At 48.8% G+C, this 72,089-nt stretch overlaps 2 protein-coding genes across 4 annotated transcripts; one reads left to right on the top strand and one right to left on the bottom strand.

Annotated features, from left to right (window-relative positions):
• Nucleotides 1–1,204: 1,204 nt before the first annotated feature.
• On the top strand, nt 1,205–34,838 carry ANKRD53 (ankyrin repeat domain 53). 2 transcript variants are annotated; one of them, XM_040419371.1, is made up of 6 exons: nt 1,205–1,876; nt 26,011–26,157; nt 28,740–28,939; nt 31,789–31,953; nt 32,441–32,561; nt 34,024–34,838. In XM_040419371.1, the coding sequence occupies exons 2-6, from the start codon at nt 26,053–26,055 to the stop codon at nt 34,696–34,698; spliced, it is 1,266 nt and encodes a 421-aa protein (XP_040275305.1). In that variant the 5' UTR covers nt 1,205–1,876; nt 26,011–26,052; the 3' UTR covers nt 34,699–34,838. The 2 variants fall into 2 exon arrangements, with proteins under 2 accessions (XP_040275305.1, XP_040275306.1); XM_040419372.1 differs by lacking the exon at nt 1,205–1,876 and adding an exon at nt 11,452–11,464.
• A 2,084-nt stretch (nt 34,839–36,922) lies between these two features.
• Nucleotides 36,923–43,049, bottom strand: TEX261 (testis expressed 261). 2 transcript variants are annotated; one of them, XM_040419373.1, is made up of 8 exons: nt 42,726–43,049; nt 42,620–42,690; nt 42,330–42,584; nt 40,880–40,959; nt 39,839–39,992; nt 39,669–39,736; nt 38,096–38,198; nt 36,923–37,588 (listed from the first exon to the last, which is right to left on the bottom strand). In XM_040419373.1, the coding sequence occupies exons 3-8, from the start codon at nt 42,397–42,399 to the stop codon at nt 37,473–37,475; spliced, it is 591 nt and encodes a 196-aa protein (XP_040275307.1). In that variant the 5' UTR covers nt 42,400–42,584; nt 42,620–42,690; nt 42,726–43,049; the 3' UTR covers nt 36,923–37,472. The 2 variants fall into 2 exon arrangements, with proteins under 2 accessions (XP_040275307.1, XP_040275308.1); XM_040419374.1 differs by lacking the exon at nt 42,620–42,690 and having other exon boundaries at nt 42,330–42,560; nt 42,733–42,818.
• Nucleotides 43,050–72,089: the final 29,040 nt, after the last annotated feature.

Below are 72,089 nucleotides of genomic sequence, written 5' to 3' on the forward strand. Positions count from 1 at the left end.
GGGAGAGTAGCAGCAGTGCTGAACTTTCTCCATTTATAGAAAATTTGTCTTACCGTGGACTGATGAACAGCAAGGCTTTTGGAGATACTTTTATAACCCTTTCCAGCTTTATGCAAGTCAACAATTCTTAATCGTAGGTCTTCTGAGAGCTCTTTTGTGGGAGGCATCATTCACATCAGGCAATGCTTCTTGTGAAAAGCAAACCCAGAACTGGTGTGTGTTTTTTATAGGGCAGGGCAGCTGTAACCAACACCTCCAATCTCATCTCATTGATTGGACTCCAGTTGGCTGACACCTCACTCCAATTAGCTCTTGGAGATGTCATTAGTCTAGGGGTTCACATACTTTTTCCACCTGCACTGTGAATGTTTACATGGTGTGTTCAATAAAAACATGGTAATATTTAACTCTTTGTGTGTTATTAGTTTAAGCCGACTGTGATTGTCTATTGTTGTGACTTAGATGAAGATCAGATCACATTTTATGACCAATTTGTGCAGAAATCCATATCATTCCAAAGGGTTCACATACTTTTTCTTGCCACTGTATGTGTGAAGCATAAGGAAATCTTCCTGCTGACCTTTATCAAAAGTCGGCAATTCTGACATTATGGGGAGATGTCTGCACTGGTGGGGAGTGTCTGTGTATAATACTTATGTGTGGTATATGTGTACAGTATTTATAAGGTATACATGTGCAATATACAGTATATGTGTATAGTATATGTGTAGAGTATTTATGTACAGTGTATATACGGTATACGTGTTCATTGTATGTGTACAGTATCATACCTCCCGGTGGGACAGTCCTGGATTTCGGTGTACGGTATATGTATGTGTACGGTATATGTGTACTTCTTTTATATATTTGTATACCAGATTGTATGACCTGTATATATAGCAGGTGTGTTAGCGTGTGCACGGTATGTCCATACATGTGTATACACAGTGTGTGCTTGTGTCTGATATGTGTCTGAGGCGCTGTGTGATCCCCGGTCACACTCACCTGTGCAGTCTCTGCCTATCACGCCTCGCTGCCCTTGTGCAATTACAACACAGGCTGTTGCTTGGTGACTGTTGTGTAGTGGTCAGAGCTGCTGTCTCTTGTGCTGTCACTGGTCAGAGCTGGTGTCTCCGCTCAGGGCTGCTGTCTCTTGTGCTGCAGGGCTGCTGTCTCTTGTGCTGTCTCCGCTCAGAGCTGCTGTCTCTTGTGCTGCAGGGCTGCTGTCTCTTGTGCTGTCACTGGTCAGACCTGGTGTCTCTGCTCAGGGCTGCTGTCTCCGCTCAGGGCTGCTGTCTCTTGTGCTGTCACTGGTCAGACCTGCTGTCTCCGCTCAGGGCTGCTGTCTCTTGTGCTGCAGGGCTGCTGTCTCTTGTGCTGTCACCGCTCAGAGCTGCTGTCTCTTGTGCTGTCACCGCTCAGAGCTGCTGTCTCTTGTGCTGTCACTGGTCAGAGCTGGTGTCTCCGCTCAGGGCTGCTGTCTCTTGTGCTGCAGGGCTGCTGTCTCTTGTGCTGTCTCCGCTCAGAGCTGCTGTCTCTTGTGCTGCAGGGCTGCTGTCTCTTGTGCTGTCACTGGTCAGACCTGGTGTCTCTGCTCAGGGCTGCTGTCTCCGCTCAGGGCTGCTGTCTCTTGTGCTGTCACTGGTCAGACCTGCTGTCTCCGCTCAGGGCTGCTGTCTCTTGTGCTGCAGGGCTGCTGTCTCTTGTGCTGTCACCGCTCAGAGCTGCTGTCTCTTGTGCTGTCACCGCTCAGAGCTGCTGTCTCTTGTGCTGTCACTGGTCAGACCTGGTGTCTCTGCTCAGGGCTGCTGTCTCTTGTGCTGTCTCTCCTGCATATAGAGGTTATGGAGTAAGACGCGGCGGCCATGTCCTAGAGGTAAGTCTGGCTCCAGCAGAGTCTGGGTGTGAACACGGCTCAAAACTCCAGCACAGTGTGGGAGGGAAGGAAGGGAAATGTTACTGTAACTGGCGCCGGATTTTAGGAATGTTATGGTGACCGGTGCCGGATTATAGGAATGTTATGGTAAGCGGTGCCGGATTATAGGAATGTTATGGTAAGCGGTGCCGGATTATAGGAATGTTATGGTAAGCGGTGCCGGATTATAGGAATGTTATGGTAAGCGGTGCCGGATTATAGGAATGTTATGGTGACCGGTGCCGGATTATAGGAATGTTACTGTAACTGGTGCCGGATTACAGGAATGTTATGGTAAGCAGTGCCAGATTATAGGAATGTTATGGTAAGCGGTGCCGGATTATAGGAATGTTATGGTAAGCAGTGCCAGATTATAGGAATGTTATGGTAAGCGGTGCCGGATTATAGGAATGTTATGGTAAGCGGTGCCAGATTATAGGAATGTTATGGTAAGCAGTGCCAGATTATAGGAATGTTATGGTGACCGGTGCCGGATTATAGGAATGTTACTGTAACTGGTGCCGGATTACAGGAATGTTACTGTAACTGGTGCCGGATTATAGGAATGTTATGGTGACCGATGCCGGATTATAGGAATGTTCTGGTAAGCAGTGCTGGATTATAGAAACGTTAAGGTGAGCAGTGCCGGATTATAGGAATGTTACTGTAACTGGTGCCGGATTACAGGAATGTTACTGTAACTGGTGCCGGATTACAGGAATGTTACTGTAACTGGTGCCGGATTATAGGAATGTTGTGGTGACCGGTGCCGGAATATAGGAATGTTATGGTAAGCGGTGCCGGATTATAGGAATATTATGGTGATCGATGGTGGATTATAGGAATGTTGTGGTGACCGGTGCCGGATTGTAGGAATGTTATGGTAAGCGGTGCCGGATTATAGGAATGTTATGGTAAGCGGTGCCGGATTATAGGAATGTTATGGTGACCGGTGCCGGATTATAGGAATGTTGTGGTGACCGGTGCCGGATTATAGGAATGTTATGGTAAGCGGTGCCGGATTATAGGAATGTTATGGTAAGCGGTGTCGGATTATAGGAATGTTATGGTAAGCGGTGCCGGATTATAGGAATGTTATGGTGACCGGTGCCGGATTATAGGAATGTTATAGTAAGCGGTGCTGGATTATAGGACTGTTGTGGTGACCGGTGCCAGATTATAGGAATGTTATAGTAAGCGGTGCCGGATTATAGGAATGTTATGGTGACCGGTGCCTGATTATAGGAATGTTATGGTGACTGATGCTGGATTATAGGAATGTTATGGTGACCGGTGCCGGATTATAGGAATGTTATGATGACCGGTGACGGATTATAGGAATGTTATGATGACCGGTGCCGGATTATAGGAATGTTATGATGACCAGTGCCGGATTATAGGAATGTTATGGTGACTGATGCCGGATTATAGGAATGTTATGATGACCGGTGCCGGATTATAGGAATGTTATGGTGACCGGTGCCGGATTATAGGAATGTTATGATGACCGGTGCCGGATTATAGGAATGTTATGGTGACTGGTGCCGGATTATAGGAATGTTATGGTGACTGATGCCGGATTATAGGAATGTTATGATGACCGGTGCCGGATTATAGGAATGTTATGGTAAGCGGTGCCAGACTATAGGAATGTTATGGTGACCGGTGCCGGATTATAGGAATGTTATGGTGACCGGTGCCGGATTATAGGAATGTTATGATGACCGGTGCCGGATTATAGGAATGTTATGGTGACCGGTGCCGGATTATAGGAATGTTATGGTAAGCGGTGCCAGACTATAGGAATGTTATGGTGACCGGTGCCGGATTATAGGAATGTTATGGTGACCGGTGCCGGATTATAGGAATGTTATGATGACCGGTGTCGGATTATAGGAATGTTATGGTGACCGGTGCCGGATTATAGGAATGTTATGGTGACCGGTGCCGGATTATAGGAATGTTATGATGACCGGTGCCGGATTATAGGAATGTTATGGTGACCGGTGCCGGATTATAGGAATGTTATGGTGACTGATGCCGGATTATAGGACTGTTGTGGTGACCGGTGTCGGATTATAGGAATGTTATGGTGACTGATGCCGGATTATAGGAATGTTATGATGACCGGTGCCGGATTATAGGAATGTTATGATGACCGGTGCCGGATTATAGGAATGTTATGGTAAGCGGTGCCAGACTATAGGAATGTTATGGTGACCGGTGCCGGATTATAGGAATGTTATGGTAAGCGGTGCCAGACTATAGGAATGTTATGGTGACCGGTGCCGGATTATAGGAATGTTATAGTAAGCGGTGCCGGATTATAGGAATGTTGTGGTGACCGGTGCCATATTATAGGAATGTTATAGTAAGCAGTGCCAGATTATAGGAATGTTATGGTGACCGGTGCCGGATTATAGGAATGTTATGATGACCGGTGCCGGATTATAGGAATGTTATGATGACCGGTGCCGGATTATAGGAATGTTATGATGACCGGTGCCGGATTATAGGAATGTTAATAAGCGGTGCCGGTTACGGGGTCATGTGATAACTCTCTGGCACACATCTGTCAGGAATAGTCCATTAGACTGCACACACAGCTGACCCCCCGGTGACCGGGTAATCTCCGGCTCTACCAGGATTACAGGGGAACAATTTAATGAAACTATCCGGAGGATTACTGGATCCACACGATTCCTCCGCACTACGCGAGGAGCCGCGGCGGCCACTGCTGCATCGTATCCCCTGGGTGGATTGTAAGCTCTTCAGGAAAGGACAACGCTTCCATAGAAGCTGTCACCAGGATGTCTATAACAGTCTGGACACCAGAAAGCTGCTTCAACCCAATGGACGCACAGTAACGGGGGGCCCAGGATACTTGCATTGACCCCGTTGGTCCACTTTTTTAGCGCCACAACAATGCCAATAAGTTAGTGCTCTATGGGAAGCGTATATTGGTGCAGTTATAAAAGCATGTAGGAGCGTAGGAATAAATAGATATATACATAAATGAAGATAAAAAATGTATAAAATAGATAAATGAAGAAGTGCCCAAAACAATGTTGTATCGAGACCCCTTCAGACAGAGCCCCCCGGCTGGGTCCGCTTGTAGAACGGTAACGGTAAAGTCCAGCGTCTGGTCAATCTTCTTTCATTCAATGAACACACAGCACTCAACGCGTTTTGGGGGTCAAAAGCAGTGCCCCCTTCCTCAGGAGTAATACAATAATACAATATACACATGTACTCATAAAATGCTAGTATTTATACCCTCTAATGGGGCAGTACCTATGTCCTCAACCCAATGTATTCAGAGAGGCCACGTCCCCAACCAGGCTCGGACTGGCTTACAGGGGAACAAGGGAATTCCCCGGTGGGCCACTGAGAAAAGTGGGCCCCCAGTCCACCAGCACAGCATCTCATATAATATACATCAATATAAAAAACTAGGTAGACTATCCAGTTTATTATTATAGACGCATCAGAAGGTTAAGATGGCCTCTAGGAACAGAGGCAGGCCAGCCATTATCTTCTCCTCCCTAGGACCCACCTTTTGAAGTTGTTGCAGGGACCCCCGTAGTCAATCATTTAGTTGCGTCTTGTTGCTGTCTGCCTCTGTTTGGGCAGGTAATATTTGCATGTCGTTGTACAGTGGGCCCCCAGAATGTGTTTTACTGGTGGGCCCCAGGCATCCCAGTTCCACACTGCCCCCAACCATGTGCCATGTTCTCAATAACTGACCCCGCCTAGAACTGCCTGCCATCAGAAGACAGTCTACAGAAATATGGCCGCTCCTACCTGTACATGGCGCACGTCTGATAGGAGTCTACAGAAATATGGCTGCTCCTATCTGTACATGGCGCACGTCTGAGATTAGTCTACAGAAATATGTCCGCTCCTATCTGTACATGGCGCACGTCTGAGATTAGTCTACAGAAATATGGCCGCTCCTACCTGTACATGGCGCACGTCTGAGATTAGTCTACAGAAATATTGCTGCTCCTATCTGTACATGGCGCACGTCTGAGATTAGTCTACAGAAATATGTCCGCTCCTATCTGTACATGGCGCACGTCTGAGATTAGTCTACAGAAATATGGCCGCTCCTACCTGTACATGGCGCACGTCTGATAGGAGTCAACAGAAATATAGCCGCTCCTATATGTACATGGCGCACGTCTGAGATTAGTCTACAGAAATATGGCCGCTCCTACATGTACATGGCGCACGTCTGAGATTAGTCTACAGAAATATGGCCGCTCCTATCTGTACATGGCGCACGTCTGAGATTAGTCTACAGAAATATGGCCGCTCCTACCTGTACATGGCGCACGTCTGAGATTAGTCTACAGAAATATGGCCGCTCCTACATGTACATGGCGCACGTCTGAGATTAGTCTACAGAAATATGGCCGCTCCTACATGTACATGGCGCACGTCTGAGATTAGTCTACAGAAATATGGCCGCTCCTATCTGTACATGGCGCACGTCTGAGATTAGTCTACAGAAATATGGCCGCTCCTACCTGTACATGGCGCACGTCTGAGATTAGTCTACAGAAATATGTCCGCTCCTATCTGTACATGGCGCACGTCTGAGATTAGTCTACAGAAATATGGCCGCTCCTACCTGTACATGGCGCACGTCTGATAGGAGTTAACAGAAATATAGCCGCTCCTATATGTACATGGCGCACGTCTGAGATTAGTCTACAGAAATATGGCCGCTCCTACCTGTACATGGCGCACGTCTGAGATTAGTCTACAGAAATATGGCCGCTCCTATCTGTACATGGCGCACGTCTGAGATTAGTCTACAGAAATATGGCCGCTCCTATCTGTACATGGTGCACGTCTGAGATTAGTCTACAGAAATATAGCCGCTCCTATCTGTACATGGCGCACGTCTGAGATTAGTCTACAGAAATATGGCCGCTCCTACCTGTACATGGCGCACGTCTGAGATTAGTCTACAGAAATATAGTCGCTCCTATCTGTACATGGCGCACGTCTGAGATTAGTCTACAAAAATATGGCCGCTCCTATCTGTACATGGCGCACGTCTGAGATTAGTCTACAGAAATATAGCTGCTCCTAACTGTACATGGCGCACGTCTGAGATTAGTCTACAAAAATATAGCCGCTCCTATCTGTACATGGTGCACGTCTGAGATTAGTCTACAAAAATATGGCCGCTCCTACCTGTACATGGCGCACGTCTGAGATTAGTCTACAGAAATATGGCCGCTCCTACCTGTACATAGCGCACGTCTGATAGGAGTCTACAGAAATATGGCCGCTCCTATCTGTACATGGTGCACGTCTGAGATTAGTTTACAGAAATATGGCCACATGGCAGAGGTAGTTGTGATCCACATAAAGCACATTCACTTCAGATCTCACTTCTGCTGCAATTCCTGGTAACAGGCTCAGGCGAGGCACTAACAGGCTCAGGCAAGGCACTAAAAGGCTCAGGTGAGGCACTAAGAGGCTCAGGCGAGGTACTAAAAGGCTCAGGCAAGGCACTAACAGTCTCAGGCGAGGCACTAACAGTCTCAGGCGAGGCACTAACAGTCTCAGGCGAGGCACTAACAGGCTCAGGCGAGGCACTAACAGGCTCAGGTGAGGCACTAAGAGGCTCAGGCGAGGTACTAAAAGGCTCAGGCAAGGCACTAACAGTCTCAGGCGAGGCACTAACAGGCTCAGGCGAGGCACTAACAGTCTCAGGCGAGGCACTAACAGTCTCAGGCGAGGCACTAACAGGCTCAGGCGAGGCACTAACAGGCTCAGGCGAGGCACTAACAGGCTCAGGCGAGGCACTAACAGTCTTAGGCGAGGCACTAACAGGCTCAGGCGAGGCACTAACAGGCTCAGGCCACGTTCACATGGCGTTTTCCCTTCCGTTTAACATATACAAAAAAAGTATGCGTTAAACGGATGCCTCAAACTGATGCTGGCGCGATCCATCATAGAGTTCCATTGTATAAAAAACAAATACTTTTTTTTACCAGACTCTGCAGGATACAATGAGGTGCGCTGCATTTTTGCATCTTTTTTTCTAACGTATACAGCCCGGTACTGATATCATATAATCTTACTTTGTTTTCTACAACCTACAGGGCGGTCTCCAGGGCAGGCATCCATCTTCTGCTCCATTCTTTGTACTGGTTGCCATCAGAAATGGTTCCACACTGTTCATAGAGGAATGTGGTGACAACTAGTGATGGACGAACATCGTCCGGGACGGTTCGCAAACGCGAAAGCGCGTTCGCGATCAAATGTCAGGCGAACCTGAAAAACCTTCAGGTCATATTTGCAGCCACCAAATACTTACTAGAAGTGCACAAATAGTCCCACAACATGGACAGTGACATACCAGAGGGGGATCATTGGCACAAAAGATATGTATTTTAATCTGGGGCCATATTAATGCGCCTTAAAGGGAAACTCTCAAAAATGTGCCCTGCTGGAGCCTAGAAAATTTTTATTTTAGGCCACGGGAGTACAGGCCCCAAAAATTAGGCATTCACCTGACAGAAAAGAACTTGTGATTATGTGGCTGGAGGTACATTAAGCGGTCACTGGATAAAAATGTTACTGTAGGCCACAGTAGGCCACTGGAGTACAGGCCCCAAAAATTAGGCATTCACCTGACAGAAAAGCCCTTTTATGCTGCTGTATATACATAAGACAAGGACATTTCTTTGTTCTGGGTGGTGGCGGATATGTGTGGGCTGGCATGAGGATATTAAATTACACGTGGTCATCACAGGTATTGAATTCCTCCGAGATCCATGCCTCATTCATTTTTAGAAATGTGAGGTAGTCCACACTGTCGTCAGCTAGGTGAGTGCGCTTATCGGTCACGATCCCCGATGCTGCGTTGAACGTCCTTTGGGACAGGACACTGGACGAGGGGCAAGCCAAGAGTTCCATGGCAAATTGTGCCAGCTCTGGCCACAGGTCAAGTCTGCACACCCAGTAGTCCAGGGGTTCCTCGCTTTTCAGAGTGTCCACATCGGCCGTTAACCCGATGTAGTCGGACACCTGTCGGTCTAGGCGTTCTCTGAGGCTGGATCCGGAGGGCGGCTGTCGATGGGTTGGATGCAAGAATGATCTCATATCCAAAGTGACCAACCCATCTTCAAACCGCCCTCTTCTTAAAGGCGCGGTAGGATTGGTACCTGTTTCTCTGTGGGTGGAAATTCCTCTGCCAGCGCCCGCAACAGAAGAATGCAGCATCTCTCGCAGCAAGTCCTGGAAATGCTGCATTCTGACAGCCCTCTGTGATGCTGGTAACATGTCCGCCATTTTGTGTTTGTACCGGGCGTCTAAGTACGTTGCCTCCCAGTACTGGTCCTTTCCCTTTATGCTTTTTATACGGGGGTCCCTCTTCAAACACTGGAGCATGAAGGCCCCCATTTGCACTAAATTAAAAGCGGTGGAGTGGCCTGGCTCCTGCTCATCGTCCAGGAGAATGTCGTCCTCGGTCTCCTCCCCCCAGCCACGGACAACACCAGGGATCCCCGAAAAGTTTAAAGTCCTACTCAAAGTCTACTCTTCTTGCTCCTACTCCTCCTCCCCCCAGCCACCATCCTCCTCTGACTTCTCTTCAGACTCCTGCTGACTTGTCTCAGATGGAGTAGCCCCCCTGGGAATTCATTCAGCATTGCAACCTCCTCATCTTCCAGCTCCTGCTCCTCGACGGCTTGATCAATGACACGATGCAATGCACACTCCAGAAGGAAGGTGTAAGGTACGATCTCACTGATGGTGCCCTGGCTGCGACTGACCAGTTTGGTAATCTCCTCAAATGTCCGCAGAAGTCTGCATGTGTCGCACATGAGCAGCCACTGGCGGGGTGAAAAAAAAAACAAGCTCCCCAGAACCTGTCCTGCTGCAGAGTTCGTACAGGTAGTCGTTAACGGCACGTTTCTCCTGGAGCAGCCTATCAAGCATATACAAGGTGGAGTTCAAGCGCGTCGGGCTGTCACAAATCGGACGTCTGACGGGCAAGTGGTGTCGCCGCTGAATGTCAGCAAGGCGAGCCATGGGCGTGTAAGGTCTTCTAAAATGGCCAGAGATTTTCCTGGCCTGCCGCAAGACATCCTGGATCCCGGGGTATTTGGCAACGAATCGCTGCACGAATAAGTTCAGGACGTGTGCCATGCACGGCACGTGTATCATTTTGCCCTGTTTCAGCGCGCTCAGCAGATTGGCACCATTGTCGCACACCACTTTACCAACTGTCAAATTGAGTGGGATTAGCAACTGATCAGCCTGTGACCGCAGAGCTGAAAGGAGTGCAGGACCAGTGTGGCTCTTGGCTTCCAGGCACAACGGCCGCAGCACAGCATGGCAACATCTCACCTGGCACGTCGAATAGGTTCTGGGGAACTTGGGGGGCGCAGCGGAAGAGGCGGTCGCAGTGGAAAAGGAAGAGTCAGCCGAGGAGGAGACGGAGGATGGAGTAGGAGGAGTAGAAGAAGAGGCAGGCCTGCATGCAATCCGTGGCGGTAACACCAAATGCACACGGGTGCCACAGGTTACATGCTTGACGGCCGTCAGAAGGTTCACCCAGGGGGCAGTAAAAGTTATGTACCTTCCCTGCCCGTGTTTGCTAGACCACGTGTCTGTGGTCAGATGTATCTTGGCAACGACACTGTGTGCCAGAAATATATTTAATTGCCGCTGAACGTGGCCATATAGCTCTCGGATGCCCTTCTGGGAGAATCCATTGCGGTATGCCAATGGCCAAAAATTTTCTAAAGGCCTCCGAGTCCACCATTTTATATGGCAGTAGTTGCCGGGCTAGCAGTTATAACAAGCCAGCGGTCAGAGGGTTATTCGGCGTCATCAACTTTTTACGCTCGAACATTTGGGCCTGCCTTCTGCCAGATGAACGCGACAACGGCACGGTGGAAGGTGGAGTGGAGGACAAATGGGAGGAGAGAGAAGGAGAAGAGGCAGGACGTGTAGTGTTGGGTGTGTGGCTTTGTGGGTTCTGACGGCGTTGCTCCCACTGGGCTCGGTGATGGGAGGCCAGGTGGCTTCTTAAGGCGGTCGTCCTTAGGTGAGTGTTGGGCTTACCGCGACTTATGCGTTGACAGCACAGGCTGCAGATGGCAACACTATTGTCAGCAGCTGACACGTTAAAAAAAGCCCACACTGTGGAGCCATGTGCCGGCGTCCTGGGAGGTGACCGTGGATGGTGGAAGGCTTGCTCCAGATACATTTGCAGTCTGCTTTTCGCCTCCTGTGCACTGCGAGTTCTGCCTGCTTCTCCTCTTTCTCCTCCCTCTCTGCTGCTCCGTCTCTCCCTCTGAACTCCCCTCCTCTTCCTCTCTTGTGGGCACCCACGTGACGTCCATCGACACGTCATCATCGTCACCTTCACCACCACTGACATTTGAGATCTCGGAGTAGGCAGCAACAGCGGAGACCTCCCTCCTTGGGCTGATCTGGGTACTGTCGTCAGACCGCTGGGTGGCAGCCGTTGCTACCTCCTCTTCCTCATCCGATGTCAAGAATGGCTGCGCATCGGTAAGGTCTGGGAATGGATGGAAAAATAATTCCTCTGACTCGAGTGGAGGGGCTATGGTGGTGGTGGTGTATTTGGGGGTGCACACAGCAGAGTGAGGAGGGTGCAGATAGAGAGGATGAGGAGGGTGCAGAAGCGGAAGGGTGAGTGAGCCACTCAACCGACTCTGGTGCACCCTTTGAAGTAATCGCACGCGCCTTCTCTAACTTCCCACTTAGGCTCCGGCCTGATGCACCTGCCAGACCCCTAACACCCCTGCGGAACAGCCTGCCTCTTCCTCAGCCTGTGATTTTCAAAACGACCCTGTGCCTAAGTCCCTAGAGAAGAGCAGTATTTGTGGAAGCAGGTATATTGCACACCTCAATCAATATTTGGTGGAAACAGGTATGCCAAACGCCTCAATCAGTATTTTGTGGAAGCAGGTATATCAAACCCCTTAATCAATATTTTGTGGAAGCAGGTATATCGCAGGCCTCAATCAATATTTGGTGGAAACAGGTATATTGAACCGCTTAATCAGTATTTTGTGGAAGCAGGTATATCGTAGCCCTCAATCAGTATTTTGTGGAAGCAGGTATATCGAACCCCTTTATCAGTATTTTGTGGAAGCAGGTATATCACAGCTCGTAATCAATATTTTGCCTCAACAGTTATATCACACCACACTGTTTATTTGGGGCAACACGTATATCGCAGCCCTCAATCAGAATTTTGTGGAAGAAGGTATATCACACCCCTCAATCAGTTTTTTGGGGGGCAACAGGTATATCACACCCATTTCTATGTTATAAAGTATATTATTAGTATATCACAACCCTCAGTATATCACACCTATCGATAGCACACCTATACCAGTCCTTAAGGACTTTTGTGGCCCTATTAGCTAGCGTTTGGTGTCCCTAACAGTCTGTCCCTGCTCCACACAGCAACCTCTCCCTACACTGGCAAAACACAGAATGTAAAATGGCTGCCAGATAGGGTTCTTTGATAGGGTGGGGGTGTGTCCATGTGCTGAAACTTCTCAATTGGCTGTCCTGTCCCACCTAATGGATGTGTCATGGGTAAAAGTTCGGCGCAATGCAAGAGAATATGGCGCCGGCGGACATCGCCATATGTTTGGCAAACTGCGAATGCGCAAAGTTCGCCGTGAAACGACCGCCGGGCAAACCGCAAGGCCATCTCTAGTGACAACTTTGCACCTGGTTGTCTGGCTGTGTCCAGCTGCTGGAGGCTTCTCCTGGTCACCGGTGCTGTGGAGTCCATAAGCTGAGACTTTCCCTATATCCATGGTTATTCTGGTCTGTGCTAGGTAGCTTCTGATAACTTCTCCAAACTCCCTCAGCCTGGCCAGATCCACGGGGGCTAAAGTGGTGGCTACATGGTGGACATGTCTGACTCTCCTCTTCTCACTGTACTATTAACTATACTAACTTCCTGTGTCTAGCCTGACCCTTATATATGGAATGGACCTGCACCACCTAGTGGTGACTTATGTGTAGTGTTGTTTACCAGCCTGTTAAAGGAGCTGTCTCATCACAGACAATGGGGGCGTATCACTAGGATAGGCCCCCATTGTCTGATAGGTGCAGGTCCCACCGCTGAGACCCGCACCTATATCGAAAACGGAGACCCGGAAGTGTTGGAGGGCACACTGCACATGTGCAGCCGCCCACCATTTTCTATGGGGCTGCCGAAAATAACCGAGCTGTCTCATAGAAGTGAATGAGAGCTGTGGCTGGTCATGCGCGGTGCGCTCCCACTCACTTCTATGGGGAGAGCGCTTGGTGGTGGACGGACCAACTTGCAGGGCTCCATTCCCGATATAGGTGCGGGTCCCAGCGATATGCCCCCATTGTCTGTGATGAGACAGCCCCTTTAAATAGGAATTTACAGCTACATAGACATAAAGCATGGAAAGACATTCTTAAAGGTACAGGCCCCACTACTAATACCGAGTAGGACACTGCACCATCTGTACATGGCTTACATCTGAGACGAGTCTACGCAAATATGGCCGCTCCTATCTGTACATGGCTTATTTCCCTTACGTCCTAACCAGTGGCACAAATGGGGTATTCTGCCCCTGTGGACTGGTTAGGACAGGTGGAAGTTTAATGAACAAATAAAAAAAACACCGGCATGCACACGCCCTCCCTGCCCCCAATAAAGAGGGGTGTGACCCTCCAAAGAATGTGTTTTTTTCTGTCCTGCGGACAGGACGGGACGGGTGGTGCACTCCTCCATCCCTGCGGTGGAGAGAGTGTTGTTTTTTCCCCCCTTTTATTCTATTTTGAATCTTATAAGGTTTTACATGTTCCCTTGGGAGCTGCTCCGCTCCTCCGATGCGGCGGAGGGGGTCCTCCGGTTATGCCGCTGTTTGCCTCCCTTGCAGAGAGCCCTGCTACTGTGGGGCTTACCTCTTTTTCCGTGCTGGAGTGCTGGAGCGGCCGTGGCTGCGTTCCGCATGTCCTGCTGGGCGCCGCCATCCTGCGGAAGTGACGTCTGGTGACGTCACTTCCGGGTTTTCGCTCCGGCCGATCGGATCATCGGCCGGAGGTGTATTTTCATATTATAGGGCCGTGGGGGGCCTTTAAATGTTTTCAGGGCCCTCTCTGGGTCCACAATATAAAGTTATTTCTTTTAGTTCGTCTTTTAGTTTAAAGATATAAACTCAGAGGCTTACCCCGCCCCCTTGTGGGCGGGGCTTTCTCTTTTGGCGCCAACAACCCTATTTAAACTGGATGAAGCTCCAGGTTCAGTCTCCTGGAGCGCAGCTTGCTGTTAACCTTGAGTGTGGTTTGGTGCTAGAGTGTTGTTACCTCTGTGCTGAAAATTCTTCTTTGTGCTGTTTATATTGAGCTTGCTAGGATCTTCTGGGTAAAGATCCTAAAGCTTGCGATTAAGCCTTGTCTTCTTGAATTTTGCTAAATTCATCTCTCTTTTTAATTTTCAGCCATGTCGTCTATCGGTGACGGTGAGCGAGAGCCCAGCAGGAAGTCCGCGGGCAAGAGGCGCCACCTGCAGTGCCATGACTGTCAGATTGTCCTGGAGGACTCTTACGATTTCTCCCGGTGCCCATCCTGCAGGGCCAAGACCCTCCCCCAGCTGGAGCCATCTGTCCACGACGTGGTCGATTGGGTGAAGGGGTACATGGAGTCCAACATGTCCCAGGTCAACGCCTCCATACAAGAATTGAAGAGTGCCCTGGTCTCCAAGCGTCATCGTCCCTCCTCCCCCCATCGTGCTATGGTGTAATTTCGCATGGCTACCTTGTTGACTTGAGCAGTTTGCCTCTGGACAAGTTTGATCAGACAAGGCTTCTTCCCAACAACAAACAGAAGATTCTAGAAAGCTACGTGCTAGAATACTTCCAGAAGGGGGCCTTAGAAGAGGTTCCTCTCCAAGAGAGGGGAACAGGTATCTACTCCCCAGTTTTCCTGGTACCCAAGAATACCGGAGGTTGGAGGATGATTATAGATCTGAGGTTCTTCAACCGTTTCATAAAACAAAAGAAGTTCCGTATGGAAACTATCCAGTCAGTGACCAATCTTCTTATGCCAGGAGATTTCTTGGCAACCTTAGACCTCAAGGATGCTTATCTCCATATTCCCATCCATCCTGGGTCCAGAAGATTCTTAAGGATCGCGGTAAACATCGGGGGGGTCCTAAAACATTTTCAGTTTGTGGCCCTCCCATTTGGGATTTCTTCAGCCCCACATACTTTCACCAAAGTAGTGGTCTCTGTGGTGGCCGCTCTAAGGCTTCAGGGCCTGAGCATAGTTCCATACCTGGACGACTGGCTCCTCAGAGCTCCTTCCCAAGCGATCCTGTCCCAACACATCCAACAGGCTGTTACATTCCTACATCAGTTAGGATGGATAATCAATTGGGACAAATCCCAACTTCAACCAGCCACCTCGGTAAGGTTCCTGGGGTTCATGGTGGATTCAATCAGGATGACAATTCATCTCACTCCCGAAAGAAGGCAATCCGTGCAACAAACAGCCCGTTCTCTCTCTGTACCAAAACAGGTAACGATTCGAACGTGGATGAGGATGTTGGGACTAATGTCTTCAACCGCAGAGGCGGTACCTTGGGCATTATGGCACCTACGTCCGCTCCAGTCGGAAGTATTAGCCAAGTGGAATCACAGTCCAGTGGGACTCAATTCCGTGCTCTCCCTGCCTTACAAAGTCCGATCCTCTCTGAGGTGGTGGTCCCACCTCACGGACGGCAAGTCCCTGATCCAACCCTCTTGGATCATACTTACTTCAGACGCATCCTTAGTAGGCTGGGGTGCGCATCTTCAGGACAAGGTAGTCCAGGGAACTTGGACACCTCAGGAGAGGTTATTGTCATCGAATCTCCTGGAGATCAGAGCAATCAGACTAGCTCTTCTTCATTTTTCTCCCATCATTCGTGGGAAAGCAGTAAAGGTACAGTCAGACAGCATGACCGCTGTACTGTATATCAACAAGCAGGGAGGCACGAGGTCACAAAGTCTCCTGAGAGAGATAGGTGTGATTTTGGATTGGGCAGAACTGAACCTCACCCACTTATCAGCCGTTCACATTCGCGGAGTTCACAATGTGATTGCGGATCGTCTGAGCCGAGGTCTTCCAACCGGAGAATGGTCACTCCATCCAGAGGTCTTCAAGGAGATAACGCTCAGGTGGGGCATGCCAGAGATCGATCTCATGGCAACGAGGTTCAACACCAAGGTGGAGAAGTATTGCTCCCTTTACAGGGAGGACAACCCGGTGGCAATAGATGCACTGTCAATCCCATGGAGGTTCAGGCTGGCCTACATCTTGCCTCCAATTTCCTTGATACCAAGGGTCTTGATGAAGATCAGGCAGGACCAAGCGTCAGTTATCGCCATTATCCCATACTGGCCGAAAAGAGCTTGGTTTACCCAACTCTTACAGATGAGTCGGGGTCAATTTCTGAGGCTTCCCCCAGAGAGAGTACTGGTGTCGGGGGGCACCCAGGTCTCCTCAAATCTTCAAATGTTCAACCTGACGGCCTGGAGGTTGATCAGTCCCTTCCACGGATAGAAGGGCTATCGGGGTCTGTCTTGAGAACCCTGGAGCACTCCAGATCAGAAGCTACCAATAAGGCCTACTCCAGAATCTGGAAGATCTTTTCATCCTGGTGTACAAGACATCAGCAAAGATCCGCTGAAGCTTCCATCCCGATGATCCTCCAATTTCTTCAGGACGTTCTGGACAGGGGGCTATCACCAGCTACCCTTAACCACCTCCGGACCGCTGTACGCACAGACGCGTCCTGGAGGTGGTTGATTCATTCCGCCTGGACGCATATACGCGTCATCTCGCGAGACGCGAGATTTCCTGTGAACGCGCGCACACAGGCGCGCGCGCTCACAGGAACGGAAGGTAAGAGAGTTGATCTCCAGCCTGCCAGCGGCGATCGTTCGCTGGCAGGCTGGAGATGTGTTTTTTTTTAACCCTAACAGGTATATTAGACGCTGTTTTGATAACAGCGTCTAATATACCTGCTACCTGGTCCTCTGGTGGTCCCCTTTGTTTGGATCGACCACCAGAGGACACAGGTAGCTCAGTAAAGTCCCACCAAGCACCACTACACTACACTACACCCCCCCCCCCGTCACTTATTAACCCCTTATTCACCCTTGATCACCCCTGATCACCCCATATAGACTCCCTGATCACCCCCCTGTCATTGATTACCCCCCTGTCATTGATCAACCCCCTGTAAAGCTCCATTCAGACGTCCGCATGATTTTTACGGATCCACTGATAGATGGATCGGATCCGCAAAACGCATCCGGACGTCTGAATGAAGCCTTACAGGGGCGTGATCAATGACTGTGGTTATCACCCCATATAGACTCCCTGATCACCCCCCTGTCATTGATTACACCCCTGTCATTGATTACCCCCCTGTAAAGCTCCATTCAGACGTCCGCATGATTTTTACGGATCCACTGATAGATGGATCCGATCAGCAAAACGCATCCGGACGTCTGAATGAAGCTTTACAGGGGCATGATCAATGACTGTGGTGATCACCCCATATAGACTCCCTGATCACCCCCCTGTAAAGCTCCATTCAGATGTCCGCATGATTTTTACGGATGCACTGATAGATGGATCCGATCCGCAAAACGCATCCGGACGTCTGAATGAAGCTTTACAGGGGCATGATCAATGACTGTGGTGATCACCCCATATAGACTCCCTGATCACCCCCCTGTAAAGCTCCATTCAGATGTCCGCATGATTTTTACGGATGCACTGATAGATGGATCCGATCCGCAAAACGCATCCGGACGTCTGAATGAAGCTTTACAGGGGCATGATCAATGACTGTGGTGATCACCCCATATAGACTCCCTGATCACCCCCCTGTAAAGCTCCATTCAGATGTCCGCATGATTTTTACGGATGCACTGATAGATGGATCCGATCCGCAAAACGCATCCGGACGTCTGAATGAAGCTTTACAGGGGCATGATCAATGACTGTGGTGATCACCCCATATAGACTCCCTGATCACCCCCCTGTAAAGCTCCATTCAGATGTCCGCATGATTTTTACGGATGCACTGATAGATGGATCCGATCCGCAAAACGCATCCGGACGTCTGAATGAAGCCTTACAGGGGCGTGATCAATGACTGTGGTTATTACCCCATATAGACTCCCTGATCACCCCCCTGTAAAGCTCCATTCAGATGTCCGCATGATTTTTACGGATGCACTGATAGATGGATCCGATCCGCAAAACGCATCCGGACGTCTGAATGAAGCTTTACAGGGGCATGATCAATGACTGTGGTGATCACCCCATATAGACTCCCTGATCACCCCCCTGTAAAGCTCCATTCAGATGTCCGCATGATTTTTACGGATGCACTGATAGATGGATCCGATCCGCAAAACGCATCCGGACGTCTGAATGAAGCCTTACAGGGGCATGATCAATGACTGTGGTTATTACCCCATATAGACTCCCTGATCACCCCCCTGTCATTGATCACCCCCCTGTAAAGCTCCATTCAGATGTCCGCATGATTTTTACGGATGCACTGATAGATGGATCGGATCCGCAAAACGCATCCGGACGTCTGAATGAAGCCTTACAGGGGCGTGATCAATGACTGTGGTGATCACCCCATATAGACTCCCTGATCACCCCCCTGTCATTGATTACCCCCCTGTAAAGCTCCATTCAGACGTCCGCATGATTTTTACGGATCCACTGATAGATGGATCGGATCCGCAAAACGCATCCGGACGTCTGAATGAAGCCTTACAGGGGCGTGATCAATGACTGTGGTGATCACCCCATATAGACTCCCTGATCACCCCCCTGTCATTGGTTACCCCCCTGTAAAGCTCCATTCAGACGTCCGCATGATTTTTACGGATCCACTGATAGATGGATCGGATCCGCAAAACGCATACGGACGTCTGAATGAAGCCTTACATGGGCGTGATCAATGACTGTGGTTATCACCCCATATAGACTCCCTGATCACCCCCCTGTCATTGATCACCCCCCCTGTCATTGATCACCCCCCCTGTCATTGATCACCACCCCTGTCATTGATTACCCCCCCTGTCATTGATCACCCCCCTGTCATTGATCACCCCCCCTGTCATTGATCACACCCCCCTGTCATTGATCACCACCCTGTCATTGATCACCCCTCTGTAAGGCTCCATTCAGACATTTTTTTGGCCCAAGTTAGCGGAATTTTTATTTTTTTTTCTTACAAAGTCTCATATTCCACTAACTTGTGTCAAAAAATAAAATCTCACATGAACTCACCATACCCCTCACGGAATCCAAATGCGTAAAATTTTTTAGACATGTATATTCCAGACTTCTTCTCACGCTTTAGGGCCCCTAGAATGCCAGGGCAGTATAAATACCCCACATGTGACCCCATTTCGGAAAGAAGACACCCCCAGGTATTCCGTGAGGGGCATATTGAGTCCATGAAAGATTGAAATTTTTGTCCCAAGTTAGCGGAACGGGAGACTTTGTGAGAAAAAAATAAAAAATATCAATTTCCGCTAACTTGTGCCAAAAAAAAAAATTTCTATGAACTCGCCATGCCCCTCATTGAATACCTTGGGGTGTCTTCTTTCCAAAATGGGGTCACATGTGGGGTATTTATACTGCCCTGGCATTCTAGGGGCCCCAAAGCGTGAGAAGAAGTCTGGTATCCAAATGTCTAAAAATGCCCTCCTAAAAGGAATTTGGGCACCTTTGCGCATCTAGGCTGCAAAAAAGTGTCACACATCTGGTATCGCCGTACTCAGGAGAAGTTGGGGAATGTGTTTTGGGGTGTCATTTTACATATACCCATGCTGGGTGAGAGAAATATCTTGGTCAAATGCCAACTTTGTATAAAAAAATGGGAAAAGTTGTCTTTTGCCAAGATATTTCTCTCACCCAGCAAGGGTATATGTAAAATGACACCACAAAACACATTCCCCAACTTCTCCTGAATACGGCGATACCACATGTGTGACACTTTTTTGCAGCCTAGGTGGGCAAAGGGGCCCATATTCCAAAGAGCACCTTTAGGATTTCACAGGTCATTTACCTACCTAACACACATTAGGGCCCCTGGAAAATGCCAGGGCAGTATAACTACCACACAAGTGACCCCATTTTGGAAAGAAGACACCCCAAGGTATTCCGTGAGGGGCATGGCGAGTTCCTAGAATTTTTTATTTTTTGTCATAAGTTAGTGGAAAATGCTGATTTTTTTTTAAATTTTTTTTTTTTATACAAAGTCTCATATTCCACTAACTTGTGACAAAAAATAAAAACTTCCATGAACTCACTATGCCCATCAGCGAATACCTTGGGGTCTCTTCTTTCCAAAATGGGGTCACTTGTGGGGTAGTTATACTGCCCTGGCATTCTAGGGGCCCAAATGTGTGGTAAGGAGTTTGAAATCAAATTCTGTAAAAAATGACCTGTGAAATCCGAAAGGTGCTCTTTGGAATATGGGCCCCTTTGCCCACCTAGGCTGCAAAAAAGTGTCACACATCTGGTATTGCCGTACTCAGGAGAAGGTGGGGAATGTGTTTTGGGGTGTCATTTTACATATACCCCTGCTGGGTGAGAGAAATATCTTGGCAAACGACAACTTTTCCCATTTTTTTATACAAAGTTGGCATTTGACCAAGATATTTATCTCACCCAGCATGGGTATATGTAAAAAGACACCCCAAAACACATTCCTCAACTTCTCCTGAATACAGAGATACCAGATGTGTGACACTTTTTTGCAGCCTAGGTGGGCAAAGGGGCCCATATTCCAAAGAGCACCTTTCGGATTTCACAGGTCAATTTTTACAGAATTTGATTTCAAACTCCTTACCACACATTTGGGCCCCTAGAATGCCAGGGCAGTATAACTACCCCACAAGTGACCCCATTTTGGAAAGAAGAGACCCCAAGGTATTCGCTGATGGGCATAGTGAGTTCATGGAAGTTTTTATTTTTTGTCACAAGTTAGTGGAATATGAGACTTTGTATGGAAAAAAAAAAAAAAAAAAAAAATCATCATTTTCCACTAACTTGTGACAAAAAATAAAAAATTCTAGGAACTCGCCATGCCCCTCACGGAATACCTTGGGGTGTCTTCTTTCCAAAATGGGGTCACTTGTGGGGTAGTTATACTGCCCTGGCATTCTAGGGGCCCAAATGTGTGGTAAGGAGTTTGAAATCAAATTCAGTAAAAAATGACGAGTGAAATCCGAAAGGTGCTCTTTGGAATATGGGCCCCTTTGCCCACCTAGGCTGCAAAAAAGTGTCACACATCTGGTATCTCCGTACTCAGGAGAAGGTGGGGAATGTGTTTTGGGGTGTCATTTTATATATACCCATGCTGGGTGAGAGAAATATCTTGGCAAAAGACAACTTTTCCCATTTTTTTATACAAAGTTGTCATTTGACCAAGATATTTATCTCACCCAGCATGGGTATATGTAAAAAGACACCCCAAAACACATTCCTCAACTTCTCCTGAGTACGGGGATACCAGATGTGTGACACTTTTTTGCAGCCTAGGTGGGCAAAGGGGCCCATATTCCAAAGAGCACCTTTCGGATTTCACAGGTCATTTTTTACAGAATTTGATTTCAAACTCCTTACCACACATTTGGGCCCCTAGAATGCCAGGGCAGTATAACTACCCCACAAGTGACCCCATTTTGGAAAGAAGAGACCCCAAGGTATTCGCTGACGGGCATAGTGAGTTCATGGAAGTTTTTATTTTTTGTCACAAGTTAGTGGAATATGAGACTTTGTAAGAAAAAAAATAAAAAATAAAAAATCATCATTTTCCGCTAACTTGTGACAAAAAATAAAAAGTTCTATGAACTCACTATGCCCATCAGCGAATACCTTAGGGTGTGTACTTTCAGAAATGGGGTCATTTGTGGGGTGTTTGTACTGTCTGGGCATTGTAGAACCTCAGGAAACATGACAGGTGCTCAGAAAGTCAGAGCTGCTTCAAAAAGCGGAAATTCACATTTTTGTACCATAGTTTGTAAACGCTATAACTTTTACCCAAACCATTTTTTTTCTACCCAAACATTTTTTTTTTATCAAAGACATGTAGAACTATAAATTTAGAGCAAAATTTCTATATGGATGTCGTTTTTTTTTGCAAAATTTTAAAACTGAAAGTGAAAAATGTCATTTTTTTGCAAAAAAATCGTTAAATTTCGATTAATAACAAAAAAAGTAAAAATGTCAGCAGCAATGAAATACCACCAAATGAAAGCTCTATTAGTGAGAAGAAAAGGAGGTAAAATTCATTTGGGTGGTAAGTTGCATGACCGAGCAATAAACGGTGAAAGTAGTGTAGGTCAGAAGTGTAAAAAGTGGCCTGGTCTTTCAGGGTGTTTAAGCTAAGGGGGCTGAGGTGGTTAAAGTGCAGATTTCAGCTATCTCTGCTTGTCTCAACAGAGCTATTTCTCAAGACCCCCTTATCAAGAGATTCCTGAAGGGAGCCTCAAGATTAAAGCCTACAGTAATCAGACCTATCCCGGCCTGGGATTTGTCGGTCGTGCTCAGGGGGTTATCATCTTCCCCCTTTGAGCCCCTAGAGGAGGCGGGATTCAGGTTCCTGACCTGGAAGATCACCTTCTTGTTAGCTGTTACCTCTGCAAAGCGAGTTGGGGAACTTGAGCCATATACAAAGTTCCTACAGGATCGGGTACTTCTAAAATTTTTACCTACCTTCATCCCAAAGGTTCCTTCCTTTGACAATATCAATCAGGTGATCTCCCTACCAACTTTGGCTCCACCCCCCTCCTCTGAGGAAAGAGGGCTCCATACCCTCGATATTGCGAGATGTCTTAGGATTTACCTGGAACGCTCCAAGGTATTTAGGAAGGATGAAAACCTCCTTATCCTTTTTTCTGGTACCCATAAGGGGAGGAAAGCCTCTAAGCCCTCCATCAGTCGTTGGATTAAAGAGGCAATTCGGGAGTCTTATATGTCTCAGGGTTCGGAGCCCCCTGAATTTGTAAGGGCCCACTCTACTCGAGCAGTGGCCACTTCTTTTGCAGAGAGAAGCTCGATCCCATTGGATGTGATCTGTAAGTCAGCTTCTTGGAGTTCTCACTCCACTTTTATCTCACACTATAGAGTGGATACCAGAATACATAGTTATTCCTCATTTGGCCGGACAGTGTTATCTTCCGCCAGGCATGAGGACCCTCCCATGGGGGTTTCTACTTGCTAAATCCCCATTTGTGCCACTGGTTAGGACGTAAGGGAATCGTTAATTTCTAACGATAATTTGTTTTCCCTTAGTCCTAACAGTGGCACACAAATTTCCCCCCCTATGTTATTATGATTATGTTTGTCTACTTGTAATTACACATTCTTTGGAGGGTCACACCCCTCTTTATTGGGGGCAGGGAGGGCGTGTGCATGCCGGTGTTTTTTTTATTTGTTCATTAAACTTCCACCTGTCCTAACCAGTCCACAGGGGCAGAATACCCCATTTGTGCCACTGTTAGGACTAAGGGAAAACAAATTATCGTTAGAAATTAACGAGTCTGAGACGAGTCTACGCAATATGGCCGCTCCTATCTGTACATGGCTCACTTCTGAGAGGAATCTACACAAATATGGCCGCTCCTCTCTGTACATGGCTTACATCTGAGAGAAGTCTACACAAATATGGCCGCTCCTATCTGTACATGGCTTACGTCTGAGAGGAGTCTACACAAATATGGCCCCTTGTACCTGTACATGGCTCCCTTCTGAGAGTAGTCTACACAAATATGGCCGCTCATATCTGTACATGGCTCACTTCTGAGAGAAGTCTACACAAATATGGCCGCTCATATCTGTACATGGCTTACATCTGAGAGGAGTCTACACAAATATGGCCGCCCGTACCTGTACATGGCTCCCTTCTGAGAGTAGTCTACACAAATATGGCCGCCCCATCTGTACATGGCTCACTTCTGAGAGGAGTCTACACAAATATGGCCTCTGTCTTGTTGCAGGTGCCATTTCTTTCCATGTGAAAGCAACTGTTCATCTCCTCACATTATCCTCAAGCATCTTCTGATTTGACCGCGATGTGTGAACACAACCTAAATCCGGCGATATGCCATATAGAACAACCCCTTTAAGGACACCACCGCTGTCACCGCCACCCTCCTCTGTACATTTTTAATTGTATCACTATGTTTTGTCAGGCCCCTCCCACTCCAAGCAGATTATAAATACGTGAAAAGCGCAGGAAATGCTGAAACACTTTGTTCGGCTGTTAATAGGCTCTACCCATGCAGGGGTAGCCCTTGGGGGAGCAGGTGCAGGCAGTCTGAGGGTTCCTTCAGGTATTCCCACATCATAATAACATGAGAAGCGATCAGGAGTGATCACCGCCATAATATCAGCCAATCAGGACCAAGGAAAATGATACAGAGCAACTACAGTGTTCTGAGGATCTTTTGGTGGCTGGTTTTCCTGGGAGTCCATACATTCACGACCATTGTAGGTCCTCCCCTGGTCTCTGCTTCCTGGTTTCTCAGTGGCTGAGATGGGTCACCGCTGTGGGCAGTGATTGGCTGAGATGGGTCACTGCTGCGGGCAGTGATTGACTGAGATGGGTCACCGCTGCGGGCAGTGATTGGCTGAGATGGGTCACCGCTGTGGGCAGTGATTAGCTGAGATGGGTCACTGCTGCAGGTGTGATTGGCTGAGATGGGTCACCGCTGTGGGCAGTGATTGGCTGAGATGGGTCACCGCTGTGGGCAGTGATTGGCTGAGACGGGTCACTGCTGCAGGTGTGATTGGCTGATGCAGGTCACTGCTGCAGGTGTGATTGGCTGAGGCGGGTCACTGCTGCAGGTGTGATTGGCTGATGCAGGTCACTGCTGCAGGTGTGATTGGCTGAGGTGGGTCATAGATGCAGGTGTGATTGGCTGAGGCGGGTCACTGCTGCAGGTGCGATTGGCTGAGGGTAATGATTGGCTGAGGTGGGTCATGGATGCAGGTACTGATTGGCTAATAAGTGGTCACGTTTCCTTTGTGGACAGGAACCAGGAAGAAGAGAGAAGGAGGACTTAGCAGTAGAGGCATCGGTAAGAAGAGATTTACACAACAGTCTTTTTTTTAAAGCTCCCAAAAACATACTTAAAGGATATTAACACCTTTGTAAAAAATATATATATATAATTTACACTAATTATTTATTTTGTGGAGAAAATCATTTCTCCAATTGGTTCTGTTCATCTGAGAGATTTTCTGTAACCACACGGGAGTACGCATTGTCTCTCTCTCTCTCCCTCCCTCCTCCTCCCCTTCAGGGTGGCAGAGCGGTGCAGACATAACCCCTTCCATGCCGCGGTCCCAGCACTAAAAGGTAACCCACCAGCCCTAAGGGCTAACCATCGGCCACTGTTCTGCCCCCCCCCCCCCTCAGGATGGCCGAGCAGTGTGGCACAAATCTAGCCCCCCCGTTCAGGATGGCAGAGCGGCACAAGCTTCCCCTACCCCCCCCTTTCAGGATGGCAGAGCGGCACAAGCTTCCCCTACCCCCCCCTTTCAGGATGGCAGAGCGGCACAAGCTTCCCCTACCCCCCCCCCCCCCGCCCTTTCAGGATGGCAGATTGGCAGCTGACATTGTACAGGGCTTAAAACGGGTCGTTTGACCCCTTAGGGACCGCTGTATGGAGGGGCTAAGCATCGGGCCGCTGCTCTGCTGTGGCAGCGGCCCGATGCTTGAAGGGTAAACCGAGGGAGGCTGCGCTGCCGATGGTTACCATAGCAACCAGACGCCTTCACAGGCACCCGGCTTGCAGTGGTATATCTAAGCCTGATCAGGCTTACTGTGAATGACTATACAGTGTACTGCAGTGTATTGTAGAGGCATCAGACCCACTGCATCTTCAAGAACCAAGTGAGTCTGGGTCAAAAAAGTGTAAAAGAAAACTAAAAAAAATAAGTAAAAAGAAAATCTAACTTGTTCCTATTCGCACATATAATAACCTTCCCCTGCATTACAGAAACCCCCCGGTGACCCCCCGAATCTCTGAACCCCAGAAGACATGAATGCGGCAAGAGACCAGTTAATGGCGGCCTCCATCGGGAAGGTGGACTGGTTACAGCTCTGTATGAAGACAGCAGACTCTCAGGTCAAGGCAGATGGATACGTAAGTGTCAGCTCTTCTGCCGAGGCTAGGTGATTACGTGATGGCCCGGCTCTGCTACCTCCAGAAAATATTAAATGCTGTGAAGGCAGCAAAGCTCAGCTAATCCGCTCCTCCTCCCCAGTAATCCGCAGCCATCTGTCTCTGTTACATTATATGATTGGAGAGAAGACATCATGTGAAGAATGGTCACTTCATGGAATTAGGATCATTTTTACCCAATTTACTGCTTAGAAATACACTACAAGTGCCAGCAAGCTCAGCAATTTAGATGGGAAAATGTACTCCGCGCTCACGGTAAACTTCAGGCTACGGCCACGCGAAGTGGAAAAGTTGCAAGGGATTTGCGTTCCTTAAGATTTTACAGAGCTAGGATACGTCCACCGGTGAATCCACCAGGGATCTGCCACAGGATGCACCTAATTCACTGCAGAAAACCTGCAGATTTACGGGGTCAAGTTATGTGCGGAGGCAAAGCAGATATTTTCCGCAGCTCGTGTATGAGCTGTGGTTATTCCGCATGGAAATCCTTTGTGAAAAATCTGCCACGTACTCCAAAAGAAATTTCTAGCCTTGTTATTAGAGGTTGAAAATTTCTAGAGTTATCTCTTCTAAGGCTGCGACCATCAAGAGTGGCAGGGAGAGTGGGGCATCATTAGCAGAGACTATAATAGTGAGAATGATCTTCAAGTCCTCTCTAAGGGCAGCAAGTGATAGATCAATGACATAGGATACACTGAGGACAGCAGTTCTATGTGATGCAGCTTCAGCCTGTCTTCCCTGCCTTCTGCTTGTGATGGGGTTCTCTCGGTCAGCTGTTACAAGCAGGAGACAGGGGAGAGCAGTGTGAAGCTACATCTCATAGGATACACTGGAGACTATGTAAACAGCACAGATATTATAGACAGTGTGAGTCAGTGGGAGCAATGTGTCGCTGCATCTCATAGAATATTTTAGATATTCAGCACACAGCACTCACAGATTGTGTAGTCAGTGTGAGTCATGGGAGAGCAGTGTAAAGCTGCATCTCATAGGATACACTGGAGAATATGCGAACAGCACATATATTATAGACAGCCATTATTAGTCAGTGGGGAGCAATGTGAAGATGCATCTCATAGGGTACACTGGAGAATCAGCAAACAACACCGATATTGTAGGCAGTGTGAGTCGGGGTAGAGTAGAGTGAAGTTGCATCTCATATCATACACTGGAGATTCTGCATACAGCACGCACAGATAATATAGACAGTATGAGTCAGGAGAGAGAAGTGTGAAGGTGCATCTCATAGCATAGACTGTAGATTCAGCACACAGAGATAATATAGATATGCAGTGTGAACCACCAGAGAGCAGTGTGAAACTACATCTCATATGATACACTGGAGGCCCTGCACACAGCAAATGCAGATAGTATAGACAGGCATTGTGACTCAGGAAAGAGAATGGTGAAGCTTTATCTCAATGGAGTACACTGGAGGGTCAGCACACACAGATAGTACAGACAGTATGAGAGAACAGGAGAGAACAATGTAAAGGTGCATCTCATCAGGGCACAGAGATAACATAGATATGAAGTGTAAGCCATGGGAGAGTAGTATGAAGCTGCATCTTAATGGTTACACTGAAAACTCTGCACACAGAAAAAGCAGATAGTATACACAGGCAATGTGACTCATGATAGCACTGTGAAGCTAAATGTCATAGGAGTACACTGGACATTCTGCACACAGCACTATCAGTATACATAGGCAATGTGGGTCAGGGGAGTTTTATAAATCTGCAGCTAATCACTGTATATACTCACCGATTACTGCACTCCTGGTGTATCAGAGATGGCGGAAATTATATCTTCAGTACCAGCTCCCCATGGGGAGGACATACAGAGGAACAAGGAGGGTGATCTGTGTGGGGAGGGATCTAACAGCTGCTGGGAAGGAACTGATAGATTAAGTAACCCTGTAGTTCAGGGATGGCCAACCTGCGGCTCTCCAGCTGTTGCAAAACTACAAATCCCAGCATGCCCAGTCTGCCTACAGCTATCAGCCTACAGCAGGGCATGGTGGGAGTTGTAGTTTTACAACAGCTGGAGAGCCGCAGGTTGGCCAGCCCTGCTGTAGTTCATCAGAAGGCAGCCACATAGGACAGACTGACAACCTGTCTACTCAGGAAAGCATGCTACGGACTGGTGGTCAGATTGTTGTCTGATCACATGACCCACCTGCCCACACTGAAAGGGTGCAAAATGTATGGATGCAAGTGTGCTGGGAATTACAGTGCTAGAATATTGCTGGAGTACTAAGTATTGATATACAGTTCACTCTATTACACTCTTATCTGAGAGTATTCTTCATCCTGAGCTCCATGGTTCATAAATAGAATGCTAGAATCACAGTGAAGACTGACACACAATGCAGAAGGGAACATGCAGGGGATATATACTGAACAGACACCTCACCCATGGGGGTGACCCAGGAAGTATCCAGGATGTTCAGCATCACGTGACAGTAGAATGACAATGGTGCAAAGAGCTTACAATCTAACGACCTCTCTGATGGGTGATTGTTTCTGTGCTTTATTCTGCAGGGGTTTACTGCCCTGCACATGGCGGCCCTACACAGCCGCCTCCAGTGCCTAAAACTCCTGCTGGAAGACTACGGCATGGATGTCAACGAGCCCAGTGTGTACGGGTGGAGGGCGCTGCACCTGGTGATGAATCGGAAGAGTGGTCAGCGGGCAATGCCATGTCTGCGGTATCTGCTGCAGCGAGGAGCCGACGTGAGCGTGTGAGTCACCACATAGACGTGTAAACCCAGAGACCAGACCGGCTTCTACAGGGTGTCCTGTGTAACCAAAGGGCCCCATAGCAAAACGTAGAAGGGGCCCGCTCATCAATGACCAGGACTGGCAGCTCATGGAAACGTTATTGTGTTTTACCTGCTTCACCTTTATGTAGTATGAATTACAATACTATAAATCCTACTGACGATGTTCTGCAGCAGCTGAGGTGTGGATTATGAGGTTCTTCAGCAGCCGTAGTGTGTATTATGATGCTCTGCAGCAGCTGAGGTTTGTATTATGATGCTCTGCAGCAGCTGAGGTTTGTATTAGGAGGTTCTGCAACAGCCGAGGTGTGTGCTATGAGGTTCTGCAGCAGCTGAGGTGTGTATCATGATGTTCTGCAGCAGCTGAGCTGTATATTAGGAGGTTCTGCAGCAGCTGAGGAGTGTATCATGATGTTCTTCAGCAGCCGTGGTGTGTATTATGAGGTTCTGCTGCAGCTGAGGTCTATTATGAGGTTCTGCAGCAGCTGAGCTGTGTATTAGGAGGTTCAGAAGCAGTTGAGCCGTGTATTACAATGTTCTGCACCAGCTGAGGAGTGTATTATGAGGTTCTGCAGCAGCTGAGGTGTGTATTATGAGGTTCTGCAGCAGCCGAGGTGTGTATTATGATGTTCTGCAGCAGCTGAGGTGTGTATTATGAGGTTCTGCTGCAGCCGAGGTGTGTATTATGATGTTCTGCAGCAGCTGAGGTGTGTATTAGGAGGTTCTGCAGCAGCCGAGGTGTGTATTAAGAGGTTCTGCAGCAGCTGAGGTGTATTATGATGTTCTGCAGCAGCTGAGGTGTATTATGAGGTTCTGCAGCAGCTGAGGTGTGTATTATGAGGTTCTGCAGCAGCTGAGGTGTGTATTATGAGGTTCTGCAGCAGCTGAGGTGTGTATTATGAGGTTCTGCAGCAGCCGAGGTGTGTATTATGAGGTTCTGCAGCAGCTGAGGTGTGTATTATGAGGTTCTGCAGCAGCTGAGGTGTGTATTATGATGTTCTGCAGCAGCTGAGGGGTGTATTATGAGGTTCTGCAGCAGCTGAGGTGTGTATTATGAGGTTCTGCAGCAGCTGAGGTGTGTATTATGAGGTTCTGCAGCAGCTGAGGTGTGTATTATGAGGTTCTGCAGCAGCTGAGGTGTGTATTATGATGTTCTGCAGAAGCTAAGGTGTGTATTATGAGGTTCTGCAGCAGCTAAGGTGTGTATTATGAGGTTCTGCAGCAGCTGAGGTGTGTATTATGATGCTCTGCAGCAGCCAAGGTGTGTATTATGAGGTTCTGCAGCAGCTGTGGTGTGTATTATGAGGTTCTGCAACAGCTGTGATGTATTATGATGCTCTGCAGCAGCCGGTGTGTATTATGAGGTTCTGCAGCAGCTGTGATGTATTTTAATGCTCTGCAGCAGCTGAGGTGTGTATTATGATGTTCTGCAGCAGCTGAGGTGTGTATTATGAGGTTCTGCAGCAGCTGAGGTGTGTATTATGATGTTCTGCAGCAGCTGAGGTGTGTATTATGAGGTTCAGCAGCAGCTGAGGTGTGTATTATGATGTTCTGCAGCAGTTGAGGTGTGTATTATGATGTTCTGCAGCAGCTGAGGTGTGTATTATGAGGTTCTTCAGAAGCTGAGGTGTGTATTATGAGGTTCAGCAGCAGCTGAGGTGTGTATTATGATGTTCTGCAGCAGTTGAGGTGTGTATTATGATGTTCTGCAGCAGCTGAGGTGTGTATTATGAGGTTCTTCAGAAGCTGAGGTGTGTATTATGAGGTTCAGCAGCAGCTGAGGTGTGTATTATGAGGTTCTGCAGCAGCTGAGGTGTGTATTATGAGGTTCTGCAGCAGCTGAGGTGTGTATTATGATGTTCTGCAGCAGCTGAGGTGTGTATTATGAGGTTCTGCAGCAGCTGAGGTGTGTATTATGATGTTCTGCAGCAGCTGAGGGGTGTATTATGAGGTTCTTCAGAAGCTGAGGTGTGTATTATGAGGTTCTTCAGAAGCTGAGGTGTGTATTATGAGGTTCAGCAGCAGCTGAGGTGTGTATTATGATGTTCTGCAGCAGCTGAGGTGTATTATGAGGTTCTGCAGTAGCTGAGGTGTGTATTATGAGGTTCTGCAGCAGCTGAGGTGTGTATTATGATGCTCTGCAGCAGCCAAGGTGTGTATTATGAGGTTCTGCAACAGCTGTGATGTATTATGATGCTCTGCAGCAGCCGGTGTGTATTATGAGGTTCTGCAGCAGCTGTGATGTATTTTGATGCTCTGCAGCAGCTGAGGTGTGTATTATGAGGTTCTGCAGAAGCTGAGGTGTGTATTATGAGGTTCTGCAGCAGCTAAGGTGTGTATTATGAGGTTCTGCAGCAGCCAAGGTGTGTATTATGAGGTTCTGCAGCAGCTGAGGTGTATATTATGAGGTTCTGCAGCAGCTGAGGTGTGTATTATGATGTTCTGCAGCAGCTGAGGTGTGTATTATGAGGTTCTGCAGCAGCTGAGGTGTGTATTATGATGTTCTGCAGCAGCTGAGGTGTGTATTATGAGGTTCTGCAGCAGCTGAGGTGTGTATTATGATGTTCTGCAGCAGCCGAGGTGTGTATTATGATGTTCTGCAGCAGTTGAGGTGTGTATTATGAGGTTCAGCAGCAACTGAGGTGTGTATTATGAGGTTCTGCAGCAGCTGAGGTGTATTATGAGGTTCTGCAGCAGCTGAGGTGTGTATTATGAGGTTCTGCAGCAGCTGAGGTGTATTATGAGGTTCTGCAGCAGCTGAGGTGTGTATTATGAGGGTGTGTTCAGATCCAATATCTGCATTTCTATAGAAAGAGCCAGAACCTGACAACCCCCTTGCACCGGGCGGCCAGCGAGGGTCTGGAGGACTGTATAGCTATGCTGGTGGAAGCTGGAGCTGATGTCCACGCCAGGGACTCCGAGGGCAACAAACCCATCGACCTGTGTCATCTCTGGTGCCGCCGACCCTCAGCCAGGTGAGCGGGGGCCGCGTCTGTATCCTGATACATCTAGAAGAACATTACAGTGGTGTACTTCTCTTAGACTATACAGGCTTAGATACACAGGACAGTAACACACATGATGGGCTTATATACACAGGACAGTAACACACATGATGGGCTTAGATACACAGGACAGTAACACACATGGCAGGCTTAGATACGCGATACACTGTAACAAGTGATATGCTATACAATATCACTGTTGTCTAAGGTGTAGATATACCAGACAATCTTACACATGATAGGTTTGGGTACGCTAGTATCCCAAAAACACTAGATGATATCACACAATGACGACTTATATACACCAGACAGTATCACATATGAAAGGTTTGGATACTCTAGTATCACATAGGATTAGATACAGTGAACAGTATCACTCCTGATAGAATAAGACACTGGGGGTAATCAGTAGAAGTCCTCCAGTATTCCTCCATGATGGCCACTCTTCTCCTTGTAGGTTCCTCCGCAGTGCGATGTGGAAGAAGGACAAGGAGGACGATGCGCGGGAGCTGAAGACATTGGAAGAAATCAGACGAAAGATTGAGAAACTGGATGAAAACATCTTCTTACAGATGACGGTGAGACAGTCACTTGCTGGACTGTGTGGAGATCATCATCTAGCCAACTGCATCCTGTCTGACCATCTACTATAGTTGGGTTTCCCGGGGGGGTGTGAAGCTTTTTGGTAGCGACCTTTCATTTCAGCTCTGCATCCATTTCCCCAAAGCCAACCTTGTGGTGGGACGGTGGCAGGAACAAGCTCCATAGTTCTCCACCAAGAGGCCTCCACCTCTATATATAGACCAGCCTAACACACTAAAATGTTTGCATGTTTTGGGGTTTCACATGGGTACAAGGAGGTGGCGATTAGATGGTTTGGGGTGTCACATCACCCTTATGTGGGGAGATAGTGCCTTAGTGGAGGTGGGCTAAAATCCATGGCAAAATCTACGAAGGAACCTGCATAACACAGATTTTCTATGGATGTGTTGCATAAATACAACGAAATCTGTGTGAAAGTCAACATCACGTAAATTAGCATGTGGCCTAACAGTGGATGGACATATCAGCATGTCTTATGGGCTTGCTGTGGATGTCACCTTCTGCAAAAGGTAATTTACCAAAATGGCATCAAAATCTGCATGTAAGGCCTCTTTCACACTTGCGTTGTCCGGATCCACTTGCCGGAATTACACTCCGGATCCGGAAAAACGCAAGTGTACTGAAAGCATTTGAAGACGGAACCGTCTTCCAAATGCGTTCAGTGTTACTATGGCACCCAGGACGCTATTAAAGTCCTGGTTGCCATAGTAGGAGCGGGGAGTGGGGGAGCGGTATACTTACCGTCCGTGCGGCTCCCCGGGCGCTCCAGAATGACGTCAGAGCGCCCCATGCGCATGGATGACGTGATCCATGTGATCACATGATCCATGCGCTTGGGGCGCTCTGACGTCACTCTGGAGCGCCCGGGGAGCCGCACGGACGGTAAGTATACTGCTCCCCCGCTCCCCGTTACACTTTACCATGGCTGCCAGGACTTTAGCGTCCCGGCAGCCATGGTAACCACTCTGAAAAAGCTAAATGTCGGCTCCGGCAATGCGCCGAAACGACGTTTAGCTTAATGCCGGATCAGGATCAATGCCTTTCAATGGGCATTAATTCCGGATCCGGCCTTGCGGCAAGTGTTCCGGATTTTTGGCCGGAGCAAAAAGCGCAGCATGCTGCGGTATTTTCTCCGGCCAAAAAACGTTCCGTTCCGGAACTGAAGACATCCTGATGCATCCTGAACGGATTTCTCTCCATTCAGAATGCATTAGGATAATCCTGATCAGGATTCTTCCGGCATAGAGCCCCGACGACGGAACTCTATGCCGGAAGACAAGAACGCAGGTGTGAAAGAGTCTTAAGACATGCAGATTTTTGCAAAGGATTGGACCTTGGCGTAAACCTCCACTCTGTGTGAACATAGGCTGATAGGCACCCTAATTTAAAAGGCTCTCCTCAACATAGTTGTAGTAACCTCACGCTGTCCTTCCACAGATTCCATCTAACGACTCCACAGCAACCAAGAATCTGACGGAAATATTGAACAGAGTAAGTTTGAAAAGGGAAACTTTTCCAAGGTCTGGAGCAGCTCATCGTGGTGCGGATACTAGATACGGTCGAGGAGGAAAGGCCAAGCAGATGAGAACAGGATTCACTGGAAAAGAAAGTAACAAAAACGCAATAGTACCCAAAGGGAGAGGAAAGCAAGTAAGCGAAGGAAGGAAGTCAACATCTAAGAATTCTTCATGGAATCCAAGCACCAACCCTCATAAACCACCAACCTTGTATATTAACCGGTCCCCAACACTCTGGCAGGGTATTTACCAAGAAGATGTCACCAAAAAGGACATTAGCTCTAAAGTTTTGCTTACTAAAGATGAGCAAGGGCAACTGCAAATCCAGACTTTACAACATCAAGTCTTCTCTCCACCAAACTTATCATATGAAGTTATCGAAAGGAGCCTGTTCCCTAAGAGAGGTCCTCAAGACAGGATCCAGATTCCAAAAGATTTCAAGGCCACTCATGTTTTCGATGTACCAAGAAAGCAGCAGCCCCCAGAATCCCAAAAGCGGGTGTCAGAAATCTCTCTTCACTTAAGGCGAAACCTCGACTCGAAGTTTAGGAAGTCACCTAAAGAACCGGCACCACTGAAAGCTGTTCCCTTATAGCCGAGTAAAGGTCCATTAAAACGTTCCTGTCGTTATTAGAGCACTTGGTCTGAACTATGTGGACAATTGTTTGGTAGCACAATCCGATCATTTAATAATCTCCCGTTTTCAAACTCAAGAAGATTCATAATCCAGATGAGTAATGCAATGTATAAAAGTGGAACAAAGTTTCCCTGAAAACAGCTCTCCTCGTGGGTAATTCTGGTAGCTTAAATGCTACGGAAACATTATATTTATATCTGTTAGGGGTTACATTTATAAGTTGCACTCATTTTACATCTACAGTATTTCCTCAGTCATTTTCAGACCCCCGATGTGCAGTTTGGAACCTGCTCCTAGTTTCAGACTTTTCTCATCTGGATGTGTCCTTTCCAGTCAAGCATGCTGGATGGGATCTGTGTGTCTAGGATGCTGCTGTCTTCACTAGTTTTCATGCATCATCACAGCTTCATTCCAGGACTGATTTCTCTTTCTAAAGCCCATGAGGTATCTCCTCTCCCTTGTACTCATTGATTCTGAGAAGTGTATTATTCCCCCTCCCTCCCCATGCATATTCTGCTATATGATCCCGCTTCAGACTTCCACAGGTGTGCATTCCCCTGAAGCTGCGCTCTGATACAGTCCTCTGCGTGGACTGCCCCTTGCGCACACTTAGGAGGTTGTACATGGCTCATTGGTCATTGCTTCTATTAGCCACGTTAACTCTGGACGTAGTACGACAGTGGGTTTTAATGAACCGAACTCACAGCATTATAGATCCCTATGATGCTATGAGTTTGGGTCACTAAACCCGAGCTTGGCCCGGGTTATGGACTTCAGAAACGTGAATCCAGCCTAACACTGAGCAAAGGGTGAGTAGAAAGTAGAGCACTGATACACCTAGGTCTATGTCAGAAGTGGCAGTACATCCAGCTAGGTGAAGGAATTACACACGCTCTACCACAGTAGAATGGTGAGAAATTTACAAAGAAGATTATTTAGAAAATTATTTAGCTTTGCTTATATACCGCACCCACCCTGTAAGGGCTCATGCACACAAACGTATTTTTTTTCCGCATTTTGTGCTGGTCGGATGCGGACCCATTCACTTCAATTGAACCGCAAAAGATGAGGACAGCACATCTGTTCCGTGGCCCTGCAAAAAAAATAAGGATAGGCCTGTTCTATGAAGGTCAGGATGTTCCGTTCTGCAAAATGCGGAACGCACATGGCCGGTATCCATGTTTTGCGAATCCGCAATTTGCAGACCACAAAACAGTCTCCGGTCGTGTGCATGAGGCCTAACAGGTGTTGCACTGTATTATGTCAGAAAACAGCCATGTTTTGGGTAGGATACAAAACGAAAGTCGCATTAATGGTTAGATGAAGACAACCTCAAGACGACGGAGTTCTGTTTATCAAGATGGATATACATTTCGAAAGAGTTTTCTCCAGAATGCAGCGTCTCGTCCTGTGGCCAAAGCCAACTCCATTCAGTCCCCACAGCGCGCGGCCTTTCATGTCTGTACAGCGAGCACTAATTATGTCTAACAAATTCTGTATTTACGGATAAAGCGGATGAAAAGCAGGAATTTAAATAATTGTGGGTAAACGTAAGGTTAAAAGTTTACATGCAGCTTAGCCTTTAAGAAGATCACTCCTGGGCGAATCCATTATCGACATTCACAGTCATTAAGGCTGATGTCAATCTGCTGAACGGGAGGCCATCGTATATGAAACGGAGAGTTAAAGTAAATGCTGTAAATCAATGAGTCAGCCTTACGATCGATGAAGCTGTTCGGATAAAGTCCATGGTCATAAGGACAGTAGGAAAAGTGCCACAAAGGACAATGAGTTTGAAAGAGGACTATAATTTGGTCCGATGCCCGATCATAGCCGGTGGGTGAAGTTATCAGTGGTGCACAGCAGAGGGCTCGAACAAACATCAGCATTCCCTCATCATTTCCCGGCAAGACTACTGCAACTCCTTCCTTTCCACAAAGACTAGACTCCCAACTATGCACCCAAGACTTGTCCGGCCAATGAGCTTTATAGGGGTTGTTGCAGTCAAGTGACATCATCAGACGACATCCTCCATAGCAGGCATCAAAATTCTCACATAGGTCTGCAGTGATTCGGACGAGAACATCCATACTCGTCCTCTAGCCAGTCTAAGGACCTGTAAAGAAGGAGCCCAGGCAGTCACGCGGCCCCCCACCCATCACACAAAAAAAAAGCCAGATGGAGTAGATAATATGAAAGTTTTATTTTGGGCGCCACGGCTCTCCCCTTCGGTGTTTTCCATACCGTATGACCCTCCGATAATCCAGAACCCGTTAGTGGGTTGTCTCGCTTTGGGTACCTGCCCCACGGTCGATGGAAAACATTACTAGTAAGAAATAGTGATTTTATTTCACAGGAACCGCACCGGTAAAAGTGCAGAAAATTCACAATATTGGCCAGTCCTGTCAGACACCATGCTGAAAACATATATATAGGTGGAGCTAAAACCATCAAAATGGGGGGAGGGGCACCTGTTGGCACTAACGTATTCAAAAAATTATCTAGAAGGTCTTCTTCCGTACAAGTGTTGGTTGTCCTCCTAGTAATAGTGTCTCTAATAAGTTCATCCACCGGGTTCAGGTCTAACAAGAGAAAGCTGCTGAGCGTCTGCAGATGCCAGGCTGCCCTCCGTCTGATGCCCTATATCCGACCATCCCGCCGTTCAGATCCACAGACAATGCTCCGTCTGCAGTCTCCGTCGTGTGATTCAGCATGGCGGCACGACCCTGAGCTCAGTACATCTTCTGTCGGCTGGGAAGGATGGCCTCCTTGATGAAGGAGAAGATGACGAGGATCCCGGAGCGCTTTCCTCTCTTGCCCTTTGTGAAATAGTTGGACACCACGTCATCTGTGGGGCACAGAGAAGAGTGAGAAGGGACATGCCACAAGACCATATCCAAGGACCTGCAGAGCTTCTGAGGATTTTGAGTCTGCAGACTTGGTATTAAAAGTGAATAATAATGTGTGATCGCTGGGGTTTTCCCGACTGGCAGGGACCACCCCTGTGTGAATGGAGAGATAGCCAGAGATAGCCGAGCGCTGCACTTACCAGTGCAGTGGTCTCTCCATTCACAAAGGGGTCTTGGAAACCCTCACTCATGATCTATCCCCTATCCTGGAGATATAGCATCCTTATACATAGTATCTGTGACCAACTGACAAAAAACACATCTCCAAAGCTACCAAAATGGCTGCCTTGGGTTGTTGCTTCTCATTATCAGGTACATTAGTGAGGGCTTCTCTGAAGCATCTGCAGCCCCTTTATTCTCATGTCACCTCTGGGACCCCCGATAATCATAAAGGGACGGCATATCCTAACGATGTGAGATGGGAACATACCCCTTTAAGCTCTTACCTCCGTGCTGTACTGTGGATGGCAGCACGTTCTCCCCAGCGGACAAGGACACAAAGAAAGCGAAGGGAACGAGCCAGAGGCAGAAGGTGAAGTAAGCGAGCACCTGTGCGGGAACACAACATGGCATCAGATGGAGGATTCTCTCCATCCATAAACCTTTTATTTTCTCCGTGCTGTGGTCATCTATGGGACCAGTACTTTCAGTATGCCCTATGATATCAGCTTCTATAGGCCTAAAGCTTGAGGCTGCACTACTGAGACATTGTGATGACGTGTATCCTGGAGACCCTGTGTGTGTGTCTCCATATACAGAGCTGTCCCTCTACGTGACCCGGCTCCAGAGATCTGCCTGATGAGGATGAAGTGGAGAACACGGGATTAGGTCACCGCCCAGCCATTAACAGATGAAGAGCATTGTTGTGACGCCACCATCTGTCTTTCACACCATTACGTTGGGTCAGGCGGGGGGCAAAGCCATAGTGGCCGGCCGCCCAGAGTTCACACCAATTACTGCAATCAGTGTCCTTGACAGATCAAAAGTAAATCCACGGCTGAGCTTCATTTGTCTGGAGCAAGAGGATTGTGACGAACCCTCAGCGAGCAGCTCATCTCATTCCTAAAAAAAAACTGACCCTACCCTTACCACACAGTATTTGGGCGTCATTCTGCAGGAGCGGATACTAAACTACTCTCTGTCTTTCTTCAATCCACCCTTCATCTTGGCTTAAAGAGGGTTTCCAGTTTTTGCACATTTTTAGCTTTGAAGCATCTGTCCGCTGCCGGTCCCAGCTTACTTCTGTGGTCTTCTGGTGTCCGTCTGTAGACCTCCAGATGGACGGGGTCAAGTGCACCACTGACTGGCCTCAAGCTAGGGACATGTCACTGCTGAGGCCGGTAATTGGCTGCAGCGGTGCACATAACCCCATCCATCTGGAGGCTTACAGGTCGGGAGCACCAGAAGGCAGGTGAGGATACTTTGTGTTAGGCTTGGCCTAAAATGTAAAAACACTTTAAATATGGATCAAATACTCTACTATAAATGCTGCAAGTGTCAGTCCTCACTGACTTCCTGGCATTCTGCTTCTCAACTAGGAAGGTTAGGATGAACAAAGCTACAGATACCACACAGATGTGGAGTGTTGTAAGGCAAGTGTGAGAGGGAGAAGGAACACTCAACTGCTTGAAGGGGTTGTCCCATCTGGGACATATAGCTAGGATATGACATCAATGTCAGACAGGTGGGAGTCCGTAACTCCAGAATGGGACCAAGACACGCACACGTGGCCTTCCTCCAGTCATAGCTGTGGGAGTTCTGAAAATAGCCCGGTTATTTTTGAAGCCCCATAGTAGTGAATAGAGAGGACAGAGCTTCACTTCGAGGGCCCAGTTCTGGAGATATGAGTGGGCTCCAGAGCTGGGACCCGCACCTAGTGATACATCATAAGGGTCCCAGATCAGACAACCCCTTTAAATGTGATCTGTCTGACGTTCATCAGTCCTCAGGTTCACTCTGTAGATAGGAATGTGACTTCCCACAAGGGGAGTACTCGCTGCCTTTCGTGCAGATACTTACCTCTGAGAACGGGTAGTATTCTTCTGCAAAGTATTGGAAAGCCAAGTAATGATTGAGCACCACCAGAGCTGCCGGGAAGAGAGAAGACCATGAAACCCTGTACAGTCATCGTTCTCCATCACAGATGAGGCTGTGGGAATCTATGTCCAGAGGGGCCGTCCGGCACTTACCACAGGAGAGGATGAAGTTCGGAGATGTCAGCATAATAAAAGGGAACGTCTGTAACAGCCCAAAGTACACGACGTTGGTGAAGAGCCCCACGCCGATCATCACGAGGGGGAACTTCTCGAACAAGTAGAGGCCGATGAGAACTGCCGTGGAGAACTGCAAGACAGGAGACAGCCGATCGTGGTAAACCTCGGATCTAATATTCCATAATACACGGGACAAACCCTGGCAAAATACGGACCCTACCATCATATGCTGCCTAAGAGGGACTGAAGACAACAACTGGCGTCATCATCTACCCCGTGACCGCAGACAATCAACCTCATCATCTACCCCGTGATGGCAAACATCCTCATCATCTACCCCCTGAAGCAGACAATCAACCTAAATATCTACCCCGTGACCATAGCCAATCAACCTCATCATCTACCCCGTGACCGCAGACAAACACCCTCATCATCTACCCCGTGACCGCAGACAAACATCCTCGTCATCTACCCCGTGACCGCAGACAAACATCCTCATCATCTACCCCGTGACCGCAGACAAACATCCTCGTCATCTACCCAGTGACCGCAGACAAACATCCTCGTCATCTACCCCGTGACCGCAGACAAACATCCTCGTCATCTACCCAGTGACTGCAGACAAACATCCTCGTCATCTACCCCGTGACCGCAGACAAACATCCTCGTCATCTACCCCGTTACCGCAGACAAACATCCTCGTCATCTACCCCGTGACCGCAGACAATCGGCATCATCACCTACCCTGTGACCGCAGACAATCGGCCTCATCATTCATCCCTGGCCTCTACATCCTGGGCCTCCCTCACTGGGTGGAAAATACCGCAGTGAATGCACATCAATCACCTACACTAGCAGCTCTTCACCCTGGGAGACATCTCAGGTCTACATGTAGCCCCCCCATCGGTCTATGTGACATCTCAGCTGCAGAGAAGCAGGACATCCAGGAGCTCAAGGTGACCACGCGGTGACATTTAGCTGCTGCTGGATCCTGGCCAGTCTATGTCATGAACTCACCCAGATCATGTACTTTATGATCCTGCTGGTGGCCACCGTGTACTCTTCTATCAGCTCTGCCAGGTAGTACAGTCCCGCAGCTGGAAAGACAAGACCACACATCAGCAGAGAGTCAGGACAGGGGCGAGAAGTAAACTAACGACACCCACAAAACCTAACCGGACTGAAGTCGTCTGTGTTACTGTAAAGGCTTATTATTTCTGCATCCAGTGTTTATTTCCCTTGGCAAACACCTGCTGGATGAAGCCCAGGAGACAGGTGGCCCTGAGGTGCTCACAAATACTGCACCTGGCACCTTTTGGGTGAGCAGTCTACAACGATTTGCCCAAAGTTTTTGCTGATGGACCAGCACCCAGGGCCGGAAGGCATGACTACCTTCTTCTTAGAAACCCTCATTTTCATTGACATCACCGGTGGGCGAGAAGGTTTGGTTCACCCCCAGGCCCCAGCACCCAGTTCCACTTAGTACTGGAAGGAGATGAGGTCGACCATGGAGCTGGTGTGGTCCCTATGGAACGTTGTCAGCTAAAAGAGCAGTCCCAAAACTGTATCTCTCTGAAAGATGGAGAATAAAGAACTTCTCCTCCATCAAACCAGTGATGAGGAAGAGGTTCTCCATGGCACATGTGGCTTTATATCAGTTGAGCCAACACCTGGCATTGAGCGCGGTGATTTTAGATAGGTCTGGAAACCTCTGCATATTGAGCTCCTGATGAAGCTTACAGAGATATTTTGGGGCTCAGAGATGGTCTTTAGCGCTGATGCGTTTCAGCCCCAACCACTAATCCTACACAGCTCTCACAGCTGGTCTGTCCTCGCAGGTTCTCAGAGCGGTGCCACCTGATAGCACGTCGCCTGCCATTGGTCGGCACGGCCATGACTGTCTCCTGTCAGGAAGTAACATACAATATACAGAGCAGTGAGGGACGGGGACTGTCTGCAGGGTTTACATGGACAGCGCAAGATCTTCATCTTCGTCCATGACGCTCCTCCTCCAGGAACACACACACACGAGAAGTACTTTGGAGAAATCATTCATCTCAGAACTGGTGAGAAGATGCAGAACTTTACTCCTCCGAGGAGAAGCAGCAGCCGGGAGAATGCAGCGAGACCTCCACACCTGTCTCCCCCCCAAGAGGCGCCACCACACACTGCCTATGTACAGGAGACCTCCTCCAGCCCATAGATAAAGAGGCAACTGTACCGACACATTGTAGCAAACAATCAGCACAGGACAGAAGCTGGAGTGGAGATGTGAGAAGTATTAGGCCTGGGGTATAAACAGGAGGGTTTCATTTACTGACAGCAGACGGACCTCTTAAAAACGGTGAGGAACCGGCCCACAGAGCGTGTACGTGAATCAGCTTTATTGATACACAACCAGTGGACAAAGCGGCAGCCAGGCCCTGGTGATGGCGGAGCTCGGGCAGTCACACCGCAGACAACTCACCTATGGCCAGAGTGACAAAGGCCACCTGGATGAGCAGGGACAGCCAGCTGAGCACGTAGATGAACCACATCGTCCCGGGGAGCGCCGATCCTGCGGGGGCTGGGGCGTCGCTGTCCCCAATCTGCTCTCTAAGGGAGGCTCTGCACCCCCTCCAAACCCCTAAACTAGAGGTGGGAGACCCAACTGTGCAGGGTCTGCAACAATGTATCACCGATCTGCACAGCAATGCAACAATGTATCACTGCTCTGCACCCCCTCCAAACCCTTAAACTAGAGGTGGGAGACCCAACTGTGCAGGGTCTGCAACAATGTATCAGCGATCTGCACAGCAATGCAACAATGTATCACTGCTCTGCACCCCCTCCAAACCCCTAAACTAGAGGTGGGAGACCCAACTGTGCAGGGTCTGCAACAATGTATCCCTGATGTAATGTAAGCTCTGCAACAATGTATCCCTGATGTAATGTAAGCTCTGCCACAACGTATCCCTGCCTCCTGCCCTACAGCCCCCTGACTGCTCTGCTAATCTCTGCGCCCCACTCTCCAGAGCCCTTATGCCACCCTGTATCAGCCCTGAACCCTAAATTTCCCATGCGCCGCCGCCACCAGCGCCCCCTATCTCGTGTGGTCCCCCCTCCGGGAACCCCGCCCGACCCGTTCCACTTTCCCTCCGGTTGACTCTGCCACCAGCAGTACAGCCTGAAACTGGAGACTCCTCCAGGAACCATAGAGACGCGCAGCGCCGACACTTCCGGTAGACGTTGCGCTAAGAACCATAGAGGCGTACGGACGTAGAACGTCGCGAGTGAGGGAAGCACAACACGCCATGATTGAAAAGGGCAGATCTAACTGGATAAAGCGCAGTCGGTGCCCGTGCTTGATGGCTAGATTTGTAAAGCGCACTCTGATTGGCTTACTGTGTTACAAGCGGGTCTTGTAAACGGAGCTGCCATTGGAGGACTTGTTACCATAGCAGCATTAGCTTGCCAACGCGGCAAACATTCACAGCACGTAGTCCCCGTGTGACCTGCCGTCCCCAGTGCAGAGAATAATGGGAACTATGTGAAAAGTAAAAGAGAAAAATAAACTAAAAAATAAGTGTGCGCACTAATGTAAGAAGTGCCAAAGTCACCAGCCTGTCCCTCCTGAGTGGTGTAAATGTCACCTTTTCCATCTCTTCTTTATAAATATATTTTTTGCCCTGAAAACAAATTTTTTCAATGTTTTTGTCCAGAAAATCCTCCGCGTTTCGCTCTCACATACACAGTACATCCGAAGTACAGCGAGGTATGCGCACACGTGATATATAGCGAGGTATGCGCACACGTGACATACAGCGAGGTATGCGCACACGTGACATATAGCGAGGTATGCGCACACGTGACATATAGCGAGGTATGCGCACACGTGACATACAGCGAGGTATGCGCACACGTGATATATAGCGAGGTATGCGCACACGTGACATACAGCGAGGTATGCGCACACGTGATATATAGCGAGGTATGCGCACACGTGACATATAGCGAGGTATGCGCACACGTGACATATAGCGAGGTATGCGCACACGTGACATATAGCGAGGTATGCGCACACGTGACATACAGCGAGGTATGCGCACACGTGACATATAGCGAGGTATGCGCACACGTGACATATAGCGAGGTATGCGCACACGTGACATACAGCGAGGTATGCGCACACGTGATATATAGCGAGGTATGCGCACACGTGACATATAGCGAGGTATGCGCACACGTGACATATAGCGAGGTATGCGCACACGTGACATATAGCGAGGTATGCGCACACGTGACATATAGCGAGGTATGCGCACACGTGACATATAGCGAGGTATGCGCACACGTGACATATAGCGAGGTATGCGCACACGTGACATACAGCGAGGTATGCGCACACGTGATATATAGCGAGGTATGCGCACACGTGACATATAGCGAGGTATGCGCACACGTGACATACAGCGAGGTATGCGCACACGTGATATATAGCGAGGTATGCGCACACGTGACACACGTCGCCCATTGTAAAATACTAATAAATATTACCGCACTTGGATGTCGCTTCATAGAACAGCACAGGCGCCAATGTGATGTAACCCGAGCCTAAGTGATAGCGCCCCTCAGTGACAGTGACCTCTACGTGTCGTCATGTCCCCATTGTGCCCCTCAGTGACAGTGACCTCTACGTGTCGTCATGTCCCCATTGTGCCCCTCAGTGACAGTGACCTCCACGTGTCGTCATGTCCCCATTGTGCCCCTCAGTGACAGTGACCTCCACGTGTCGTCATGTCCCCATTGTGCCTCTCAGTGACAGTGACCTCTACGTGTCGTCATGTCCCCATTGTGCCCCTCAGTGACAGTGACCTCCACGTGTCGTCATGTCCCCATTGTGCCCCTCAGTGATAGTGACCTCTACGTGTCGTCATGTCCCCATTGTGCCCCTCAGTGACAGTGACCTCCACATGTCGTCATGTCCCCATTGTGCCCCTCAGTGATAGTGACCTCTACGTGTAGTCATGTCCCCATTGTGCCCCTCAGTTAGTGTCACCCCACAGTACCAATGTCCCCTTAGGTCTTCCCCTACAGTAACAATGCCCCCCCTCTGCCCCAAAACGGTGCCCGTCACAGTAAGAATGCCCCATTAGTCCCTCCACACAGTAGTTATGCCCCCTTTGTGCTGCCCACAATAAGAATGCCCCCTTAGTGACTCAATTTACTGCCCCCCTCACAATAGTATTGCCCCCTTACAAAAATATTGCACCCTTAATAGTGTTGCCCCTTTCGTGCCCCCTTACAATAATATTGCCCCCTTAGTGCCCCCTTACAAAAGTATTGCACCCTTAATAGTGTTGCCCCTTTTTTCCCCCCTTACAGTAGTACCCCATTACAATAGTGTTGCCCTCTTAGTGCCTCCTTACAATAATGTTGCCCTCTTAGTGCCCCCTTACAATAGTGTTGCCCCTTTAGTGCCCCCTTACAATAGTCTTGCCCCCTTCCAATAGTGTTGCCCTCTTAGTGCCCCCTTCCAATAGTGTTGCCCCCTTCCAATAGTGTTGCCCCTTTAGTGCCCCCTTAGTATAGTGCTGCCCTCTTAGTGCCCCCTTACAATAGTGTTGCCCCTTTCGTGCCCCCTTGCAATAGTGTTGCCCCCTTACAATAATATTGCCCCCTTAGTGCCCCCTTACAAAAGAATTGCACCCTTAATAGTGTTTCCCCTTTTGTGCCCCCTTGCAGTAGTGCCCCATTACAATAGTGTTGCCCTTTCAGTGCCCCCTTACTATAGTGTTGCCCTCTTAGTGCCCCCTTACAATAGTGTTGCCCTCTTAGTGCCCCCTTACTATAGTGTTGCCCCCTTCCAATAGTGTTGCCCCTTTAGTGCCCCCTTACTATAGTGTTGCCCCCTTACAATAGTGTTGCCCCCTTACAACAGTGTTGCCCCCTGAGTGCCCCCTTACAATAGTGTTGCCCTCTTAGTGCCCCCTGTAGGCAGATGGCAAGAATTGTAGTGGCCACGACTGTATATCTCGCCCAGAAAGTTAAGCTGGGTGAGATATTAACAGCCGGATCGTGTTGTTTTGTTCAGGAGCCAGGTTTCTGAACTGCTGGTAAATGATAAAATCTGGGCCGGCTTTGTTGGAGTGGTGAAGAGGTGATGGTGGCGGCACTCACCACTCCGCTACAGAGAGTGTGGGAAACTCAGCATGGTCAGCTGAGGAAAAAGCGTGTCTCATTAGAGGTGTTTAAAAGCCTGAGTAAACCAGTAGGGCTTGCTGGGAGGAGAGCCTAGCTGACAGACACAGGCAATCTGCAGGCTGGTAACGGGGCCGAGCATTACCAACGTCCATGGGAGCGGGAGGCGGGAGTGCGCAGTTACTACAGGAGCCGAGCCAGGTGAACGCTGTTTGGTGCTGTTTCTTTTTTAGTTTTTGTCTAGCTCGTCTGGGGCTGAAATAAAGCTTTACGTTAGTTTACTCGGACTGGAGCGTCTGTGTCACCTCCACACGGCTCTATCACGCTTCCAAACATTCCACCTCTTACAATAGTGTTGCCCCTTAGTGACCCTCTTACAATAGTGTTGCCCCTTAGTGCTTTCTTACAATAGTGTTGCCCCCTTAGTGACCCTCTTACAATAGTGTTGCCCCCTTAGTGACCCTCTTACAATAGTGTTGCCCCCTTAGTGACCCTCTTACAATAGTGTTGCCCCCTTAGTGACCCCCTTACAATAGTGTTGCCCCCTTAGTGACCCTCTTACAATAGTGTTGCCCCTTAGTGCTTTCTTACAATAGTGTTGCCCCCTTAGTGACCCTCTTACAATAGTGTTGCCCCTTAGTGCTTTCTTACAATAGTGTTGCCCCTTAGTGACCCTCTTACAATAGTGTTGCCCCTTAGTGCTTTCTTACAATAGTGTTGCCCCCTTAGTGACCCTCTTACAATAGTGTTGCCCCCTTAGTGACCCTCTTACAATAGTGTTGCCCCCTTAGTGACCCTCTTACAATAGTGTTGCCCCCTTAGTGACCCCCTTACAATAGTGTTGCCCCCTTAGTGACCCTCTTACAATAGTGTTGCCCCTTAGTGCTTTCTTACAATAGTGTTGCCCCCTTAGTGACCCTCTTACAATAGTGTTGCCCCCTTAGTGACCCTCTTACAATAGTGTTGCCCCCTTACAATAGTGTGGCCCCCTTACAATAGTGTTGCCCCCTTAGTGACCCTCTTACAATAGTGTTGCCCCCTTACAATAGTGTTGCCCCCTTTGTGCCCCCTTACAATAATGTTGCCCCTTACAATAGTTTTGCCCCCTTTCAATAGTGTTGCCCCTTTAGTTCCCCCCTTACAATAGTGCTGCCCCCTTACAGTAGTGCTGCCCCCTTACAGTAGTGTTGCCCCCTTACAATAGTGTTGCCCCCTTACAATAGTGTTGCCCCCTTACAATAGTGTTGCCCCCTTACAATAGTGTTGCCCCCTTACAATAGTTTTGCCCCCTTACAATAGTTTTGCCCCCTTACAATAGTTTTGCCCCCTTACAATAGTGTTGCCCCTTTAGTTCCCCCCTTACAATAGTGTTGCCCCCTTTGTGCCCCCTTACAATAGTGTGGCCCCCTGACAATAGTGTGGCCCCCTTCCAATAGTGTGGCCCCCTTCCAATAGTGTGGCCCCCTTCCAATAGTGTGGCCCCCTTCCAATAGTGTGGCCCCCTTCCAGTAGTGTGGCCCCCTTCCAATAGTGTGGCCCCCTTCCAGCCCTCTTAGGACACACAAGTGTATATATATATATAATTTTTTTTTTTTGGTCTTTGTGGATCGTCTGGAAAATGCCCAAACCTGACCAAGAGCTCCAGCATGTTGAGTTTTTTTTGAAAAGAAGGCAGAAAACTAAAAAAGCTATCTAAGGCTCCATTCACACGTCTGCAAATGGGTCCGCATCTGGTGCAGATCCATTCATTTTCTATGGGGATGGAATGGATGTGGACAGCACACAGTGTGCTGTCCGCATCCGCATTTGCGGAGCGCGGCCCCGATCTTCGGATTTGCAGCTCAGCAAAAGATATAACATGTCCTATTCTTGTCCGCAGCTGCGGACAAGAATAGGCATTTTATATAGGGGTGCCGGGCGGGTGTGTTGCGGAACCGCAATTTGTGTGTCCGCAACACACCACGGACGTGTGAATGGAGCCTTATGAACAGAAACGCCATAAATAAATAATAAATCAATTTTAAAAAAATGCCCGTGTGTTCTGTCTTATATTTCCTGCAGGCGCTGGCAATGTATTAAGAAGATGCATAAAAAAATACAGCTAAAAATGCACAAGTGCAGAAATGTACCAGTTATTAATTCTTGGAAACCCCTAAGGGCGGAATCACACGGGTTTTTACAAGTATTTTTCAACTTTTTTTAGCTGCATTTTTTCAGTGAGAAGCTGTTTATTCCCAGACAACACCTTTAAAGGGTTAATGTCATATTTTTTTTTTATTTGCTAGTGTATTAGAGCTAGGCATGTATACCTGAGTTAGGGTACTTTCACACTAGCGTTAAAGTTTTCCGGTATTGAGTTCCGTCCTCGTGGCTCAATACCGAAAAAAAAACCGCTTCAGTTTTATCCTAATGCATTCTGAATGGAGAGCGATCCGTTCAGGACGCATCAGTTCAGTCCCTCTTACGGTATTTGGCCGGAGAAAATACCACAGCATTGCCAGGATCTGGCTTTAATTTCCATTGAAATGTATTAACGCCGGATCCAGTATCAATTGTTCCGGAAAAATGGATTCGCTTTCCCGGTCTGCACATGCGCAGACCTTTAAATCTGTGGAAAAAAAAAATACCGGATTCATTTTTCCAGATGACACCGGAGAGACTTCAATGCATTTGTAAGACGGATCCGCTCCCGGAAACAAATGCTATCAGTTTGCATACGGATTTCCGGATCCGGCAGGCAGTTCTGGCAACGGAACTGCCTGCCGGAATCCTCCATCGCAAGTCTGAGAGTACCCTTAGTCTGTCAATGATTGTCAAAAGATCTGTAATGACCTTATTCTAATAACAGCTTTCATTAATGTCCTCTGTCCCTTTCCACTGCTCCCTTGCTAATTGCTAGGGCTCGTCTGTCTTCCTTTTAGTATAAACAGAAGACAGAGGGGCGGTCCTTCACACTGCATGTCTGCATTAGGCTTCAGAGTAAGGAGGCGTGTCTCTCAGTAATCCAATCTGATTGGCTGGCAGGGATCTGCTGGCTACAGCGAGTGTGTATGGGAAGTGAGGGAAATCAGTTTTGGCCTCAGAGAACTGGCAGAGGAGCCATCTTGAGAAGGTCCTCATATTGTAAATGTTTAAACAGCCAAGGAAAACAGTGGAATGTGAAGAAACTAAAGATCGCTTTATGCATAATGCTGCTGCAGTAACATGTGCTAAAATGTATTTTTTGATGAAAACATGACAGTTACCCTTTAAGCCTGTTTCCTGTATCCGGTGTATTGCTGTTATAGAGGACTAAGAGACCCCTGGAGTAATACAGTTCAGTGAAGAAAGAGGCAGCACCGCCATGTCAGAGGTTTTTATTCATTTCCAACTCCATTCAGTGATTTTGGTGAAGGACGTGCAGATATCAAGAAGCGTCATTTTCCTCCTGTTTTATGTGGACACAACTCCCACCCGGCTGTACCCAACCTGGACTTTCCAACCGTCGCCATTTCAGTGCATTTGGGCCCTAGGGGATTGTGGGAGAAGGCCGTGGCTTCCCCCCTACCCCACCCTATTCTGCCTTTGGCTGAGTCAAGCTGGCCAACCTCAAAAGCACCCCTGGGCGACAACAAACTATATAAAAGTAACTCCCGGTCCGTCATATCCACTGCTGTCACGAATACAGGGGAGGGACACAGAACTAGGACACAAGGCTAGGGAGAGGGAAAAGGTCACCTCCTAGGAAGACCCTAAACCTGGCCCTGACTCCTGTCAGTATGTATAGACCCCAGAAGTGGTAAAATACATATGCTGGAACCTAGACCCTAGGAGCCCTGAAATGCCCTTGAGGTAGTGGCAGGGAATGAGACTACTGGTTCTTTCCCAGGTGAACAAACCAGCGTCTCCCTGAGGCCTAGTAACAACAATCGCAGGGGGAAAAACAAATACAAAGACCAGTACAACTTATCTTATAGAAAATGGATGAGCAGGAACACAGGAAAGGTCCACATACTAAGGTCCACACACCAACTCTTCTAAATCCAATGTGAGTATTTAGAGAGGGCTCACCTGAATAATCAAGAATGGAAATGGGTGCTCCTACAAAGAGGATTCACCCAATCCTCTAAAGATTTGGAATCAAGAGAAAAGTATAGTAGGCACACCAATATTCGGTTCCACACGGATAATTACTATAACAATATTTATTAGTAATATACACTATTAAATGAACATGCATAAAATTTCACACTATAAAATAATAAAATTAATAAAATGTAAAATACAGTAAAACCTATATAGACCTGTATAAATTATTTCTACAAATTCCTATAAGTTTTCTGCACTTTGACCAAAGTTTGTTGTACGGTACAATAATGTCCTTCCAGACTGGTTAGTTACCCCAATCAATGTCCCAGTAGGTGAAATTGTGATATTGGGAATAGATTCGATATTCAGTCTGGAAGGACATTATTGTACCTGTGGCAAACCTAGCCACTTACAGAATGTCTTTCTTGTCTGTACCTCTTCCCCCTCCCCCCTTTTCCTGTCCCATTGTTTCCCCAGCAGGGTGTTGTCTCAGCCCTTGCTATTGTCTGACCCCACTTTTCCTTGTACCATAGTCATCTATGTATTGTATGTAAATGAGGCTGTTGGCAGTTTGAAACCAGGTGCGCATGCCTAGTAAAGTCAGTTGACTCCCAAACTGTGTCGTCCAGTCACTGGGGAAATTGTCTCTTGGTTATTGACCTGCTTCTTCAGCTACAAGGGGATTTGAGTGAAGATATTGAGGGTATACCGTGAAGCTCCGCAACAATTGGTGGCAGCGGTGGGATACAAGCCTTGCAGCACAGCAAAGCAGCAGTTCGTTGAAACAGCCATTCGGATATACCGGAGTTCGAGAATATGTGCAGTCATTCGAACGAACTGTGAATGGAGACGAATTATGCAACATTGAAACGAACTACGTTAAAGGAATTATTGGAAGCAAGGGGAAGAATAGCCAGCAACAAAACCAAAGCTACTCTGGTGGCCGAACTCATGGAGGGGGACAGAGCGACCACTGCGGCAACTCCACAGGAGACAGAGCCAACAGAATTTACAAGAGAGCTCAATAGCAGGTTAGCTTTTTACCCAAACACCCCCTCCGTGGAGACACTGGAAAGACTGATAGCAGATGTACACGAGTACATTGTAGCGAAGCAAAACGCTATTCAGCGAGTCAGGGAAGGAGCCCCAGCGCCCACCAGCACTACCCAGGGAAAAACTAAGATTCCCTACCAAGCTTTTATAAATTACACAGAAGGAGAAAGTGATATTGACGAATACCTACAGGATTTCGAAAGGTTGTGCCAGCTACACGACATCAGCCCAGCCGACCAAGTACCCCTGCTGGCAGGTAGATTGTCAGGCCGCGCCGCAGAGGCATACCGGACCGTCCCAGACGAAGACATCAGGAATTATCCCAAAGTCAAACAAGCCATCCTAGCACGGTATGCCATTACCGCTGAGGCATACCGACTCAAATTCCGGGACATCAAGAAACAAACAAAAGACTCACACACTGAATGGGCACACCGACTACAACGAGCCGCCAAGGGGTGGATGGAAGCGGCACGGGTCACCACTATGGAAGAGATGTTCCAGTTAATAGTAATGGAGCAGTTTTTTAATGGACTAACCACAGAACTTCAAAATTGGGTACGAGATCGCAAACCCCATACCCTACCAGAGGCAGCCAAGCTAGCTGACGAGTTCCAAGACACCAGGCGAGATCAACGCGCACCACGTCGGACCACGTATGGATCTACCACCCCTCTGCCAGCAGTGACTACCTTGGCTCACCCACGACCAGCCGCGAGCCACAACCCGTACCCTCCTAGGTACAATACCCGACCACCGATCCGCTGCCACACCTGCAACCAACAGGGGCACATCCAGAGAGACTGCCCACGTAACCGACCTCGCCAGAACTGGAACCACCAGGGTCCTCCTCCCCCCAATCGGGCTGCAGTACACTGCTGCCAAAGAGAATCTGTGCTCCCAACATCCACAGTCACCTCAATAGAAGAGCCTCTGGGGATCCTACACGAGGTAAACCCCATACAAGCCGCCTCAGACAACCGCCAAGGGCACCGCCAGGTGGTACACATGGAGGGGAAGAATATACAAGGATTACGTGACTCTGGGGCCACGTTAACCCTGGTCCGAAATCATTTGGTGCCTAAGCACACCCTCACCGGAGACTGTGTAGCTGTACGGGTGGCAGGGGGAGCAATTTACAAAGTTCCCACTGCCAAGGTGCATTTGAATTGGGGGGCAGGGCATGGAAACGTGGAGGTGGGAATTATGCAGGATTTGCCCGCTGATGTTATTTTGGGCAACGACTTGGGGGAGCTCACCTCTGCTTTTGTCCCTCAACCAACTATCCAAGAGGCCTACCCGGTTGTTACCCAGCAGCAAACACGCACCACGGCTCCATCCGATCACAGTGAAGCTCAGGTAAACAATATGCCACACACCCCTCCTATTCTCCCCTGGGATGCCCCCCTGGAATTTGGCAGTGAGGTGGCCCTAGATCCCTCCCTGCAGGTATATAAAGATAGGATAAATAAGGACCAAGGAGGGTTGGAGGGAGAGAGATATGCTTGGGACAAAGGTCTCATATACCGCTATGCAGAGAAGGTAGTAGCAGGGTCCATACCCGTGCCCACTAAGCAGTTAGTGGTACCCCGAAAGTATGGACAAGAGTTGCTGCGCATCGCGCACGATATACCATTATCAGGGCATTTAGGAATCAGCCGAACGAAACATCGGCTGACGCAGAACTTCTTCTGGCCAGGTATCTCAAAGGATATTAGACAATACTGTCAAACGTGCGATACCTGCCAGAGGGTAGGGAAGAGAGGGGATCGCTATAAAGCCAAACTCAGATCCCTGCCCATAATTGAAGAACCCTTCAGTCGAGTAGCTGTAGACATAATAGGACCCCTAGCGAAACCCAGTCCCTCCGGCAAGAAATACATCTTGACCGTAGTGGACTACGCCACTAGATACCCAGAGGCAGTGGCGTTGACCAACGTACATGCAGAGACTATAGCCGATGCCCTTATGCGAATATTCTCCCGTATGGGATTTCCCCAGGAGATTATTTCGGATAGGGGCACCCAGTTCACTGCAGAGGTCACCCACCAACTCTGGAAAGTGTGTGGGGTGAAACCGATCTTAAACTCCGCCTACCACCCCCAGTCCAACGGGCTCTGTGAACGGTTTAACGGAACACTTAAACAGATGATCCGCACGTTCATAGACTCTCAAAAAGACTGGGAACGGTTTTTGCCCCACTTGCTCTTTGCCTATAGGGAAGTACCCCAAGAATCCACGGGATTCTCCCCTTTTGAATTATTGTTCGGGAGGAGAGTGAGGGGTCCCTTAGACCTTATCAGAGAACACTGGGAGGGAGGGGTGACTACGAATGGTACTCCTATTGTCTCATACGTGCTGGAGTTTAGGGAACGCTTGGAGGCTCTGACCCAGACGGTACGTACTAACCTCCAAGCGGCCCAACAACGACAGCGCAGATGGTACGATAAGGGGGCCAGGGACCGCAGCTTTCAGGTCGGGCAGAAGGTGTTAATCCTACGGCCAGTCCCTAATGACAAGCTGCGAGCCAGGCAGGGCCCATACAAGGTGGTGGAGCAAATCTGCGATACCACCTATGTGATCGGCCCGTGCGCTGGAGCAGGGGGCAGACGCATGCTCCATGTGAACATGCTGAAGCCCTACTACGAGCGCATAGAAGAGGTGACCGCTATTTGTGCCTCTGCCGCAGAGGACTTTGACAATTTACCTCTCCCAGACCTCCCCAAGAATCTCCCTAAGATAGTAGTCTGGACCCCAGAGTGTGAGCAGGCATTCCAGCAACTAAAAACGGCTCTTGTGAATTCACCTGTACTTGCCGCCCCTGATCCAACTAAACGCTTTCTCGTCCACACAGACGCTTCTATGTTTGGATTGGGGGCAGTACTGAGCCAAGTCGGAGAAGATGGCGGCGAGCATCCAGTGGCTTACTTAAGCAGAAAACTTTTACCCCGGGAAGTAAGCTACGCCGCCATAGAAAAAGAATGCCTGGCCGTGGTGTGGGCCATTAAAAAGCTGCAGCCCTATTTGTATGGACACCCCTTTTCCTTACTCACAGATCACAACCCGTTGGTGTGGCTGAACAGGGTGTCAGGAGACAATGCCCGGCTGCTGCGCTGGAGTTTGGCGCTGCAGCCTTTTGACTTTACCATCCACTACCGCCCTGGGAAGCAAAATGGCAACGCCGACGGGTTATCCAGACAAACTGAACTTGAAAAGTGATCTGTGAGCGCTCCTCCGGACATCCCCAAGCCGATCCGTTGGGATCAGACTGTGTATGCCGGCTTGATTCTGGGGGAGCATTGTGGCAAACACCGCCACTTACAGAATGTCTTTCTTGTCTGTACCTCTTCCCCTCCCCCCTTTTCCTTGTACCATAGTAATCTATTCATTGTATGTAAATGAGGCTGTTGGCAGTTTGAAACCAGGTGCGCATGCCTAGTAAAGTCAGTTGACTCCCAAACTGTGTGTCGTCCAGTCACTGGGGAAATTGTCTCTTGGATATTGACCTGCTTCTTCAGCTAAAAGGGGATTTAAGTGAAGATATTAAGGGTATACCGTGAAGCTCCGCAACAATTGGTACAACAAACTTTGGTCAAAGTGCAGAAAACTTATAGGAATTTGTAGAAATAATTTATACAGGTCTATATAGGTTTTACTGTATTTAACATTTTATTAATTTTATAATTTTATAGTGTGAAATTTTATGCATGTTCATTTAATAGTGTATATTACTAATAAATATTGTTATAGTAATTATCCGTGTGGAACCGAATATTGGTGTGCCCTACTATACTTTTTCTCTCTTCCAAATCCAAGCAGAGAATATCAAACGCATGGTATGAAGTGTGAGACCAAACTAAGTAGGGAATGCAGTAATGACCACGAGCTGCACCTGACAAGAGGTGTGGTCATTACCGAGCAACACCACTGAGAATCAAGAGACTGTCGGTTAACCTCATGTGCAGTCAGTCTCTCTGATCTTCTAACCTCTGTCACAGAAGGTACCGTAACAGTTTCCCCCCCCCTCCTTCTACAGGATTAGCCCTGTGAAACGCTTTCACAAGGCGACTGGCATTAACGTCGGCTGCTGGAACCCACATTCTCTCCTCTGGACCGTAACACTTCCAGTGAACGAGATACTGGAGGGATCTACGGAGAATTCGGGAGTCCACTATCCTGGAGATCTGAAATTCCAGATTACCGTCCACCATGACAGGAGCGGGAGGCAAGAGGATGGTTCCGCAGGTTCGACATATCTCTTCAGTAATGATTTGTGGAAAACATTATGAATCTTTAAAGCCTGCGGAAGGCAGTGGCGGATCCGGGGGGGGGGGCAACGGGGCAATTGCCCCCCCCCCCCCGAGCTGCTCATAGGTGGGGGTGGCGGCGGCGGGGCACAGGGAGATGAACGCTTCCATTGTGGAATGCCTCATCTCCATAGTCATCTGTATCGCCGTACTCAGGACAGCGATACAGAAGGCTGTGCGGAGGAGCAGGGGAAAGGCGTCTCCCTTCTCTGTTCCTCTGATAGGCTGCCGGCCTAGTGCCTGCAGCCTATCAGAGGCCGGCGCAATGATGTCATCGCGCCGCCTGAGCTGTACAGCGCGGGACACAGGCCGGAAGAGGCCTGCATCGCATCGCTGGGGGTAAGTATAAGTGTTTATTTATTTTTTATATATATACAATACTTTTACTGGCACATAATGGGGGGGGGCTGTTATTACTGGCACATAATGGGGGGGCCATTACTGGCACATAAGGGGGGGCTGTTATTACTGGCACATAATGGGGGGCTGTTATTACTGGCACATAATGGGGGGGCTGTTATTACTGGCACATGATTGGGGGGCTGTTATTACTGGCACATAATGGGGGGCGGGTTGTTATTACTGGCACATAATGGGGGGGCTGTTATTACTGGCACATAATGGGGGCTGTTATTACTGGCACATAATGGGGGGCGGGCTGTTATTACTGGCACATAATGGGGTGGCGCTGTTATTACTGGCACATAATGGGGTGGCTGTTATTACTGGCACATAATGGGGTGGCTGTTATTACTGGCACATAATGGGGGGCTGTTATTACTGGCACATAATGGGGGGCTATTACTGGCACATGATTGGAGGGCTGTTATTACTGGCACATGATTGGAGGGCTGTTATTACTGGCACATGATGGGGGGGGCTGTTATTACTGGCACATAATGGGGGGCTATTACTGGCACATGATTGGAGGGCTGTTATTACTGGCACATGATTGGAGGGCTGTTATTACTGGCACATGATGGGGGGGCTGTTATTACTGGCACATAATGGGGGCTGTTATTACTGGCACATAATGGGGGGGCTGTTATTACTGGCACATGATTGGGGGGCTGTTATTACTGGCACATAATGGGGGGCGGGTTGTTATTACTGGCACATAATGGGGAGGCTGTTATTACTGGCACATAATTGGGGCTGTTATTACTGGCACATAATGGGGGGCGGGCTGTTATTACTGGCACATAATGGGGGGCGGGCTGTTATTACTGGCACATAATGGGGGGCGGGCTGTTATTACTGGCACATAATGGGGGGCGGGCTGTTATTACTGGCACATGATTGGGGGGCTGTTATTACTGGCACATGATTGGGGGGCTGTTATTACTGGCACATGATTGGGGGGCTGTTATTACTGGCACATGATTGGGGGGGCTGTTATTACTGGCACATGATTGAGGGGGAGTGCTTTTATTACTGGCACATGATTGGGGGCTGTTATTACTGGCACATAATGGGGGGCGGGCTGTTATTACTGGCACATAATGGGGGGGCTGTTATTACTGGCACATAATGGGGGGGGCTGTTATTACTGGCACATAATGGGGGGGGCTGTTATTACTGGCACATAATGGGGGGCTGTTATTACTGGCACATAATGGGGGGCTGTTATTACTGGCACATGATGGGGGGGAGGGCTTTTATTACTGGCACATGATGGGGGGGCTGTTATTACTGGCACATATTGGGGGGGCTGTTATTACTGGCACATGATTGGGGGGAGTGCTTTTATTACTGGCACATGATTGGGGGGGCTGTTATTACTGGCACATAATGGGGGGCTGTTATTACTGGCACATAATGGGGGGCTGTTATTACTGGCACATAATGGGGGGCTGTTATTACTGGCACATAATGGGGGGCGGGGCTGTTATTACTGACACATTGGGGGGGCTGTTATTACTGGCACATAATGGGGGGCTGTTATTACTGGCACATAATGGGGGGCTGTTATTACTGGCACATAATGGGGGGCTGTTATTACTGGCACATAATGGGGGGCTGTTATTACTGGCACATATTGGGGGGCTGTTATTACTGGCACATGATTGGGGGGAGTGCTTTCATTACTGGCACATGATTGGGGGGGGCTGTTATTACTGGCACATGATGGGGGGACTATAGGGGCATCTACTGAGGCCACAAAGAGGGGGTATTTTATATGGAGGGCTCTGTACAGTAGAATTTTATACTGGGACACATTATGGTGGGTACTGTAGGAAAGTGGGAGAGGAGTACTATGGGGTCATCTACGGGGGGCACTAAGAAGGGGTATTTTATACTTGTTATTACTGGCACATAATGGGGGGCGGGCTGTTATTACTGGCACATAATGGGGGGCGGGCTGTTATTTCTGGCACATGATTGGGGGGCTGTTATTACTGGCACATGATTGGGGGGCTGTTATTACTGGCACATGATTGGGGGGCTGTTATTACTGGCACATGATTGGGGGGGCTGTTATTACTGGCACATGATTGAGGGGGAGTGCTTTTATTACTGGCACATGATTGGGGGCTGTTATTACTGGCACATAATGGGGGGCGGGCTGTTATTACTGGCACATAATGGGGGGGCTGTTATTACTGGCACATAATGGGGGGGCTGTTATTACTGGCACATAATGGGGGGGCTGTTATTACTGGCACATGATGGGGGGAGGGCTTTTATTACTGGCACATGATGGGGGGGCTGTTATTACTGGCACATATTGGGGGGGCTGTTATTACTGGCACATGATTGGGGGGAGTGCTTTTATTACTGGCACATGATTGGGGGGGCTGTTATTACTGGCACATAATGGGGGGCTGTTATTACTGGCACATAATGGGGGGCTGTTATTACTGGCACATGATTGGGGGGAGTGCTTTTATTACTGGCACATGATTGGGGGGAGTGCTTTTATTACTGGCACATAATGGGGGGCTGTTATTACTGGCACATAATGGGGGGCTGTTATTACTGGCGCATAATGGGGGGCGGGGCTGTTATTACTGACACATTGGGGGGGCTGTTATTACTGGCACATAATGGGGGGCTGTTATTACTGGCACATAATGGGGGGCTGTTATTACTGGCACATATTGGGGGGCTGTTATTACTGGCACATAATGGGGGGCTGTTATTACTGGCACATATTGGGGGGCTGTTATTACTGGCACATGATTGGGGGGAGTGCTTTCATTACTGGCACATGATTGGGGGGCTGTTATTACTGGCACATGATGGGGGGACTATAGGGGCATCTACTGAGGCCACAAAGAGGGGGTATTTTATATGGAGGGCTCTGTACAGTAGAATTTTATACTGGGACACATTATGGTGGGTACTGTAGGAAAGGGGGAGAGGAGTACTATGGGGTCATCTACGGGGGGCACTAAGAAGGGGTATTTTATACTTGCAAATTATGGGGGACACTGAGGGCATCTACTGGGGCATTTTATACTGGTACATTATGGGGGGCACTAGGAGGAAGGGGGAGAGGAGCACCATGGGAGCATTTACTGGGGGCCTTATATTGGGGTATTTTATACTGGCACATTATGGGGGCACTATGGGGACATTAGCTCAACTGGGGGCATTACAAGGGGGTCTTTTTTGCACTGTCACATTATAAGGAGAATTATTACTACTGGGGGGGGGCATTATGGTGGGCTTTATTACTCCCCCATGGTATGACCCCCTAATAGCAGCACCAGCCTCTCCCTGCTCTGCTATCGCTCTGCCCCTTCTCCAAATTTTTATTATGAAATCTTTCTCATTAGGATAAAACACAACATCATCTCCGCCGAGCCCCCGACCAAAGTGTGGAAGTGGTGTCCGAGATCCCCAAGGGCCAAACCAAGTAATTGTAAGTTTTCATGTGAAATATGTTTGTTATACACATATAGCCTACACTGTGCCACACAATATACAGTATACCTCTACACTGTGCCACACAATATACAGTATACCTCTACACTGTGCCACACAATATACAGTATACCGCTACACTGTGCCACACAATATACAGTATACCGCTACACTGTGCCACACAATATACAGTATTCCTCTACACTGTGCCACACAATATACAGTATACCTCTACACTGTGCCACACAATATACAGTATACCTCTACACTGTGCCACACAATATACAGTATACCGCTACACTGTGCCACACAATATACAGCATACCGCTACACTGTGCCACACAATATACAGTATACCTCTACACCGTGCCGCACAATATACAGTATACCTCTACACTGTGTAGTCTGTTCTATAAGCACCATTGTTTAGTGGCGGCGGAAAATAAAATAATCTGGAAGTGCCCCTCCCGAGACCAGGCTCTGGATCCGCCACTGGGGGAAGGTCAAGACGAAAGGCTACCGAGTTAATAATGGCAGAGATCTTATACGGACCAATAAACCTTGGGCCCAACTTCCACGAAGGTACTTTCACCTTAATAGTCTCAGTACCAGTGCTAAGACAGTTGTCTATGCAATAATCACGCCAATCGATGGTAGGATTACGTTTACTTAACCATGGTAAACCTAGCACCACCGGAGCAAGCAGACCCTCCGGCACAAAACAGGAGATGGATTATTGATGAAAATCATTCACCTTTAAATAGATGTCCTGCACAATCTTCTAACCTCTGTCACAGAAGGTACCATTACAACTGTCCACGGCGGGAGTACACGACCCCTGGCGAGGGGCAGCAGGTAAGAATAGTACACACCTGGGGTAGATTAGGAACTAAACCACACAAGTGGGCCGGTGGGGTAACCAGCGATGTATCCTCATCTCACACCATTCACCTCCGTAGAGAATACCCCCATGCAGGTACTGAACAAGGAGGGTGTGAAGACATGGATGCTCTCTATGAAGATTGTTCTGAACCAGGGCTTGTACCACCAACAACCTGGGCTTCTTTATCTGCGGGGGGAACACTACTTGGACAGCACAGGGTGACCAACAGGCAACAGCATATAGAACATCCCCAGCCTGGACGTAGGCTAGTGCACGTGACAGCGAATCACCCTTCTGCTAGCTCACCAGGGGTTAAACCTCTGCATTAGTGTTGGGCGCGAATATTCTAATCGTGAATTTTAATTGCAAATATCGCCACTTTGAGAATTCGCAAAGATTTAGAATATAGTGCTATATATTCGTATATTCTAGATTTTTTTTTTTTTTTATCTGAACCCATGATCCCTCCCTGATTCTTGCTTGTGGGCCAATGAGAAGGCTGCAATGTCTTTGTCTGAGCTTAGCAACATCCCTAGCAACTAATAGGAAAGTTGCCTACTAGTGTTGGTCGAGCACCATAGTGCTCGGGTGCTCGAGTAGAACACCTCTAGATGCTGTGGTGCTCTACCGAGCACAATGGAAGTCAATGGGAGAACCCGAGCATTAGACCAGGCCCCCCCTGCTCTGAAGAGGGGAGGGCGTCTGGTTCACAGGAAAAGGTCAGAAATTGATGGAAACACCACTGAAATGGTTCGGGAACAGCATGGGGAGGATGTCTGGATGCATCTTGGACTCCCAGGTCGCTGCTGGGAACCATGTTGTCCGAGTAGTACGCCACTTTTACAGACTGACAATAATACGCACAAAACCGAAGATAAAATCGATTTTAGAGAAAAAATTGTTAGGAAACATTCTTTCCTGTATATTTACTTGTATATAAAGTGCAAGTGCTGCCAAAAATTACAAGGAAGAGGCACTCCGATACACCCTGTATATCACATAAAGGAGGGAATCATACACAGCCTTGAAAAATTATGATTGATGGCCTGCTGGTGACCCTCAAAAACAATTGGAGCAAGGGCCTGCTGATCTGACCATCTAAAACATTAGGGTTGAGGGTCTGCTGGTGACGCTCAAAAACATTATGAACAAGGGTCTGCTGGTGACCCTCTAAAACATTATGGGCGAGGGCCTGCTGGTGACCCTCTAAAATATTATGGTTGAGGGCCTGCTGCTGAGCTGACCCTCTAAAACATTTCGGTTGTATCTTGTATCCTGTCCAGCGTGACATTTGCGTGAAAAACGCACAAAATAGAGCTTGCTGCGATTTTCACGCAACGCACAAGTGATGCGTGAAAATCACCGCTCATGTGCATAGCCCCATAGAAATGAATGGGTCCGGATTTAGTGCGGGTGCAATGCGTTCACTTCATGCATTGCACCCGCGCAGAAAACTCGCCCGTGTGAAAGGGGCCTAAGGCAGACGCTTTGCATGTGGAAGAGGTGGAAATGGGGTGAGGACATTACACAGGGTGATAGCCAGACCACCCTCAGTTCATCTTCTCAGCACGAATTGGATGATGATGGGGAGGAGCAGGAGACGGTTGCCTCCGCTACAGAGGGTAGTACCCATGGAAGATTTATTCCATCTGTTCAGCGTGGATGGGTAGAAGAGGAGGAAGAAGATGAGGAGATTTAAAGTCATACTCCTGATGAGGACAGCAAAGTCTTGTCTGTTCGGACTCTGGCACACATGGCTGACTTTATGTTAGGCTGCCTTTCCCGTGACCCTCACGTTATACACATTTTAGCCAACACCGATTACTGGTTGTTCACCCTTCCGACCCCCGCTACAAAGAGAACTTCTCATCTCTCATTCCTGTGGTGGAGAGGACGAGCAAAATGGTGCAATACCAGAAGGTCCTTGTGGAAAAATTGCTCCAAAAATTTCCAGCTGATAACGCTGGCTGCAAAGTACGTAGTTCCTTGGCCAACCGAGGAGGGGAGACAAGGGGAACACACAGCAGTTCCAACAGAGGCAGAGCAACATTCTCCAAGGCTTGGGGCAGTTTTATGACACCCCGCCAGCACCCTCACCCTGATGCGCGGCCTAGTGTCTCAAGGAGGGAAACATTTTGGAAGATAGTGAAGGAGTACATAGCAGACCGTGTCAGCGTCCTCAATGATCCCTCTGTGCCTTACAACTATTGGGTGTCCAAGGTGGACACGTGGCACGAACTAGCGCTCTATGCCTTGGAGGTGCTGTCCTGCCCTGCCTCCAGCGTTTTGTCAGAGCGGGTATTTAGTACTGCTGGGGGCGTAATAACTGATAAGTGCATCCGACTGTCAACTGAACATGCTGACAGGTTGACTCTTATAAAAATTAACAAGGCCTGGATTGCCCCTGACTTCTCTACTTCACCAGAGGAAAGCAGCTGAACATAAAGGCACTTTAAATGTGGCTTTTATGGTGTATTGAATACACTGCTCCTCCTCCTCCATCATATCAACATGCTGATTAGGCTGCCCTCGCTCCTAATGTTTTAGAGGGTCAGCTCAGCAGCAGGCCCTCAACCATAATGTTTTAGAGGGTCACGTTCAGAGCCTAGAGGTGGGAATAAACGTGCCCCCGTGCCCAAGGCTGAAGATTCCCTAAAATTTCTAAGATGGTGACGGGGGAAAGAGACAGCTTGCTTCCTCAGACCAAGAGGAGGCAGGCGTCTCTCTAACAGCCTAGACAGAACACACACAAGAAAACAAAAGCAACTTATCTTGTCACAGAGCAGATACAGCAAATCCTTCTTTCCTTCCTTCCACTGAGCAAGATAGAAGCTATAACCCGCACAGGACACTGGGAAGGGGCGTAATTTAAACTCCTACAAATGACCCCACCCAGTGCACCTGAAGGGAGGCAGATACAGCTCAACTCCAAAACAAAAACAAAAAACTACACACGTGCTGCTAACCTGGCAGACCTCCGCACATAACCTGAGCAGGGCATGACAGTACCCCCCCTTCTATGGGTGACCTCCGGACACCCCGGCCCAACTTTATCCGGGTGGGATCTGTGAAAAGCCCTCACCAGTCGCCTGGCACTAACATCCACAGCCGGAACCCACATCCTCTCCTCAGGGCCGTATCCCCTTCAGTGTACCAGGTACCGAAGGGAACCCCGAAGAACCCGTGAGTCGAGAACCCTAGAGATCTCGAACTCTAAATTTCCATCAACCAGAACAGGGGGAGGAGACAATGGCGATGGTTCCACCGGTTTCACATATTTCCTAAGTAAAGACCTGTGGAACACATCGTGGATCCTCCAGATCTGCAGAAGATCCAGACGAAACGCTACTGGATTGATCACCGCAGATATTTTGTAAGGTCCAATAAATCTTGGACCCAGTTTCCAAGATGGTACTTTCAGTTTAATATTTTTAGTAGATAACCACACCAGATCACCCACACACAGGTCCGGACCAGTCATACGTCTCCTGTTAGCCATTCGCTTGTACATCTCACCCATCCTCTCCAAATTCACTTGAATCCTCCGCCAGATAGAGGACAAGGCAGAAGAAAATCTCTCCTCCTCCGGCATCCCAGAGGAACTAGTCTCAAAAAAGGTACCAAACTGAGGATGAAAACTGTATGCGCCAAAAAATGGCGACATACCCGTGGACTCCTGCCTACGGTTATTCAAAGCAAACTCTGCTAGTGATAAGAATGAGGACCAGTCCTCCTGGCTTTCAGCCACAAAACACCTCAAGTAGGTCTCCAGGTTTTGAATAGTACGCTCTGTCTGTCCATTCGACTGCGGATGAAAAGCCGAAGAGAACGAAAGTTGGATACCAAGACGAGAGCAGAACGCCCTCCAAAATCTGGAAACAAACTGTGTGCCCCTATCAGAAACCACATCCGAGGGAATGCCATGTAATTTCACAATGTTATCCACAAAAACCTGAGCAAGAGTCTTAGCATTGGGCAGACTAGCTAACGATACAAAGTGAGCCATTTTACTGAAACGGTCAACAACCACTAAAATCACAGTTTTACTAGAGGAACTCGGCAGATCAGTAATAAAGTCCATAGACAAGTGCGTCCAAGGACGAGATGGAATAGACCAAGGAAGAAGTGAACCAGAAGGTGTGAGCAACCTTTGCCCGTGCACAGGTCTCACAAGCTGCTATGTAATCCTCAACACTCTTACGTAACCCGGGCCACCAGAACCTCTGAGAAATCAGATCAAAGGTGGACTTGCCACCAGGATGTCCCGCAAGGACAGTATCGTGATGTTCCTTGAATACCTTGTATCGTAATCCAGCAGGAACAAATAACCTACCTGGGGTACAAGAATCCGGAGCCTCCTCCTGGGCTCCTAATACCTCCATCTCGAACTTGGGGTACAGAGTGGAAACAACCACCCCATCAGGCAAAATCGGAGCAGGATCCTCTGAATCACCTCCCCCAGGAAAACTACGAGACAATGCATCCGCCTTGACGTTTTAAACCCCCGGGCGAAAAGTAACCACAAAGTTGAACCTAGTAAAGAACAGTGACCATCTAGCCTGTCTAGGATTCAGACGCTTGGCAGTTTGCAGGTAAGCCAAGTTCTTATGATCAGTATATACCGTAACGGGATGAGACCCCCCCCTCCAACCAGTGACGCCATTCCTCAAAGGCCAATTTGATGGCCAGCAATTCCCTATCTCCTACATCATAATTCCTCTCGGCGACAGAGAGCTTCTTGGAAAAAAAAGCACACGGACGCCACTTGCCAGGAGATGAACCCTGCGACAACACTGCTCCAACCCCAACCTCTGATGCATTCACCTCCACCACGAATGGCTGAGACACATCGGGCTGCATCAGAATGGGAGAAAACGCAAAACATTCCTTAATAGCCAAAAAGGCCTGCAATGCCTCATCCGACCAGACAGAGAAGTCGACACCTTTCTTAGTCATATTGGTCAGGGGTCTTACAATGGTAGAGTGTTCAAGATACATTTTCTATAATAATTGGTAAACCCCAAAAACCGCATCAAAGCTTTCTGATTCTCCGGTCGGTCCCATTCCAAAACCGCCCGGACCTTTTCGGGGTCCATACGAAAACCAGAGTCAGAAAGCAGGTAACCCAGAAACGGAAGCACCTGAACAGTAAACACACATTTCTACAATTTAGCATACAATTTATTCTCCCGAAGGATCGACAAAACCTGTCTCACGTGATCCTGATGAGTAGAGTTGAGCAAACACCTGGATGTTCGGGAAGTTTGGCCGAACTTCCCGGAAATGTTCGGGTTCGGGATACCCGAACTTCAACCCGAACCCCATTCAAGTCAATGGGGACCCGAACTTTTCGGCACTAAAAAGGCTGTAAAACAGCCCAGGAAAGAGCTAGAGGGCTGCAAAAGGCAGCAACATGTAGGAGAATCCCCTGCAAACAAATGTGGATAGGGAAATGAATAAAAATAAAAATAAAATAAATAAAAATTAACCAATATCAATTGGAGAGAGGTCCCATAGCAGAGAATCTGGCTTCACGTCACCCACCACTGTAACAGTCCATTGTCATATATTTAGGCCCTGGCACCCAGGCAGAGGAGAGAGGTCCCGTAACAGAGAATCTGGCTTCATGTCAGCAGAGAATCAGTCTGCATGTCATAGCAGAGAATCAGGCTTTACGTCACCCAACACTGGAACAGTCCATTGTCAGATATTTAGGCCCAGGCAGAGGAGAGAGGTCCCGTAACAGAGAATCTGGCTTCATGTCAGCAGAGAATCAGTCTGTATGTCATAGCAGAGAATCAGACTTTACGTCACCCACCACTGGAACAGTCCATTGTCAGATATTTAGGCCCCGGCACCCAGGCAGAGGAGAGAGGTCCCGTAACAGAGAATTTGGCTTCATGTCAGCAGAGAATCAGTCTGCATGTCCTAGCAGAGAATCATGCTTTACGTCACCCAACACTGGAACAGTCCATTGTCAGATATTTAGGCCCAGGCAGAGGAGAGAGGTCCCGTAACAGAGAATCTGGCTTCATGTCAGCAGAGAATCAGTCTGCATGTCATAGCAGAGAATCAGGCTTTACGTCACCCACCACTGGAACAGTCCATTGTCACATATTTAGGCCCAGGCACCCAGACAGAGGAGAGAGGTCCCATAACAGAGATTCAGGCTTCATGTCAGCAGAGAATCAGTCTTCATGTCATAGCAGAGAATCAGGCTTCACGTCACACACCACTGGAACAGGCCACTGTCAGATATTTTTAGGCCCCCGCACCCAGACAGAGGAGAGGTTCATTCAACTTTGGGTTGCCCCGCAATATAATGGTAAAATGAAAATAAAAATAGGATTGAATGCGGAAGTGCCCTGGAGTACAATAATATATTGTTAAGGGGAGGTAGTTAATATCTAATCTGCACAAGGGATGGACAGGTCCTGTGGGATCCATGCCTGGTTCATTTTTATGAACGTCAGCTTGTCCACATTGGCTGTAGACAGGCGGCTGCGTTTGTCTGTAATGACGCCCCCTGCCGTGCTGAATACACGTTCAGACAAAACGCTGGCCGCCGGGCAGGCCAGCACCTCCAAGGCATAAAAGGCTAGCTCTGGCCACGTGGACAATTTGGAGACCCAGAAGTTGAATGGGGCCGAACCATCAGTCAGTACGTGGAGTGATGTGCACACGTACTGTTCCACCATGTTAGTGAAATGTTGCCTCCTGCTAACACGTTCCGTATCAGGTGGTGGTGCAGTTAGCTGTGGCGTGGTGACAAAACTTTTCCACATCTCTGCCATGCTAACCCTGCCCTCAGAGGAGCTGGCCGTGACACAGCTGCGATGGCGACCTCTTGCTCCTCCTCTGCCTTCGCCTTGGGCTTCCACTTGTTCCCCTGTGACATTTGGGAATGCTCTCAGTAGCGCGTCTACCAACGTGCGCTTGTACTCGCGCATCTTCCTATCACGCTCCAGTGTAGGAAGTAAGGTGGGCACATTGTCTTTGTACCGGGGATCCAGCAGGGTGGCCACCCAGTAGTCCACACACGTTAAAATGTGGGCAACTCTGCTGTCGTTGCACAGGCACTGCAGCATGTAGTCGCTCATGTGTGCCAGGCTGCCCAGAGCTAAGGACAAGCTGTCCTCTGTGGGAGGCGTATCGTCATCGTCCTGTGTTTCCCCCCAGCCACGCACCAGTGATGGGCCCGAGCTGCTTTGGGTGCCACCCCGCTGTGAACATGCTTCATCCTCATCCTCCTCCACCTCCTCCTCATCCTCGTCCTCCTCGTCCTCCAGTAGTGGGCCCTGTCTGGCCACATTTGTACCTGGCCTCTGCTGTTGCAAAAAACCTCCCTCTGAGTCACTTCAAAGAGACTGGCCTGAAAGTGCTAAAAATGACCCCTCTTCCTCCTCTTCCTCCTGGGCCACCTCCTCTTCCATCATCGCCCTAAGTGTTTTCTCAAGGAGACATAGAAGTGGTATTGTAACGCTGATAACGGCGTCATCGCCACTGGCCATGTTGGTGGAGTACTCGAAACAGCGCAACAGGGCACACAGGTCTCGCATGGAGGCCCAGTCATTGGTGGTGAAGTGTGTCTGATCCACAGTGCGACTGACCCGTGCGAGCTGCAGCTGAAACTCCACTATGGCCTGCTGCTGCTCGCACAGTCTGTCCAGCATATGCAAGGTGGAGTTCCACCTGGTGGGCACGTCGCATATGAGGCGGTGAGCGGGAAGGCCGAAGTTACGCTGTAGCGCAGACAGGCGAGCAGCGGCAGGATGTGAACGCCGGAAGCGCGAACAGACGGCCCGCACTTTATGCAGCAGCTCTGACATGTCGGGGTAGTTGTGAATGAACTTCTGCACCACCAAATTCAGCACATGCGCCAGGCAAGGGATGTGCGTCAAACCGGCTAGTCCCAGAGCTGCAACGAGATTTCGCCCATTATCGCACACCACCAGGCCGGGCTTGGGGCTCACCGGCAGCAACCACTCGTCGGTCTGTTGTTCTATACCCCGCCACAACTCCTGTGCGGTGTGGGGCCTGTCCCCCAAACATATCAGTTTCAGAACGGCCTGCTGACGTTTACCTCAGGCTGTGCTGAAGTTGGTGGTGAAGGTGTGTGGCTGACTGGATGAGCAGGTGGAAGAAGAGGAGGAGGAAGCCGAGTAGGAGGAGGAGGCTACAGGAGGCAGAGAATGATGCCCTGCGATCCTTGGCGGCAGAAGGACGTGCGCCAAACAGCTCTCCGCCTGGGGCCCAGCCACTACATTTACCCAGTGTGCAGTTAGGGAGTTTTAGCGTCCCTGGCCGTGCTTACTGGTCCACGTATCTGTGGTTAGGTGGACCTTGCCACGGATGGCGTTGCGCAGTGCACACTTGATTTTATCGGATACTTGGTTGTGCAGGGAAGGCACGGCTCTCTTGGAGAAGTAGTGGCGGCTGGGAACAACATACTGTGGGACAGCAAGCGACATGAGCTGTTTGAAGCTGTGTGTGTCCACCAGCCTAAATGACAGCATTTCATAGGCCAGTAGTTTAGAAATGCTGGCATTCAGGGCCAGGGATCGAGGGTGGCTAGGTGGGAATTTACGCTTTCTCTCAAATATTTGTGAGATGGAGAGCTGAACGCTGCCGTGTGACATGGTTGAGATGCTTGGTGACGCAGGTGGTGGTGTTGGTGGTACATCCCATGTTTGCTGGGCGGCAGGTGCCAACATTCCTCCAGAGGCGGCGGAAGAGGCCGAGGCGGCGGCAGCAGCAGAAGAGGCCGAGGCGGCAGCAGCAGAAGAGGTAGCAGGGGGAGCCTGAGTGACTTCTTTGTTTTTAAGGTGTTTACTCCAATGCAGTTCATGCTTTGCATGCAGGTGCCTGGTCATGCAGGTTGTGCTTTTCAAAAGTTGGGAGGTCTGAAGAGGCAGCGGCACAGGGAGGCATACGGCAGGGGCACCGACTGTTCAACCTCGGAGTAAGGGTAGGTGGCCAGGTGAACCGGCTGTACCCAACCTGGACTCTCCAACCGAACCTGGACAGACTAGATGGGCCAAATGGTTCTTATCTGCCGACACAATCTATGAACCTGAAGGCTCAAGGCTGGGCGAATGAGCAGTTCTGAGGTCCACCAGCTGGAACTGTAGTCCCTAGGATGAATTCCTGTAGAAAAGCTGCAGATGGCAGCCCTCTATTTCTGGTCTTCTGTCGCCATTTCAGTGCATTGGGGCCCTAGAGGATTAGTGGGAGATGGCCGTGGCTGCCCCCCCTACCCCACCCCATTGGTTCCCACGTCAACCTGCCTTTGGCTGAGTCAATCTGACTGACAGCAAAAGCAACAACAAACTATATAAAAGTAACTCCCGTTCCGTCATATCCACTGTCCGTGGCGGGAGGACACGGCCCCGGCGAAGGGCAGCAGGTAAGAACAGGTGGGGTAACCAGCGATGTGTCCTCGCAGTCGGGCTGCAGCAGAAATCTCATCTCAGCTAAAGCATCAGCAATGTGATTGCAGCTCTGGATGTGACTAGAGAATAAATCTCAGACAACGCAACCAGATTGAAGTTACTGGTCCGCATCCCTATAAATAAAGCTCATTGAATGAAAGGTTCTGCAGCTTTCTGACGTTTTTCCATTACTCACTGTCCCAGCCCATGAACGCCCAGTTTATGTCAGCCCCACCTATTTTCTGCTCGAATTTGCCGGGAAATCGGGGACAGTCCCGCCAAATTCAGGACAGTTGGCAAACCTGCACTGACGGGCTGGTTACAGTGTAGACGAGAGAGCCCAGAGAAGAGGAAAGATTTGTGCCGTTGCTACATTGTAACGAACCCCGCGCTGTGAGAAAAAGGGCAACCGGATGACTATAGGTTTCTAAATGTGAATTGTGGTCAGTGATAAACTGTAGAGGAAACAGGCAGCGCCACCACAGGGGGAATGAAGTATTACATGCTGCTGATGTGTGATCCGTGCCACGGTCGCGGGTTCGCGAAAAAATCCGCGCCAAATTGTGTGGATTATTTGCCACCGATTTTACCCTTTACTTTGAAAATCTGCACCGCAGGTCAAGTTGTGTGTGGATTTTCTTGTGGAAGACGGGTGAGGTTTGTTAACATCAGATCCACTTTGGCGCTCCTGTAATCGCTGTGTATTTACTGCCAGCAGTTCCGCTGTGTGAAATCCGCGCCGTTTATTCTACGTGTGGCCGTTCCTTTAGGCCCCATTCACATGGGGGTTTCTTGGGCAGCGGATTTTGGCATGAAGTCCACACCAAAAGCCACCACCATCAGGAGTCTGCCTCCTATTGTTTGTAGCCGTGACCACGCCGAGAAAAGACATGGATGGGCGACGCTGGAAACCACGGCGGGAGGCGGCGGCATTCAGTGGAGCTAAACCACAATCAGGTCTGGTTCAAACTGAAAGAAACAGCAGCAAAATACGTGGCACAATCTGCGGTGTGAACCTTCCCTGAGGGTGGGATTCACATGTGGTGGAAACACGGCAGATCTGACGTTGTGGATTTCCATCTGCACAGTGCCAGAAGAGGTCCCAAACCAGTTTCTCTACTCAGTTCATTGCCGGCAAGACTACCTCATCTGAGTCTTTGAGTAGGCTGATGGCCACCCCCATGAGGGACATGCCACCCAGCAGTGTCCCTACCCACAGACAGCTGGCACCATAGAATGTGTCGGCAGATAAGAACCATTTGGCCCATCTAGTCTGCCCAATATAAAGTGCTCAGAAATGCCAAGCTCCAATATGTGGGTCCACCAGGTAGGTGGTTGAAACTTGCTCTACTTAAGACCTCCCCATCTTTTATACTCTACCCCCTCACACTACTCCTGGCCAATCAGCTGTCTATTACGTCTCCACAACTAAATTACCTATTGTCTCCAGGACCTCTCTCCCTCCTCGAACTATCTCCATTTTGCCCTTGCCCCACCCTGCACTTGCATTTCTCTAACCTCCTGTAGGGAAATCACAATGGCTTCCTTATGGCTCCTCGCACTGAGTTCCCTGCTCTTTGAATTTGTATGGGTTCCTTAAAGGGGTTGTCCGGGTTCTGATCTGAGCCCAGATATACTCTTATTTTCATCCAGCCCCCCTAATGTTAGCATCGGAGCATGTCATGCTCCGATGAGGAACCTTTCCCTGCGCTGGACCGCGCAGGGCAAGGGCTCTTCTATTTACAATAACACACTGCCGGGCGGAGGCTTCTGCCCAGCAGTGTGTTCGATGACGTCACCAGCTCTGATGGGCGGGCTTTAGTGCTGCCCTAGCCGTTTTACAGGCTAGGGCAGCGCTAAAGCCCGCTGATCAGTGCTGATCAGTGCCGGTGATGTCACCGGGCTCACTGCTGGGTGGAAGCCTCCGCCTGGCAACCCTAAGGAGAGCCTGGTAAGTCACCGAACCTCCTGAAAATGCCTTTGCCCTGCGCGATTCAGGGGGGCTGCCTGGGTGAAAATATAGGTATGTCCGGGTTCACAACCCCTTTAAGTCTGCACTAAAAGCTGCGCGAGTTCTGTGCGGATTCATTATGGATTCTGTCATTACTGCATGCAATTCCGCAATGTCCACAGCATTGTGCATAGGGACGTACTATAGCATACTTGACAACTCTCTCTGCAAAAGAGGGCACCTCCCGCGCCACCAGAGTAGCTGGCAAATACTCACAGCGCATGTGCAGTGAGCCCCTGAGGAGCCGGTGCAGAGGATGGGAGTGGTAGTGGCCCTGATGAGGTGTTGTGTCATAGTGCACTTCCTCAGGGGATCGGTGCAGTGAAAAGGTCATTTGAAGAATGAGGCCAGAAGTGAACGTATAACGTAGAACGTCTCTTTTACTAGGTCCAGCATATAACTTTTTGTACATTCAATAGCAGCA

The sequence above is a fragment of the Bufo bufo genome, chromosome 2 (assembly GCF_905171765.1).
Source record: "Bufo bufo chromosome 2, aBufBuf1.1, whole genome shotgun sequence".
Taxonomy (NCBI): domain Eukaryota; kingdom Metazoa; phylum Chordata; class Amphibia; order Anura; family Bufonidae; genus Bufo; species Bufo bufo.

Excerpts from the sequence above, each read along its gene's own strand:
- ANKRD53 (XM_040419371.1), top strand. The coding sequence starts at position 26,053 with ATGAATGCGGCAAGAGACCAGTTAATGGCGGCCTCCATCGGGAAGGTG. Across the intron at positions 26,158-28,739 it reads AGGTCAAGGCAGATGGATAC|GGGTTTACTGCCCTGCACAT; the intron begins GTAAGTGTCAGC and ends TTTATTCTGCAG. Across the intron at positions 32,562-34,023 it reads ACATCTTCTTACAGATGACG|ATTCCATCTAACGACTCCAC; the intron begins GTGAGACAGTCA and ends GTCCTTCCACAG.
- TEX261 (XM_040419373.1), bottom strand. The coding sequence starts at position 42,399 with ATGTGGTTCATCTACGTGCTCAGCTGGCTGTCCCTGCTCATCCAGGTG. Across the intron at positions 39,737-39,838 it reads GAACTTCATCCTCTCCTGTG|CTCTGGTGGTGCTCAATCAT; the intron begins GTAAGTGCCGGA and ends TCTTCCCGGCAG. Across the intron at positions 38,199-39,668 it reads AATACTACCCGTTCTCAGAG|GTGCTCGCTTACTTCACCTT; the intron begins GTAAGTATCTGC and ends GTTCCCGCACAG.